The sequence below is a fragment of the Peromyscus eremicus genome, chromosome 3 (assembly GCF_949786415.1).
Source record: "Peromyscus eremicus chromosome 3, PerEre_H2_v1, whole genome shotgun sequence".
NCBI classification, from domain to species: domain Eukaryota; kingdom Metazoa; phylum Chordata; class Mammalia; order Rodentia; family Cricetidae; genus Peromyscus; species Peromyscus eremicus.
Window position 1 is genome coordinate 134,904,361 of NC_081418.1, and position 69,025 is coordinate 134,973,385.

The following is a 69,025-nucleotide window of genomic DNA, read 5'->3' on the forward strand; positions in this document are numbered from 1 at the left end:
CTTGAACTTGATGGCCCTTACCTATTAATCTTCCTCCCTCTATCTCCCAAGTACTGAGATTACAGGCATGCATTACCATACCCAGCTCTACACCATTTAAATTTTGTATATTAATTTTTTGTCCTGAGGATTGAATGCATGAGCCCTATCACCCAGCTATATCCCAGCCCACACTGAAATCATTTTAAAATGTACACCTCTGTGGGATTAAGTACACTCACTACATTAAACTGAAACCTGTTGCCTTTTAAAGTCTCTCTACATAACCTACACTCTCAAAAATCCCTTCATCCAGGCCGGGCATGATGGCACATGCCTATAGTACCAGCACTTGGGAGGTAGAAGCAGGAGGATCAGAAGTTCAAGGTCATCTTATGCTCATATAGCAAATTCGAGGCCAGCCTGAACACAAGACCCTCCAAGAAGTCTGAAAAGCAAAGCAAAACAAAAGATCAATCTCTTCGCTTCAGCCTCCCAAGTGCTGCTATTACAGGCATGCTCTATTGACTTAACCTTAAAGGAAAACTCTTGAGACCAAGAGATTTCGGAAATAAAAGGGTTTATTGAATCATTACCAACTCCTGCTAGGGAACAGTACATTCCCAAGACTTCCAACAGAAAGTTAAACAGCACTTGAAAATATGCTCACTAGGCCCTACAAGCCAAGAACTTTAAAAAAAAAATTACTTGTTTTCATTTCTTGTTTGTTGAAACAGAGTCTCATGTAGTCTCGACTAACCTCAGATTCTCATGTAATCAAGGCTGGCCTTAGACTCGTGATCGGTCTTCCTCCCCCTCCCGCGTGCTTGCTAAGACTGCAGATGTGACCAATCACACCCCTGTTTTTTTATTCTTAAGATTTGTCTTGGGGGGCTGGAGAGATGGCCCAGTGGTTATGGCACTAACTGCTCTTCCAGAGGACCTGAGTTCAATTCCCAGCACCCATATCAGGCAGTTCACAAATGCCTGTAACTCCCACTCCAAGGGATCTGCTGCCCTCTTCTGGCTGCTTGAATACATGTGGCATACACACACCTAAATAAATATTAAAAAATTAATAATGATAAGAAAGGATTTATCTTATATGTGTGGGTGTTTTGTCTGCATATATGTTCATGCATGCTGATGAAGTCCAGATGAGGCATCAGATCCTTTGGAACTGGAGCTGCTTTTTGGGTGCTGGGAATCAGACCCACGGTCCTATGAAGCCAGTGCGCTGGTCGGCCTGGAATTTATTATGTAGACCAGGATAGCCTCAAATTTATAGCAATCTTCCTGCCTCTGTTTGCTAAGTGCTAGGTCAGGCATGGACTCTACTCTGAAAAAAAGAAGAAAGAAAAAAGAAAAGAAAGGGAGGGAGGGAGGGAGAGAGAGAGAGAGAGAGAGAGAGGAGCTTTAGGGCTGGAGATGGTCCAGGCGGCAAGAGTGCCCACTGGGAAAGAAAGATGACTCAAAGTGCAATTCACCAACACGCACACAGCTGGACATGATTGTGTGCACCTATAACCCCAGTGTTGGGGGGCAGAGATCGCTCCCCAAAGCTCACTGGCAACCAACATAACTGAAAGGTCAAGTTCATTGAGAGACTTTGTCTCAAAACAATAAAATGGAAGGCCACAGAGGACATCTGACGTTGTCCATCTGACCTGTGTGCACACCTATGCCCATGCACACACGTACATACCTCCAAATTTTACGTACAAAATAACGGGGTTCCACTGAATCACTGTACTCTCTCCATACACACCACACACACACACACACACACACACACACACACACACACATACATACACGCACGCATGCACCTTCTTTACTCTTTCTTGTCCAAGAGCAGGTTTTTTGTTTTGTTTTATTTTATTTTATTTATTTTTTTTTAAACATGGTCTCTCTGGCTGGCCTAGAACTGGCTCTAGACCAGGCTGACCTCTGACTCACAAAGATCCACTTGCCTCGGCCTCCCAGGGGCTGGAATTAAAGGTGTGCGCCACCACACTAGGCTCCACGAGCATTTTTATAAGAAAAAGAAAAACAGGGAGGAAAACGTAAGCGTTTAAAGTGCAGCGACTCTTGGCAGTCGGCCACCTGCTGTTGCAGTCAGAATTTTGATGCATACATTCAGAACTGCAGAATATTTTCACAGTGCTGGTGTTGATTTGCCAATGTAGCTGAACAACTTCCCTCGTGGCTTTCCTCCATCTTCTGGCCCTTGTTGTTAATTTTAGGACATTTTGGAAATTTTCCCCAACAGAGTTGTATCATCAACACCACCATCCACCACTGGAATTTTTTCATGTTCCCCACCTAAACTCTGTCCTCATTAAACATCATAGCTTCCTACACACACACACACACACACACACACACACACACACACACACACACATACACACATACACACACATACATACACATATACACATACACACACATACATACGCACACATATATACACATACATACACACACATACACACATACATAGACACATACAGTCACATACACACATACACACATATATACACACACATACACACACACATACACATACACACACACACACACACACACACACACACACACACGGGCCCCCCCCCCCCCCCCCGCAGGGTGCTAGGTCCTAGCTATTTGATAATGAGTGAGTCATGAGTGAGAGAATGAACAGGGTTGGTCCACAGCAGCGGGTCTCCACCCTGGATGCCTTTAGGAGTGTGCTAGGTGAAGTAAACGAGAATGAGCTGGCTGTAATAGGGAGGGGTGGGAACTAAGGGAAGCCAGAGGGACCCACCTCATCTAGGAAGAGCAGAAGCCACCTTCATAGGTTCACTGAGTCAACAGTAGATGTTGTTCATTTCAGACAAGGTCTCCTGCAGCCTGGGCTGGCATGGAACTCACCCCCCAGGATGATCTTGAACTCCTCATCACCCTGACCTCTATCTCCCAAGTTCCCGGATTACAACAGGTTTGCACGGCCATGGCCTGCTCAGCAGTAGAACTTCTATCAAAATGACAACGTGAGCCCAGAGTTGGCAGCTCCCCCACAATTCCGAGAGAGTAGAAGACCAGCTAGTATGTAATATCTCCTTATTTTAACGACAGCAATGGAGTTTTTTTGCGATCCACTGGGTAGATCAGACAAAGCCATTCCCAGGCTTGGCTCTAGCTTTAGACCTACCAGTTTGCAAGCCATGGGCCGAGGCAGGACCTGGTCAGCCTGATGACTCTGTGGGTGTGGGACTGTGATTGACTGTGCAGATGGGCTCCTGGGAGTCAAGGAAATCAAAGCCTGTTTCCCCTGAGGGGCTTTCCAGAGAGGAAAAGAAAAGAGGAAGAAAGGTCTGTGGTGAGCAGATGACTTAGCTATGGGCTTTGTATGATTGACGTTTACTTATCTTCACAAGAATGGCACGACATGGGCACTATGACATGGAAACTGGGGCAGAATGACTTTTTTTTTTTTTTTAATTGAGCCGGGCAGTGGCGGTGCACACCTTTAATCCCAGCTCTCGGGAGGCAGAAGCAGGCAGATCTCTGTGAGTTCAAGACCATCCTGTCTACAGAGTGAGTTCTAGGACAGCCAGGACTACACAAAGAAACCTTGTCTCAAAAAACAAAAACAAAATTTGGGGCTGAGGGGCCTAGAAAGACAGGTCAGTCAGTAAAAACTTGCAAACAAGCATAAGGATGTGCTCCTCATCCATGCAATAAAAGTTAGTGTAGTAGCACATGTAATCCCAGCACTAGGGAGACAGAGATGCGGGGTCCCTTGGGCTCTGGTCAGCCAGCCTAATCCAAAAAGCAAGTTTAGGACTCAGTAACATACCCTGTCTCAGAAAACACCATGAGACTCAGCGTAGTGGCACACGCCTTTAGTCCTAGTCCTTGGGAAGCCAAGGCAGTGTATCTCCGTGAGTTTGAAAGCACCCTGGTCTAAATAGCAAACTTCAAGTCAACCAAGGCTATATAGTGAGACCCTGTTGCAAACAAACAAACAAAACAAAAACAAAAACAAAAAGCGAGGTGGACAGCTCCTGAGGAAAGATGCCCAGAGCTGACCTCTGGCCTCCTCCACATTGTCGTGCACATGCGTGTGTACCCGCACACGTGGGCAGGCACACATACGCACACATGTACAAAAGAGAAATTGGGCTGGGAACCAGACGTGGTAGTTCACGCCTATAATCTCAGCATTCATAAGGCTGAAGCATAACCGTTACCACAAGTTCAAGGCTATCCTGAGCTACACAGGGAGAGAAAGTTCCAGGACTGCTTGTGTGACATACTAAGACCCTGCCTCAAAAGGAAAAATGGTGGGCAGATGGTGCACATCTTTAGTTCCAGACTCAGGATCAGACAGGTGGACAGATCCCTGTAAGTTCCAGGCCACCCCAGTCTACACAACAAGTTCCAGTTCAGCCAGGGCTACACAGTGAGACCCTGTCTCCCTCACACACACCAAGCAAGGATGATGGCTGAGGATGATGTCCTCCCATGGCAGGGGGAATGACAGTCTCATCTGCTGGTGTCACCTGGAGCCTCACCTCTGGAGGCTGTTCTTCCGTTTGGAAAGCACTCTCACTGGGGAACTTCAGAGAGTTGGTCTGAGTAGAGTGCTTGCCCAGCATGGTCAAGGCCCCCGGTTCAATCCCCAGCACTGGCAAAGAAGGAAAGGAGAAAGGGGAGGAAAGGAAGGAAAGAAGGAAAAGTTCATTTCATAGAAGTTGAGGGTGGAATCGAGGTTATCAGAAGCTGAGGAGAGGAGGAGGGGAGGGGAGGAAGGAGAAGGAGGAGCAGGGAAGAGGAGTGGAGAAGGGGAGGGAGGAGGGAGAGGGGGAGCAGGGAGAAGGAGTGGAGAAGGGGAGGGAGGAGGGGGAAGGGGAGCAGGGAGGAGGAGTGGAGAAGAGGAGGGAGGAGGGGGAAAGGGGAGCAGGGAGGAGGAGTGGAGAAGGGGAGGGAGGAGGGGGAAAGGGGAGCAGGGAGGAGGAGTGGAGAAGGGGAGGGAGGAGGGAGAAGGGGAGCAGGGAGGAGGAGTGGAGAAGGGGAGGGAGGAGGAGGAGTGGGGAAGGGAAATAGGGAGGAGGCGGAGTTCAGCAAGGTGATAATAGGCAATCCTAATGTCCTGTGCATTTCAGAAAGCTATAGGAAGCTGGGCCTGGTTCACAAGCCTGTAATCCTGTACTTGGAAGACAGAGATAGGATTACAAATTCAAGGCCCACAAGAACTTAGAAGAAAGAATGTTTTAAAAAGTTCCCCATAGCCGAGAATAGTGGCGCACGCCTTTAATCCCAGCGCTCAGGAGGCAGAGGCAGGTGGGTCTTTGAGTTAGAGGCCAGCCTGGTCCACAAAGTAAATTCCAGGATAGCCAGGGCTACCCAAAGAAACCTGTCTCAAAAATAAAAACAAACAAGCAAAACATTCCCTATGAAGAAATGTTAAATTTTTGAAGTAGATAGATGTTTACCCTGATTTAGATTTATTATTTTTACTATTTCATGTGTTTGAATGTTTTGCCTGCATATATGTCTGTGCAGTGTGTGTGCGTGCCTGGTGCCCTCAGAGGTCAGAAAAGGACATTGAATCCCTGGGACTGGAGCTACAGATGGTTGTGAGCCCCCATGTGGGTGCTGGGAATCGAACCCAGGCTTCTGGAAGGACAGCCAGTGCTCTCTCTTAACCACTGAGCCAAGTCTATAACCCCATTTATCTTGATTTAAATATTACATATATATATATATATATATATATCTCAACACATCACACAGGAGATATTCTCACTAGTAAGTGGGGTTATTTGTTTTTGTTTGTTTTTCTGGCTTATCGAGACAAGGTTTCTCTGTATAGCCCTGGCTGTCCTGAAACTCCCTCTGTAGACCAGGCTAGCCTCAAACTCAGGGATTTTGGCCAACTCTGCCTCCTGAGTACTGTATTAAAGGCCTACAGCACCACACTCAGCTTAATAAATGCATTTTTAAGGTTTTGATAGATCAGCTAAAGAATAGAAACCAGATGTGGTGGCTCACACCTGTAATCCCAGTCCTTGGGAGGTTTAGGCTAAAGGAATTGGAGGTGTAGGCCAACCTGTGCTACCTAGTTAGACACGGCCTCAAAATAAAGGAATGAATAAATACGGCTGAGGACAGCTCAGTGGAAGAGCACCTCCCCAGCATGTGTGAGATCCTGGGTCCAATCCTTAGTTCCACAGAAGAAAAACTGTAGAAAGTCCTTTCCGTGTTTTGTCTGCTTTATTGAGATGGTCTCCCTAAGAAGCTTTGCCTGGCCAAGGAATAAGCGCTCCTCCTGCCTCAGCTTCCCAGTTGGAGAAATCCAGGCACGAGCCACCAAGGTCAGCTCGCAGTCCTCATTTTACAAAGGAAACCTACGCCAGGCCGTCGGCCATGCTCCATGAGTGCGAGCTTGGAGCCTGGTTTCTACAGATTCCTAGTTCTTGGTTGGAGCTATTTTTGCTGCTTGGATTCTGTGCTTCCTGGCTAAGAAGAGGGAGAAGTAACCAAAGGGAGAGAGTGGGAGCTGGGGAGCAGAGCCCCCCAGCCCAGCATTATGAGAGGCTACCAACAGAGCACTCGAGACCAGTGTTTCGGAGATGAGGGCTGGGAAGTGGAGCACCAGGTGCAGCCCTGTGGTGACCTCGTTACAGGAACCATCTGCTGTAGCACACTCTCCTAAGATAGCTGGGGGGTGGGCATGGGTGAGTAGCTGGGCAGGGTTACATGGGATTTTCCCTGGAAGCTGTATCTAGGAGAACCAATTCCACCTCCATCCTGGCCACGTTTTCGTGAGCCCCTCGGCCACTTTCTGTGACTCCCAGAGGCTTCCTCCAGCCATGAGAAGATGGGGGTAACATATCTCAGGGCTCAGCCGAGGCTCAGCCAGCTGACACCTGTGACCCTTTGGAGAAACTGTCAGCCACAGAGTGCAGATGATAGAGCCCACCCCCACCCCAACCTCATTCCCTTTAAAGAAAAGACTCCATCTTAGGGTGGGGCTCAGAAGGGAAATCTAGGCCCTTTGTTCTGTTTTCTTTGAGGAAGGGTAACAGCAGGGGCTCCAATGTGAACCCCAACACCTCGGCTTGGCTGGGGATGTAGGGCAGAAAATTCTCTGACCCATGGAGCCCAGTAAACCAGTTCAGAGGTGGGGGGAGCGGTGGCCAATGGTCTGAAAGCCCACAGGATAGCCTCCTGGTTGACGGGCTTGACCTTCGTTAGCCTCTAGTACATCTGGACAATGGAGAAGACCACTAGGTCCAGGAGAAGGCAGGGATGGACGATAATCAGATGCCACTCCCCTCTCTGAGGCTGTCTGTCATTCAAGCTCTGCTACCTCGTGACAGCCAGACTGTAAGTGGCCCCAGCAGTCCCACTTCCTGTGGTTCAGGTCCTTATCGTGCCCCTTCCTATACCGTACCATGACTGGCCTGTGTGATCTGCAAAAAGGGCAGAAGGGCAGAAGGGGTGGCCTATCACTTTCAAGATCAGGGCATGAGAGGAATGCTTTTATCGGATCCCGTCACCGTCACCGTCACCGGGGGGGGGGGGGGGGAGCCAGTCACAGCTGCCGTGGCACTAAGGGGGAAGAATTGAGGCTTCTGTCCCTTGGCCACCTGAGTGAGCCTTGTAGGAGGCAGATCCCTCAGTGCTGGCCAAGCTTGCCCTTAACCATAGCTCTGGACACACCTTAGAGCAGCCGCGTGGTAGACCCTGTACCAGAACTATTCAGCTAGCCTGATTTCTGGCCGTGAGAAGATTACTAAGTTTGGGGTGATTTTTTGAAAAACGCAGCAATAGATTGCTATAATAAACACATTTTGCTTCTGAGATGACTCCCCACCCCCCTCACCCTAAAGCTCCCTGAGCAAACTTCCTCCTCACATCCCTCCCCCTCCAGGCTCCCAGCCCAGGGCACTGGTTTATAGGTAAACTGGTAGGTTTCATATCTAATGCCATAAAAAACCCGGGACAGACCAACAACCACTGGGGGACACCTAACCAATTAACCCAACTCCCAGAGACTTTAAAAGGACACAGAAAGGGCCAGAAGTTACCCTGCTGGCTAGAGGATGGGGTTTTGTGGGGAAGGAATTCCAGCAGGAACATCACCCCTAAGGAAGACCCCACAGTGCAGCACACTTATACACAAGGTCCCAGCTCCTCTCCCTCCTTTCCATGTGAGACAGAGGAACAAGGTGGTCCTCCACTCTGTTCCCTCCATGAAAGAGCATGGGGAAGCCCCTGCATGAGCCCCCGTGAACCTATGACAACTCCTCTCATAAACCCAAAGGGCATAGGTTATTTTCTAGTACGAAGCAAAAATGCCACCCACAGAACTTTCCAGGAAACCCCTGCCCTGTGAAAACGTGGCGGCTTCCACTGAGGCCATGGAAAGAAGGTCTGAGGCAGGGCTGCTGAGAAGCTACCTCAGCAGCTGCCTCTGGGCCTCAGTCAGTGACTCCTTCAAGTCCGGGGGAAGACCTGAGACCTCACACTGTGATGAGTATGGAGGCCTGGGCATTTGCCTCAGATAACCCTATTTATTGGGGACTTTAGCTCTGCGTAGGAGAGCAAATTATTGAACTTGACAAGAGTAAGGGAGCCCGCAGGAGGCTCGTGGTGGCATATACACGCTGTGACCAACACCCTATCAGGGGTTTGTGCGCAAACAGGTTAGAGATCTCTGTCTCTATGGAGACACAAGGGCCAGAGACGTGGGGACAGAGAATGGAAAGTAACACTATTACTTTGTGTTGAGCCATAGGGAAGCAGGGAGCCCCTGAAGCCTGAATAACAAGCCATTTAAGGCAATCTGAAGTCCCGAGGCTTGTGGTTGGAACTCTTGAGTTGTTACAGGTGGAAACACAGTAGCACAGAAAGAAGGAATGGGGACAAACACACTGTAAAGTGAAGTCCTAAAGGGTCTTTGAAAGTCTCCTAACTTTTATGTGGGGGGTGGGGATCTGAACTTAGGCCCTCATGCTTCCCATGCATTTACTGACAGCCCATATCAATGTCCATTTATTTATTTATTTATTTATTTATTTATTTATTTATTTATTATCATCATGTGTATGTGCATGGTGTGTCTGTGGGGGTGGTTGCCACAGCGTGCATGTGGAGTTCAGAGGATAACTTTGCGGAATTGGTTGTTCCTTTCTTTCATCTTTACATGGGTTCCAAGCTTTGGTGAATCAGGTCACCAAGCTTGTATGGCATGTCCCTTTACCCTCTTCCATATCTCACCAGGCCTATTAATGAAAATAATTGTTTGCTTTTTGAGACACGGTCTCTCTGTGTAGCCCTGGTTGTCCTAGAACTTACTATGTAGATCAGGCTGGCCTCAAACTCATAGAGACCCCCTTGCCTCTACCTCCCAAGAGTTGAGATTAAAGATGTGAAGGTGTGTCCCATGCCCAGGATGTTTTTTTTTTTTAATTAATTAATTTGTTTTGGGCTTTTTTTTGAGACAAGGTTTCTCTGTGTAGTCCTGGCTGTCCTGGAACTCTGTAGACCAGCCTGTCCTAGAACTCACTCTGTACACCAGGCTGACCTCCAACTCAGAGATCCACCTGCCTCTGCCTCCTGAGTGCTGGGATTAAAGATGTGCCCTACTACCACTCAGTAGTCTCTTAATTTATTTTTGAGTCAGGGTCTGATGTAACCTAGGCCGGCCTCGAACTTACTAGGAGCTGACTTTTTCAAATGCTGGAATTACAGGCAGGCATCTTCACATTCATTTTGTTAAAGATGGGGTCTCACTATGTTCCCATGTTTGTCCAACACTCCTGGACCCAAGGGGATCCTCCTGCCTCAGCCCCCCATGTAGCTGAGACTTCAGATTCTGAGACTTCAGATTCATGTCTCTGTACCTGGCCATTGTCCCCCTTAATAGGTTAGGGAATGAAAGGTTCGAAGAGGGTTACAACAGCCTCACCGACAGCAGTAGAATGAGAGCCCAGGACCTCTGACTCCACAGCTGCAGCAATACCCAGCTGTCTGGTGGGTTGTTTCTCTCCCTGCCTGTGCCCTTTGTTACAGCCCTCCCCTTTGTCACAGTTGGATTATAACCTTGCCAGGACCAGGACTGCATTTCCTGAAGCTTGCATTGTTCTGCAGAATACATAAGCCATGTGGCAGGTTCTGGGAGCACACTCGTTGCTGCACACCCAGAGTGCACACCATAAATGAAGCACCTGCATGCTGGCTCCATCTTGCCGGATGGCAGTGTGTTAGATGTCAGGCCGGTGGCGGTTGGTCCAGTGACCTCCTCTGGGGTGTGACAAGCAGCGACCACTAGGTGGCAGTGTGTTGTCATGTCTGGGACCAGAAAAGTCACCCAGGGATGACAAACATGGGGGATGGGGCAGAGGTAGCAACGTCAGCTGGTTACCCAGAAAGATTAGGAGGCCCCCATCTCCTGGAGGACTTCACATGGCCGGCTCATGTGTGCGTGCGCGTGCGTGCGTGCATGTCTGCCTGCCTGTCTGTGCTTCCCTTCACTGTAGCGAGGAGTCTAAGGCCAGGGCTGAAGTGCAGCTGAGCTTTGCTGTAGGCCAAAGGGACAAGAATATGCAGGAGACCAGGACAGCCAGCAAAATGTGGGTAGACTATGGGGAAGGGGCTGCGGAGGTAAGAAGTGAGCTTTAGTGGGGGGAAAGGATCGCTCGGGAGAAAGACTAACAAAGGCTAGCAACAGAAAAGGGAATGAGGAACAAGATCGGCTGGAGAAAGTAGGTTGGGAGGCTAGAGTGGGAGACGGGAGCCCCTAGTGGCTGGGAGAGACCAGAACCATCCCCGGACAAGAAAGAGTCAGACTCCAGCATGCTGCTGACAGGGAGTTTATTCCGGACGGACGGAGCTGCTGAGATCTGCTGGCTGCCTTAGCTCCAGGTCAGAGCGGCCTGGGCTCTGGCTCCAGCTGTGGCTCCTGCTCCAGTTCCGGCTCTGGCTCTCGCTCCTGCTCCATCTCCAGTTCTCGCCCCAGCTCCTCTGTCTTACTCGGAGCCGGAGGTGGGTGAATCCCATTCTCTAAGGCAGAAAACCTTCTCCGCAGCCACTGTGGGGAAAGATGGAAGAGCAGTGGAGGAGGAAGGAACAGGGCAAATACTGAGTTCTGCTGCTTTCTTTCCAGCCTTCCCCACCTGACCCAGGGCCTTCTTTCAGCCCCTCTGAACTTCCCAGCTACAAGGTGTCCCCAGGACAGGGGCTCTGGGTCCCAGCTACAAGGTGTCCCCAGGACAGGGGCTCTGGGTCCCAGCTACAAGGTGTCCCCAGGACAGGGGCTCTGGGAGCATATTCAGAATTGACTATAGTTGTCTTCCTCGAGGAAGGGGTCCCACACAGCACTCTGAGGTGTGAGGAGAGTGGACTCCGTCCTTGGAGTACCTTTCTTCTCCACAGGTGGAAGCCAAAGGCCCCAGTCACCAAAAGGAACAGTGAGAAGCTACCGAGGATGAGAAGGAGAAAGAGATGGCTTCCTTTAAGGTCACCTGAGGTTCTCTTTGCACTCCGGGCACCTGTGAAGAAAGCACTGGATTAGACCTAGGGTCGGTCGGAGATCAAAGAGGACACCTTACTACACCTCATCCTTTCCAGACACAATGAGGTCGGAGAGTTTAAGGACCTTGTCCAGGATCATTCAGCTAATGAATGACAGAAATAGGTCAGGCCTAGAGAGCTTGAAGCCAGGTCCCTGACTGGGAAGGGGAAGAGGTGGGGGTAGAGGGCTTGGAAGATGACCGAGGTGACTGCTTTGGAGCTGGGGCCATAGCATTTTAGAGGCTCAGACCTGGCCTAGACTCTGCCATGGGCAATGCCGCTCCGAGAAGCTTCTGCCCCTGGTACAGCTGGCATTGCCAAGGCTCAGAAAGGAGCCTGGCCTCCTGCATCTCCAACTTGGGGCCTGGAGAACTCCTGGACGGGTTGTTCAGGGGACGCCACATAAATCTTTCTTGTCCAGATGCTGGGGTTACCTCACACAACAGCTTTCCCGGGGAGCCAGGTAACCCAAAGGATTGACGAGTCACTGAAAAATTATAGAGAAGATGTCTCATGTCTTGACCCCTGGGTTGTTACAAAGTTGCAATCCCACATCTCTGTCACCTCTTTCTCACTGGAGATCTGGTTGGGAAAACCTCAGGGGAAGGGACCTCATAGGTCACCACTAAATTGATCCTTGGTTTGTGTTATGTTTTTGAGACAGGGTCTCATGTAGCTCAAGCTGGCCTTGAACTTACTATGTAGCCAAAGATAACCTTGAATTCCTGATTCTCCTGCCTCCACTTGGCAAGTACTGGGATTACAGGGGTGTCCCACCTGGTCACAGGAATGTTTGAGTCTCTGGGTCCAGTCCCCAGCACCATATAGACTGGGTATAGATACAAGAAAATCAGAAGTTAAAGATCCACTACACATTGAATTCAAGGTCAGCTGGAGCTACATGAGATCTTGTTTTAAAAAGAAAATAAGGCTGGAGAGATGCCTCAGTGGTTAAGAGTACTTGCTGTTTCCTCTCTTCCAGAGGACCCAGGTTCAATTCCCAACGCCCACTTGGCAGCTTACAATCTTGTCTGTAACTCCAGATCTAGGAGACCAATGCCCTCTTCTGTTTCTGTGGATACCAGCCACAGATGTACAAGCCCGAAAAACACCCATATACATATAATAAAATACTTTTTATTGTTGTTGTTTTTTCAAGACGTGGTTTCTCTATATAACAGCTCTGGCCTCAAACTCACAGAGATCTGCCTGCCTCTGCCTCCCAGTGCTGGGATGAAAGGCGTGTGCCACCGCCACCTGGCTTTATAAAATACAATTTTAAATAAATTAAAAAGGGAGAGATGGTTCAGCGTTTACTAAGTTGCAGAGTTTGCTGTGCTTCCAGAGGACCCATATTCAGTTCACAGCACCCACGCCTGGCAGCTCGCAATCACTTGTAACGCTAGCTCCAGAAGATTCAACAGTTTCTTCTCATCTCCTTGGATACCCTGTACACATACTCACACAGAAACACACACACACACACACACACACACACACACACACACACACAAGCTTCTTCTCTTCTGAAATGCTCAGACTCTCAATGATCAGTCAGGCGAATTAGCACCCAGTACTCCCAACAATGCCAGTCCCCTGCCTCCATCACTTTGCTCACACCGATGCCCCCATTTTGTGGTGCCTCTGAGTGAACTTCATGGACTCTTCCTGAATGTTCACAGCATGAGTAATCAACTGATTGATCCACAGCAGAGCATGCTCAAAGCTGACTAGAAATAGGGTGGTGGTGGACAAATGGTGAAGGCCTTGACCCTGCTGAGCACGGCACACGTGGGGGACTTGGGGACACAGACATCCAAGTTTCAAGTTCAAAAAACCCTGAGTCTAGCATTTCCCAGTGGTACGACCTTGAGAGCACTCCTCCTCTGTAAAGCAAGAGTGACAGTGTCTCTCCCCCTGAGTAGCTGAACACACTTGATCTTTTAGAAGACACCAGAGGGCTGGTGATTTAGAGCAGATGATAGTTACCTGGGTTCTATGAAGGCCTGGGTACAATCCCCAGCACCACATAATCTGAATGTGGGGGCTGTCTGTCTATAATCCTAGCATTTGGGAGGTGACCGCAGGAGAATTAGAAATTCAAGACCATCCTCCACTATATAGTGAGGTTTAGGCCAACCTGGGCTGCCTCAGACTCTGTCGAAAGAGAAAAGAAGGAAGGAGGAAGAAGGAAGAAGAGAGGGACATTGGAGGCCAGGCATGGTGGCTCACACTCGTAATCCCAGCCCTTGGAGGCAGAGGCAGAAAGATCAAGAGTTCAGGAGTTCAGGGGGCTGGAGAGATGGCTCAGCTGTTAAGAGCACTGGTTGATCTTCGGCGGTCTTGGGTTCAATTCCCAGCACCCACATGGCAGCTCACAATTGTCTGTAGCTCCAATTCCAAAGGAGCTGGTACCTTCACATATATACATGCAGGCAAAATATCAACGCACATAAAAATAAAAATAAATAATCTTATGAAGGGTTAGGAATTCCAATGGACTGACAATAGACTGAGTCAGCAAAAGCTGATGGTGCAGCTGAGGGGCAGAGTCAACATAATATCTAGACAGAGTTGTAGAAGTGTGTGGAATTCAGGGCTAACATTCTAGAGATGTGTTGTTTGTTAGTTCCTTTACTTAGTCATGCCATCAATGTTTATTTGTTTTGAGACAGGATCTCAAGTAGCCCAGGCTGGTCTGGAACTCACTATGTACTTGAATTCCTGATCCTCTTGCCAAGTGCTGGGATCACAGCTGTGTCCCACCAAGCCTGGCTCCAGGGGACATTACTAAGTACCTACTATGTGCTTAATGGCCACAGGTGAATGCTGCAGACATAGCCAATCTGTCATGGCTGATAGCTACCAATCAATGAACACATATTTTCGGATTTTTCTTTTGCCTGTTTTTGTTTTATATTGTCTTGGAAAAGCCTTACAAATATTTGCTGATAACGGACTGATTTATTAACTCCTTCCAAATCCAGGTCAACTCCCACAACTCTAAAGAAGCCCTAGGCCAAAAGCAGACAAGAATTTGAGAATATATGCTGTCTTCTCTGGGCCATTTGAACTTTTATCATCTCTGTTTCTAGCTTCTCAGACCTCCCGCCAATTTACGGTAGGGGAGTTCCTTAGAGAAGAAGTGGAACTTTTATTTTGTGACTCAAGGGGAGACTTTCAGTTTCAGTTTTGTTTTTGTTTTGTTTTATCATGAGAGTGAAAAAAAAAAAAAAAAACCATCCCATAAGCTGGGGCATGGTGGCACACGCCTTTAAGTCCCAGCACTCCAGAAACAGAGCCTGGATCTCCAAGTTTGAGGCCAGCCTGGTCTACAGAGTGAGTCCCAGGACAGCCAGGGTTACACAGAGAAACCTCACCTTGAAAAAGAAAAAGAAAAACAAAACAAACAACAAAAAAACAGCCCATAATTTGACAGGCACAGTAGCAGTTGTCTATAATCCCAGCACTTGGAAGTGGAAGATCAGGAGTTGAAAGGTCATTCTCTAAGCTACAGCAGCCTGGGCCCCATGAGAAAAGGCGCTTGCCATGCAAACCTCCTGAACCCGAAGAAAGGTGGGTGGAAGGAAATGACTCCAGAGTTATCCTGCGATCTCCACCTGCGCTGAGGAACACGCACCCATCATATGTACATGCGCACACGCACAGACACACACACACAGACACATTCTCTCTCTCTCTCAAATAACACTTACGAAGTTTACAGTTTGAGACGGCCTAGCATCATGGAGTACATATGCACAGTCTCTGACCAGCCAACACTCCCACCCTGTCCTCTGAAATGCAAGCTCTTCCTTTCCCAGCTGTGGCTGACCTGTGATGACTGCCACAGTGACCGTGGTGCTGAGCCACTGTCCCTGCAGGTTGATGCCACAGCTGTAGGTCCCAGCCTGCTCCAGACCCACGGCCTCAAGTTGAAGGGTAAAATTGCCATTCTTTCCGGCCACCAGGCGCTCAGGGCCTCCCCCAGGAGGAGTCCACTTGGCCATGAGTGAAGAAGAGGTCCCCACACCAGGGGGCAAGTGACAAGGCAGCACCACCCTAGAACCTGCAGCAGCGTACACCGTCAAAGGAGCCAGGGGCTCTAGACCTGGAGGAAAAAGGAGAGCCAAGATCAATACCCAGGGGTGGGTATGCAGTGGGATAGAGGCCGGGAACGTGAGGAAGGAAGGCAGAGGGTGATGGAGGTACTTTGGCGTACCAAGAGACAGAACAAAGCAGAGGGACCAGGGAAACTGGAAAACCCACATGTGCTGGAGAGCAAAGGCTACCAGGAGGATGGACAGCCAAGGGAAAAACTGCAGTGAGAGACGACAGCGGAAGACTCCCACAGCGGAAAGGGTTTGGACACTGAGACATTGCAGCTGAGAACCTGTTTTGGGGGCCCATGAGTCAGGCGAAGTGGGGTGCAGGAAGGGGTTGTGGTCAAGAGTAAAGACAGCTTGGGAGAGTTACCCAGAACCTTGAGGTTGTATGTAATGGAGACATTGAAGCCATCTCTGTAGGTGAGGACACAGCGCCAGATCCCAGAGTCCAGGGGACGGACTTGGGGCAGAAAGAGGAAACTTTCAGCTAAGTAGCGATGGGAGGACTTGTGGACAGGAACTCGGCTCTGGCCCTGGAACCAGTGCACTGAGACTGGGCGGTCAGGGCGACTGAAGGAGCAGTTCAAAACGACCCAATCAGATGGCCTGAGGGGTCCTGGGGGATAGGCGATCACTGTGAGATAGTAAAATAAGGACCAGTCAGTCTACTAGATGAAAGCACTTTCTCAACGCAGCCAGCCAAACTAAGCTGAAAACTCAGGGAAACAGGGACGTTGTGTTCGGATTCTCCGTACAGCCTCCCATTCCAACCCCCAACTTGAAACCTGGGGGTGCTTAACAAGAGACCTGGGACTCCTCCCCGCTGCCTCCTGCCTCCACTTTACTTGGCCTGTTCTTTGGGCAGACCTTGCCTGAGGATGAGCTACGGATGTCTTAAATGAATCACTCTAGACCCCCGAAGAAGAGGTGCTGCCCCACCTCTACCTCCAACAGGGAGGGCGCTCCCGCTGTAGGTGGGGGGAAGGGAGCTGAGGTGTGTGATACAATTTCTCCGTAGCCCCCTCACCCCCGCCTAGAGGCATGCATTTCAGAGGGGCACTTTCCACCCAGCCATCCCTTCTCGAACACTTCTGGAGGCCCAGGTCTAAAGCACCGCCCTTGCAAGCCACGGCTCTTCCTGTCTCGGGGTGACAGGGACCTGCTTCCCAGCCCTTCTCCCTTTGTCCCGCCCCACCTACTCGAGGCCTGGCCGACGCGCAGGCGGAGATGGCAGGAGAGGGTGCGGTGCGGGAAGCGCACCACGGCGTGGTACCCGCCAGCGTCGGCGCGCAGGGCTGGGCGCAACCACAGCGAGAAGTCCCCGCGCTGGAGGCCGCGCTCCTCCAGCCGCACGCGGGGATGCATGGGCAGCCTCCCGCTGCGCAGGCCTCCTGGAGCCACGCTCAGGATCGTGTAGGGATGATGGGGTGCAGGCCTCCCAGGCGAGGGCATCCCCTTGAGGTCAAAGGCAGGGGTGGGAGCGGGTTGGCCACTGTCGCGGGGAGGGAGAAAAGGCTTGAGAAATTCCGGGGCAATTTGAAAAAGCCATAAAAAGATGCACTCCAAACACACTCTGGGGATAATGCAACACGCCTAGGAGAGCGCTTGACCCTTAGCGGCCGCCCTCCACCCCCCAACCACCCCTGTTCCCCCTCCCATCTGCTACTGGAGAGGTGGCCGACTAGGGACCTCAGAGGGACTCACAGAGGTGACAATAATGGCTTGGATGTTTTTTTTTTTTTTTTTTTTTTCCAGAATGCCATTAGAACCAGATTGGGAGGTTCTGTCGCCCAACTTTGGGGTGCATACCCATCTGGTTGATGTTGCCAAGTAACCCCTCCTCTTCGCAGAAAGCTGAGATTCCTGTGGGGGAATTGAGGGCCGCAAGGAAGCTGGACAGGAGTGCCCTCCTGGGCCCACACCACGGAGTCCTCTTTTCCAGGCTCTGAAGCCACGACTATGGAGCAAAAGAGAGGCCAAGGGCTATGAGCCAAGAGATTGGAAAATAGAGAAAGGACTTGGCGTTCCCAAGAGAGAAATATCATTCCTCCCTGTCAGGGGAGACTGAGGCGGCTTTGGGGTTGGAAGGACTGCCCTTAAAAAAAGGCATTAGACACCACCACAAAGCTAGAGAGAGGGGCCATAATGGTCCCTGCTGGATTCTCCCGAGCTCCCCATCTTACCTGGAGCTTCCCAGAGCAGCCGCAGAAGCAATAGGCCTCGGAGCAGAGCCTCCCTCATCTCCTCTATGGCCGGGGCCTCCCTAACCCTCCAAGGGAGGTCAGAAAGGGGTCCTGGGAGGAAAAAAGAGAAGTTCTACAAGGAGGGAGGAGAGGCAGAGAGAAAGAATTACGGTGAAGAAGACCACGGGGGCGAGGGGGTGGTGTCTGGAGACGGAGCAGGAGGACCAATGGCCAGAAACTAAAGAAAGCTGGCTAGATGAGGGGCAAGGGGGGCGGGACACACCCCTAGGACAGGGCAGGGCTGGGGCAGAAAGCAGAGTGGAGGCAAGGCCACCTCAGTGAGCTGGGATGCTGATCTGCTCCTCTGGCCCCATCCTTCCCCACTTCCCCTCCCCACTGCCCGCCCCCCAGCCAGGGCTCGGGGGTTTCGATTCGCAGTGGAAAGTGTGAGGGGGCTGATTCCCAGCAGCAGGGCCCTCCGTTCTGTTGTGGCACTCCCTTGTTTACTTCCTCAGACTCGGGTCTCCCCACCGCCCCCTCTTCCCCCTCTGTCCTCTCTTCTCTTCTCTTCTTTCTCTCTCTCTCTCTCTCTGGGTTCTCTTCCTAGAATTACGACTGTGTCAGACTGTATCTCAAAGCTGCCCCCTATGTCCCCACAGTCACACTTTCTTCGCGACAGGCTCTTTCCCATTAACTTCCCAAGAACTTTGTTGCCTGCCTAGCTGTTCAGGATCTCCTGGACAGGCACACAGGAAGTATTACCATACCACAAGTTAGCAGATCTGAGGAAGGGCTGGGTGGCAGAGCATAGTGGCTACAAGGTGTCAATCTTCATTCTCTGCTACTTATGGTATTATACATTTTTCCATAAAGCAACTCGTGAAAACGCAGACGAGGAAGCTGAGGGTCACAGGCATTAAGTAACTTGCCTAGGTTAGGGGTCATGAAGGCATGTCCCGGTCCTAACCCTATTTGCATTATAGAGTGACTTTTCGTCTTCTAGGAAGAGGGTAACAATGGGATATTTGTTTTAAAGATTTATTTCTATGTATGTGTCTGTGTACCTGAATTCTGCCTGTGTATGAATGCCCAGAGGCCTGAAGGGGGTGTCAAATTCCTTGGAACTGCAGTTACAGGGGGCTTGTGAGCGGCCCAATCTGGATGCAGGTCTTCTGGAAGAACAGCTAGTACCAACAACTGCTGGGGTCATCAGACAGTTCTCTCTCCAGCCCTGCCGATTGTGGTGATATTTTGTGTATGCTCTAACAAATAAAGCTTGCCTGAAGATCAGAAGGCAAAGCCAGCTAGTAGTTAGCCGTAGAGGCCAGGCAGTGGTGCTCACACCTTTAATTCCAGCACTGGGGACTCTTATGCCTTTGCTCCCAGTACTTGGGAGGCACACACGCCTTTAATCCCAGCACTAGGAAGGTTGGGAAGTGATATGGCTGAACAGAGAAAAGGAACATAAGGCAGGAGGAGACAGGAGCTTTTTTTTTCCAGTTGAGGAGTTGGTGAGGTTACAGGTGGCCACGGCTTGTTCCTTTGTCTCTGATCTTTCAGCATTTACCCTAATATCTAGCTCTGGGTTTTTATTATGAAGACCAATTAAGAGTTATGCTACAAGCCGGGCGGTGGTGGCGCATGCCTTTAATCCCAGCACTTGGGAGGCAGAACCAGGCGGATCTCTGTGAGTTAGAGGCCAGCCTAGGCTACCAAGTGAGTTCCAGGAAAGGCGCAAAGCTACACAGAGAAACCCTGTCTCAAAAAAAAAAAAAAAAAAAAAAAAAAAAAAAAAAAAAAAAAAAAAAAAAATTTGTGCTACAGACAACAGGATACTTCACCATCTTCAAAGTTCCCCTCACCTAAAGATTCTGTACTAAAAAATGAAGGTAAGGGCTTATGGAGACGGAATAATGCAGAAATCTTGTAGCACAGCAAACTCAAGAAGAACTGAGGTGTCAGGAATGGTGTTACTTAACTGTATGTAATCCCAGATTTTGGAAGGTGGGAGTAGGCTGTGAATTTCAGGCTTGCTTGGACTACCTAGTGAATTCAGGGTCATCGTGGGCTACAAGGTATACCCTGTGTCAATGACACTACCACCAAAAGACCATTATCCCAGCACTTGGAAGTCAGAGGCAGGCAGTTCTCTGTGAACTGAGTCAGCCAGGGTTGCACAGTGAGACCGTCTGAAAACAGTGAAAACTGAGGCAGATGGGCTGGAGGACTCTCAACAACCCTGGCTCCCCAGCTCTGCCCAGCTGACGCGCGACAGGGAGACAGACCTGATAAGTAACTCTGGAGTCCTCCCCTGCTTGACTTAAGAAGACCCTGCTTCCCACATATCAAAACATGTCCATGCTTGGTAGTTCTCCTTCCAAACCCTAGGTCGAGACCCAAGCCTACCAGCCTCTTCCACTTCGGGGCGGGACTTCCTGTTTCTAGAGCTGTTTCTATCTGCCTGGTTCAGCACAAAGGAGCTGGTAGCTTTCCACTGGGCTCAGCAGAGTCTAGATCTTGTGTGGGTTAGCATAGAGTACATTGCTGAGGTGAACATCCCCAGGAACCCAAAACAGGTCACAAGCCACACCCAGAGGAAGACCTCGCGCTCCCAGGCCATCCCTGGAGGGCTGGTCGTGTCTTCTATCATTTGGGTATGAGGTCAGCCACCCCTTCTCTGTCCTTTCAGACACTGAGTGGACTCTGGGAAATCAGGAGACAGGTTAAAAACAGAAGCGCGACCGTTTCTTTATTAAATTATACAAAAAGGGGAGGGGGGCAGCTTCGGGGCTTGGCCCCAACCCCGGCCCCACCCCGGCCTGGCGCTGTCTGAGGAGGGAATCTGAGGGAGACCCAGGGATCAGGCAGGAGAGAGAAGGGCAGGCTGAGAGGCTGGGGGTGCCGAGGGTAAGGAGAGGCTTTGCAAGGACAGATGGGATGGTGAGGGGGAGTGAAGGACAAGGAATGCTAGAGGACAAGTGAGGGCCGGCTGGGGAGCTCAGGTGAGGCGGATCGGGAGCTGGAAGGATGGCAGTGAGGGTGGAGGAGCAGTGTCTGGAGATGGAAATGAGAGGCTGGGTGGAGGGGCAAGGGTCACAGCTCTGGGGTAGGGCCAGAGCAGGGAGCCAGGAGAAGCGGGGCTGTACTTGTGTGTTCCTGCCCCACCTCCAGGACCTGAGGGGCCTCCCATCCCCAAGCCCACTGGCAGGGGCTCATGCCGATGCCCCATTTTCTGTCTTCTGCCTCTTGGGATCTGCTTCATCCTGTGGAAAGGATAAGAGTTGAGGGAGCTGTACAAAGGAGACCTCCCCCTGTTCCTGCTGGCCCTGCTCTGCCCTGCCTGGGCCACCACAAGGACCTGGGTCCATATCCAAAGGGCACCCAGCCCCTGCTATACTCTTGACAGCCCCTCAGGTCCCCACCCGGTCAGACCTCCTCTTCAGCAGCTCTCTTCCGCACTGGGCCTTCATCCTCCTCCTCCTCCTCTTCCTCATCTGAGGAGCCAGAAACAAGTCATTGGGGCAGGATGGGAGGCTCCGGGCACAGACCCACAACCGCCCTGTGGTTACCCTCAGCCCGGCTGCTGGTCTTCAACTGCTCCCCAACTCTGCTCCTCTGAGCCTCAACTCTTCCAGCCCAGCCTGCCCTGCCTCTCCTTACCTTCTTCATCTCCTTCATCATCATCCTCTCCATCCTCGGCAGTTTCTTCTTCTTCCTCCTCAGCTCCATTCTCCTCCTCCTGTGGGGACCAAGGCAGGGATCGAGCGCTGTCAGGCTGGCTGTTACCACACACTGGGTGATGAAAGGACTCAGGGTAGGGAAGGAATGAGGGGGGGCCAGGAGAAAGGCAGGCAGGAAGAGGGGGGAAGGATGTTGGGGCAGAGTGGGGCTGTCTCCACACCTCCACTACTTCTTTCTTCCGCTCTTTCCGGCCAGCCTTCTCCTCCACTTTCTCCTTCTTTTCCTTCAGGTCCTGCAAGGCAGAAGGTCACCTTCCTCTCAGTACTAATGATGCACAGCCCTCGAGTCCCCCAGCCCGTTTCTCCAACTCTGCAGCTAGGTCGAAGGTGCTCAGCGAAGGTGACCAGTTTCAGGTACAACAGACATGCTCAGGTCCTCCGATTTGGGCCGTAATTGGCTGATCCCAGAGACTTTCTTCCTCAAGACCCAAGGGGAGCGGGAAAGTAATGAGAAAGGGGAATGAGCAGCAACTGAGGCTCCCACACCATGGAGTTCTTCCACCCGCCCGCCCCCCCAGCTTAAGAGTTCAGCTCCACAAAGCAAATCCCCCATCTGCTGGCAGCCTCGATGCCCCACCCCCTTCACCCTCTCTGCTTGCCCCGCTCTGCCTTTTGTCTACCTCAGGGGCCTTTGCCTAAGTACTCTCTCCCCTGGGCATCCCTCCCGGCGGCTTCCCCTTCAGCTCCTAAGGCCTTTGTTTCCTGTCTGTGTCTCCTTAATCCTCCTGTTCCTACTTGGCCCAAGAGCACAGGGATATGAAGATCACCCTCGCGTGTTCCCACAGCGGTGTCTATCCCCAAACGAAACAGTTTCGTATCCCCTCCTCTCCACCTTCATGCATGTGCCCTGGGATGGCAGAAGCGTAGAAGTGGCCATTTTCAGTGGAAATAAAGGGGAAGTCCGGTAAAGGAAACACACAGAAGGCGACGAAATCACAACAAATAAAGTCTGTGCCTGGATGGAAGGTGGGAGTTACCTGTCCGGAGTCCCCTCCCACCAGACTGTCCTCCCCTTCACTCCAAGATGCCAGCAGGTGCTGGAAGTCCTATCCTGACAGAGGGAGATGCTCCTGTGGGTAAGCCCGGCTGGACAAACCAGCCTCCCTGCCCCATGCAGATTCTACTTTTCTCCCTATCACACTCCTTGGCAGGTGCCACATTCTATGATCTTATCTAATGTTAGTATGCAACTCTAGTGTGCATGATCCCAAGTGGGTCGGAGTTTTCCTAAGTAGATCACCCCAGAACGATGTGTCCTTTCTAGAACAAGACTAGGGTAGAGAAGGGACTTGATGCCAAACGACTGGCCTGAGGACACTGGGCGCTCCTCTCCCTGTAGGAGAGCAGAGTGCAAGGGCACTTGACCCTCTCGCTCCAGGCAGGTTTCCTCTGCACTCCGCTTGGTCGTCACTGCTGTCACATGGTGGGTCTGGCGCTCGCTCGTACTACCAGGTGAGCTTTGCCTTACATCCCGCGCCAGGCAGGGACTAACTCAGCTTCGCTTGAGTCAGGCCCTGGCCTGGTTTCCCATCGGGGTTGATGGACGGGTGAGGGGAAGGGAGGGCGAATACCAGAGACCAAAGTCCGCAGGGCTGGCCCCCCTCCTCCTGGGTCCTGTCCTTCTGGTCACTGTCCTTCCATGATCTCTTTTCCAGGAGGGTATGTGACCTGCCCCCAGTGCTAAGCTGCTCTCTGGCCTCTACACGGGTACACAAGCTCATACAGGCTAACACCAACTCACACGTCTACAGGGGAGCGCCCACGCGCTCTAGAGACACATGGCCCAATGTTTGGGCATTCTGGCACACTCTCACAGGGGCACTGTGGAGCCACTCGGCACTCACAAAGCGGCAACATGCCTCCGGAACATCTCAGTCTCCACATGCACACATGTAACTGACACGGGCAGTCCCACACACTCGCTGGATCTCAGACATACAAAGACGCCTACTCAGTGAAGTCACATGCCGCCGCACAACCCACCGGAGGGCCACACAGGCGCACCTTGTCAGATCTCACATGTCCCCTCTCCCACTGCCTTTCATGCTATTAGATCCCCCCCTTCCACTCGAGCCTCCAGAACTATACTGCCCTCCCCCCTAAAAAAAGACTGGGCTCCCAGCCCCCAAGCCTGGCCGCATTAATTTCCCTAAGCGACACTCGGCAGTTTCCCTGGGGAAATTAGAGGGAGGCTGGAAAAGAGACAAGGGCAAAGGGATGAGGCCAGGAAAGGCTGCTGCTGCGTGCAAAGACAGCTTGACGTATGGTCAGGCGATGCCGAGCTTCGGCTTTTTCGAAGGCGATTCTCTCCACCTTTCTGATTTTTTTAGGAATTCGACATGAGGAGAAACGAGGAAACCGAAAGTCGGTGGTGGAGGGAGAACGGATGAGGATGGGCAGGAAAGAGGGTGCAGGAGAGGCACAGCCCTCCGGGGACGAGCACAGACGGTCGGGCCGCGAGGGGAGGGGCCGAGGAGCAGCCTCCCCGGAGAGTCCTGTTTACACTTGAGGATCGCGGACCGCTTAGCAGAGGAAAGGTGAGGTCAGAGTGGAAAGGGACCTGGAGCCGCGGCACGGACACCCGGCCCGGGAGGCGAGACGCGCCGCCCTCCGACGACGGGAGGGCGGACCGGGCCGCGGCGGGCGCGGCGGGGCACGAGAGGGGTGGGGATGGCGGGGCCGGGCGGCGAGGCCCGAGCCACCGCGCGCTGGGCCGCTAGAGGGCGCTGGCGGCGCCGAGCGGGGTAGGCAGCGCCGGGCTCCGAGCGGGGGGGAGGGCGCAGCGGGGTCCGCGGGGACCTGGCGCCAGGGCCGCTCGGGGCCGTCGGGGACGACCGGGCGCGAACGACCGCGCCGATCGCGGGGCCGCCCGGGTGCCGGGGCTGCCGCCGCCGCCGCCGCCGCCCCTGCCCGTACCTTGGCGCTCAGCTCGGCCGCTGCCTCCACGCTCTTCTCCGACATGGTGCCGGGGCCGGGGCTGGCGGGGAGCCGGGGTCCCGGGGCCGAGGCAGAGAGGCCCTGGACGGCGGAGGGTGGCCGCGGCCGGAACTTGGCGCGGTGGCGGCGGCGGCAGCGGCAGCGGCAGCGGCAGCGACGGCCGCTCGGCAAGCTGGCTCGCTGCAAGAGGCGGCAGAGGCGCGCGGGGTGGGGCGGGGGTGGGTCCCGAGCCGAGACCCGCAGGGCTGCGGGTGTCCGGAGGGCGGGCGGGAGGGTGATGCGGGCGGTGGCCGGCGCGCTCCGGTCGCGGTCGCTCGGTCTTGCTCGCCGCCCCCGCACCAGCAGAGCTGCCGCCGACCAGCCGCTGCCGCCCCCGGGAAGGGAACTCGCTTTTAAGGCGGCGCTGCCCGACGGGAGGGGCTTCCCAGGGGTGGGGCAGGCGGGAGCGGGGAGGAGAGGAGAGGGGAGGGGGATGAAAGAGGAGGTTGGAGAGGTGGGGATAGGAGGATGAAAGCGAAGGGCGGGAGAGCGAGCGGGGCGGGAGGAGGGACGAGACCAGGAGGGGGAAATGGAGAGACTGACGGCTCGGGAGAAAGCGGAGTGGGGCGAGGAGGTGGGAAGGGGTGGGGTTCCAGCGGGGAGACACCGCTCCAAATGCCAGCCTCCTGCTTGCGAGCTGGAGTCTGGCTCCTGGGGGCGGACTGGAGAGGTGGCCAGACTCCTGCTGACCTCCTCAAAGCCCCGAAATGTTGCTAAAGGGCTGGGGGATGCGGGGCGGGCCGATGGAGAGGCCGGGCAGGTATTTGAGAAACCAAAAGCTTAAAGAAGGGGAAGAAGGCTGCCGAGCCACCACCATCTCCCTCGTGTCCGCTTTCTCTCGGTGGCATTGAGGAGGAAAGGGACAGTGCAGAGGACAGCCCTGGCCTTTCATCGGCTGGACCTTTGTGGTCCTTGGCGGGTTCCTTCCCGTCTGTTTCCTTGATCTGAGCGGAGTCAGAGGCTTCTGATCGCCTCTTCTGCCTCTTTATTCCACCTTCTCACCTGTCTCACCTCACTTTTATTTGCCCTGGTCCTTCTGTTTCTCTTCAGCCCTCTTCATTCTTACAGACCAAGACCCCTCCCTTACAGCCATCTGCATCTCATTCCTTCGGCCGCGTGCGTCTCTCCACTTTTCCCAGACAACACCGTTGTCTTCCTTCCCTAACTCACCTGGCCGTATATACACTTCGCTGATTTCCAACTCTTTCTGTCCTTGCGTTTCCCCTTCTCCTCTGCTACCATCTTCCCGGGCCTTTCTCTATTCCCATGGCCTTCTTTGCAAACACCTGGAGTTCCAGCCACACCCTATTGCACACATCTTCAGCTCTGTGCATCATTTTGAGAACCCTGGGATTTCAGAAGGGGACCAGGGCTGGGATGTGGATTTGAGGTCAGAAAAGTGGGTGTTGTAGAGGTCTGGACTTAGAGGAAAATTGTCTTTGGGGGTGTGTGTGTGTGTGTGTGTGTGTGTGTGTACATAATCGAATTTGTCATCGTTACTCTTCACCTTTTCCAAATCATTTTCATTTTCTTAATAAAGAAATTTTCAGCCAGATGACCTATTCCAGCACTTGGGAGGTTGAAACAGGAGGATTGCCATTAGTTTGAAAGCATCCTGGGCAACACAGTGAGACATCATGTTGTCCCCCCTCCCAAAAAAAAAAAGCCATTGTTGTTCGCCATCATCATTTAGCATGTGAGTGCGTCAACACAAACACCATCTCTTGGTCCCTTGTACACACCTCCTGGTTTCCCTGACTATTCAGTTTCTCCGTCTTGGTCTCATAAATCCTGGGAGCCCCACCCTGGTTTTTCCTGGCAGGATTCGGTCCACCTTTTCTCTGAGATCTTTCCATTTCCCTTTTGAACGCGCTTCTCAGACTTAAGTGACTGATGTCTTTAGCAACCTCTTACTATATTCCATCTCTGTATCCTCTCTGGCTTCATTTATCTTCCTCCCCCCTCCACCCCGGTTCCCCCCCAGTCTCGCTCCCTCCGGGTTGGTCTCTTTCCTCGCCCTCCCGCCTTCTTTTTTTTTTTTTTTTTTTTTTCCTCTGCCTTCTTACTCCACCTCCCAGCCCCGCCTGCTGTCTCGGACACCCTGCTGGGCTCTTACCCTGTTGCCCTGGTAACCGCCCTCAACTCCGGTCACCTCCACTCCCCTCCCCCCCTCCAATCACCGCCACCAACAACCTCCATCCACCTTCTCCTATTTTTCCTGAGAACCAATAGAAACCCTGTTGCCAGGTGGAATGCTTATTTGAATCAGCCAATCCAGGATCCTAACTGCTTGCCCTGCCTTATAAGGGGATGTGAGGAGGGCCACTCCCCCGACTCCAGCCCTACAGGGGACGAACCCCTCCACTGTCCTTTCTCTCCCGCCTAGGGAAGACATTGGGACCCTCTAGTTCACCCTCGAATAAAGGGCCTAGTTTCCCATGTCTCTAAATGGGGCCACCAGGGTTACTGTGAGGTGTGGGATGGACCGTGGGGAGTGGGCTGGACTGTGGGCTGGGCCTCAAGGCTGGGGGTGGGAATGAGGTGTGATTAGGGAAGGGGAGGCGGAGGCAGCCGGGAATTTTGCCCAGGGAGGGGTGTCTGGGAGCCGAGGCAGCTGCAGTGGAAAATTCCAGGGAGATGGCGAGGCAGAGAATGGGAATCCTGCCCCAAGGCCCAAGGGAATGCATGGAAATCTAAAAGAGCTTGGACACTAGGGTCTGCAGGGACGGGGAAATGCTGCAGGGGCTAGGACCGCATCTAAATTCCCTCCTCCGTTGGGGAGGCATCCATTATCCTTTCCTATCTGGTTGGACCAGGGATCAGTCTCCTGAAGTTTGCCTTTATGAGCAACCATCTAGGAGACTTGGGGTGAATTTGGAGGGAATGGAACATTGAGAGCCCACCAGGACGGTCTTTAAGACTGTGCCTGTGCCTCGGGTCGGTGTTCAGTGCCAACATTTGCTCCTTCCCGTAGACGTACTTCTGAGGTTTTGTGGAGGCCTGCCTATTCCTAGAATTCTGTTACTCTACAGTCCAATTGAGAAATTTCCCACGAGTTGAATGGGGAATAAAAAAAACCTGTGCTTACACATTTTCTGAAAGTGGGAAAAAGTAAGGCCAGGTGAGAACAAGAAAGGCCAGAGCCCCTGGCAGCCATGACATCTGGCTGAGTTCCTGGAAGTTGGTCTTGCTAATAAGTGTGGAAGGTGTTCCTTCTAATTGCTTCAAACTCATTCTTAGTGAAGTCTCCTGCTTTCTGGTGTGTGTGTGTGTGTGTGTGTGTGTGTCTGTGTGTCTGTGTGTGTCTGTGTGTGTCTGTGTGTGTGTGTGTGTGTTGAGCTCAGGTGAGTGCTAAGGAAAACCTAGCTATCACTGAGGGAGTGGAAGACAGATGTTGGGCCATCTCCCTCACCCTGTATAACATCCTTATTTCATTCCCAGTGACCTCATTTTTTTTATTCCCCATTTTTCCTTTAGATTAATTTTTTTTAAACTCAAGTCAGGAGAGTGGAGAGAAATTAGCCAAGCTCTTTATATAAAACATTGTATTACGTTTGCTTTGTGTGTGTGCACGCATGCACACTCAAGCAGAAGTCAGAACACAACTGTGGGAATGGTTTCTCTCCTTCCGCCACGTGGGTCCTGGGGATCGAACTCAGATGGGCAGGCTTGGGCAAGTGATTTCTGGCCTTTTTTTTTTTTTTTTTTTTTTTTTTTAGGAAGGTTTGTTTAGGTTTATGGTTCCCTGATAATACAGTCTGTCCTGGCAAGGAAGAAGACAGTGTGGTAGCAGGAGTGAGAGGCAGTGGCCTTCATTAAATCTGAAGAAAGGAAGGAGCAATGAATACTTTTGCTCAGCTACCTTTTTGTTTGGTTTTTGTTTTTGTTTTTGTTTTTTTTTGAGACAGGGTTTCTCTGTGTAGTCCTGTCTGTCCTGGAACTCACTCTGTAGACCAGGCTGGCCTCCAGCTCAAGAGATCCACCTGCCTCTGCCTCCTGAGTGCTGAGATTAAAGTCGTGCGCTACCACCGCCCAGCATTTTCTCCTTTTGTTTTTATTTTTTATTTTATGTGTGGGTGTTTTGCCTGCAGGTGTGTCTGGCACTACTTGTGTTCCTGGTTTCCCCAAGGAGACCAGAGGAAGGTGTGTGTGAGCCTCCGTGTGCAGGCTAGGAATCAAATCCAGGTACTCAGGAAGAGCAGTCAGTGTTCTTAACAGCTGAGCCATCTCTCCAGAGTCTCTCCACCCCAACCTTTTTTTTCCCCTTTTAATTAATGTATTTATTTATGTATTTATTTATTTTGAGACAGAGTCTCACTTTGCAGCTCTGACTGTCCTGGAACTTGCTATGTAGACCAGGCTGGCCTCAGACAAACAGCTTCCTGCCACTGTCTCCCCAGTGCTGGGATTGTGTGTGTGCAAAATGCATGTTCAGGTGCCCTTGGAGGTCTGAAGAGGACTTGGATTTCCTGAAGCTGAGTTACTGGCAGTTGAGAGTTTCTGGACCTGGGTGCTGAGAATTGAACTTGGGTCCTCTGCTAGAGCTGAAAGTGCTCTTAACCTCTGAGCCATCTCTCCAGGCCCCTCGATGTCTCCTTTTTATTCGGTCCAGGACTCCAGCTCATAGAATGTCTGAGTCCTTTACCTCAGCAGTGTTAAATATAACTTTACATATACATATGTATCTTTCACAGTGGCCTTGGTGGCACACGGCTGTAATGCCCACACTTAAGAAGTGGAGGCAGGAGGACCAGTAGTTAAAGGCTTATCTTGGCTACACACTGAGTTGGAGGTGAAGCCAGGCCGGGCTATGGAAGACTGTTTCAACAGACAAGCAAGCAAACAACAAGAAAAGTAACTTTTACAAAGCAGAATGTGGTAACGCATCTCTGTAATCGCAATATTGTGGAGCCTGAGGCAGGATCCAAGTTGGCTTTGGCCACATAGCGAATTCCATGCCAGTTCTGGCCGGATCCTGTCTCAAAATTATAAAAAAGAAGTCACCTTCAAAACACAGTCACATCATGTGTAATTAGTCTGGTTGGAAGAGAGACTGGAAGTTAAAGTTGGTTGAAGTATAAGAGTTATGTTTTTTTGTCTCTGATTTGCTAGACGAGACCACATGCTTCAGGAGGTGTACCACTCAAGTACATCCCAGCTGTTTTGTTTATTTTCTTGTTTTTGTTTTGAGACAATCTCTTGTATCCCAGGCTGACCTCCAAGTCCGTATGTAGCCAGGATGACCTAGAGTTTCTGATCCTCACCCTCCATCTTCTGAGTGCTGGATTATAGAGTGTCCCACCAAGACCATTTTCATCCAGTACCGGGGACAGAACCCAGGACTTAGACATACATGCCAGGCAAGTGTTCTGCCAGCTGGACTACGTCACCAGCCTGCTTTTGCTGTTTTTTTTTGTTTTTTGTTTTTTTAAAGATTTTATTTATTTATCATGTATACAGTGAGTGTTCAGCCTGCAGGCCAGAAGAAGGCACCATATCTCATTGTAGATGGTTGTGAGCCACCATGTGGTTGCTGGGAATTGAACTCAGGACCTCTGGAAGAACAGCTAGTGCTCTTAACCTCTGAGCCATCTCTCCAGCCCCGCTTTTGCTGTTTTGAAGCAGGGTTTTGACATGTAGCCGAGGCTGGCCTTGAACTTTCTGTGTAGCTGAATTCCCTATATTTAGGCTGGCCTTGGACTAGAAGAATTTTAGTGCTTTTCTATTTCTTCCTGAACTTTCTCCCTGGTGACATGTCGGTTTCACTGCTGTACTTCTTCAGAACCTTTGACTGGCTTTCATTTTGAGGCAGGGTCTGGCTAAGTAGACCAGGCTGGCCTCAAGCTTGTAGTGATTCCTTCACTGTGCTCCTAGTGCGTTGACTGTGGTTCAACACTCCGCTGTCGTCTCGATTTCTCCCTCGTATTTACTCTCCAAAACGCCTTTATAGACTTTCAGAAAAATCCATAAGAAAAATAGCATTGGGCCGGGCGGTGGTGGCGCACGCCTTTAATCCCAGCACTCGGGAGGCAGAGCCAGGTGGATCTCTGTGAGTTCGAGGCCAGCCTGGACTACCGAATGAGTTCCAGGAAAGGCGCAAAACTACACAGAGAAACCCTGTCTCGGAAAAGAAAAAAAAAAGAAAAAGAAAAATAGCATTGGTGCTTCCTACCTCTGCACCAAACCTGTGATGATATGCAAAACAAAAACTCCGATAGTGTTACACACGGAACATGGGGCATTATGCACCCCAGGCAAGTGCTCTACCATTGACCTACACTGTCAGCCCTAGAAATAGTCATCTGCTCTTTTCAATACAATAGACACATGTGATCACTTAACACTCAAACATACGGCCAGCTCACGGGCTTGCCCCTCATGCGTACAGTCCTGAGTTGGATACTCAGCACTGCACAAACTAGGTGTGGTAGCCCCCTCCCCACACAATCCTAGTGCTTGAGGGGTGCGGTAAAGAGGATCAGAAGCTCAGATGTCATCCTCAGGGAATTTGAGGCGAGCCTGACATATATGAGACCCTATCTCTCCAAAAAAAAAAAAAAAAAAGGAACAGATTGGCTAGCTTCACTAAGAAATAAAGTGAATTATTTAAGTTTTGCTGTTTGTTTTTGCTCTGCAGAAAGACGTAGAGCCTAGTGCATGCTGATCAAGGGTCACACCATTGAGCTACACCATCAGTCCTACTGAAATAGCCATATGTATGTGGCTAGCGGCTACTGTATTGGACACCACAATCTTAAACTATTGTAAGCTACTTCCTTAAAAAAAAAAAAAAGATTTATTTTACCATACGTGATTTAATGTATGTCTCCGTGTGAATATGTGCATAGAAGTACAGGTGTCAGCAGAGGCGGCCCAGCTCCTAGAACTGGAGCGACACTTGTGAATCATTTTTGCCATCCGACCAGGCTCAGTATATGGTTGTAACCACTGAACCTTTTTTTTTTTTTTTTTTTTTTTTTTTTTAAGGGGCATGCTGAGGACTGAACCCAGGCTTTGTACATGCTAATCACATGCTTTACTACTACTGAGCTACTAACCCAGCCTGCAGCCTGCCTCCTTGCCCACATCCATCCCCTGCAATTTGTAATTAGAATGTCAGAAAGCAACCCTGGCCGCCTGCCATGCTCAAGTTCATACAGGCGACTGCTATACACTTTCCCCTGGGTATGTGTTAGAGTTTTCACACATTACACAGACCGGGGCTCCTCCAGGGACCATTTAAAAAAAAAAAAAAACCTGCTCAGAGGCTCACCATCAACTGAAGTTCAGCGTAAGCACCTCATGATTGTTGGAGTGAGATAAGGAGTTTTGTATCTTCACACCTACCTCGGTTTTCTGATTTCCATACCTGCTGTATTGTACAAGCTCAAAAAAAAAAAAAAAGTTTCCAGGAATGTGCAAATGGCCTTTCGATTTAAAATACAAACAGCCTGTGGTAACTTCCCTGCTCACAAGGTAGCTCCACCCTCACCCTATTCAAATATCCAACTGTCCTGGGTTGGTTCCAGTTGTGTGACCTCACATCCAAAGAGGGCCCCTTCTCTGGCCCAGCTCTACCCTCCCAAGGCTTTCCTGACTGACTCCAGCCAGACGACCGTGGATGTAGGAGGCACACTCAGTCCTTGTCCCGTAGCCTCTTCCCTTGAAGAAGTGGCTGTCCCCCTGGGTCACAGCTCCTCCGGGAAATGCCTGTGACTGACCAACTCCCGCCCTTCATTGATCGAACAGAGAAGAGAGAGAGACCGAGGCAGACGGAGAGGGAGGGAGGGGAGAGGGGGAGAGGGAAAGAAGAAGAAAGAGAGGCGAGGAAAAGAAGGTAGACAGACATAACTGCTAGTTGCTTGTAAAATTATATCCCTTCAGTTCCTAGAGAGCTGCCTATGTATGTCACCAGGCATGCTGAAAGTGAGCTTTCCTACCTCCTTCCTTAGTCTTCTTACCTGTTCAATTGTGTGTGTGTGTGTGTGCGCGCGCGGATCCAAGGCATGGCCTGTGTGTACAAGGTAAGCCCTCTGACACTGGGCTACATCGCAAGCCCAGCTCAAGAACTTGTGGGAGCCGGGCAGTGGTGGCGCACACCTTTAATCCCAGCACTTGGGAGGCAGAGGCAGGTGGATCTCAGTGAGTTCAAGGCCAGGCTGGTCTACAAGGTGAGATCCAGGACAGCCAGGAGGACTGTTACATAGAGAAACTCTGCTTCGAAAAGCAAAAAAAAAAAAAAAAAAAAAAAAAAAAGAACTTGTGGGCCAGGAGAAATAAACAAACCCTGACTTCAAGCTATGTCTAACAGAAGTTAAGTTGTAATTTGTAAACATTCCTAGGAGATGAAATACACTCATTTAGAATCATGTAGGGGGCTGGAGAGTTGGCTCAGTGGTTAAGAGCGCTTGCTGCTCTTGCTGAGGACCCTGGTTCAGTTCCTAGTATCCACACAGTGGCTCACAACCACCCATAACTTCAGTCCCAGGGGACCTTGACACTCTTCTGACTTTTGCATGTGTAGACATATAAACCTCCCCCCCCCCCCCCCCAGTGCTGGGATTAAAGGTGTGTGCCACCATGCCTGGCCTAAATAAATCTTAAAATAAAATCATGTAGAGCCAGTGGGATGGCTCAGCAGGTAAAAGCAGTTGCCTGACAATCTGAGTTTGATTTCCTGGGACCCACAGTGGTGGAAGAAGAGAACGAACTCCTCCAAGTTGTCCTCCAACCTGCACATGCATGCCATGACATATGCTCCCCATGCACAAATGAATGTAACAAAACATTCTAATACAAATAAAATCATGAAAAGACAGGGCATAGCACCACATGCCCTGTTGGTGAATCCCACCACTTGGTTGGTGAAGATAGGAGAATCAGGACTTCAATACATTAAGTTTCAGGTCAGCCTGGGTTACGCAATGGGACTGTTCCAAATAAAAAATAGGGCTGTGGACTTAGCTCAGTGGAAGAGCACTTTCTGCCATATGCAAGGTCCTAAGTTCAATCCTGGATTCACACACACACACACACACACACACACACACACACACAAAGGTAAAAATGGATGGTATAAGATTCCTAAGGTTTTCTGTTTGGTAGTTACCTTTTTTGACAACATCTTACATAGAGACTTGTTATACATCTGGGATTACAGATGTATATCCAACATTCATAGTGACATTCTTACAGTCTGAGGGACAGAAGAGAAAGGACTCCAGACACCTAAAGGCAGCAGATAAAGATACCAAATAATAGAAAAAGAAACATGGAGGTGCTGAGCGGTGGCGGCGGCACATGCCTTTAATCCCAGCGCTCAGGAGGTAGAGGCAGGTGGATCTCTGAGTTCTAGGTCAGTCTGGTCTACAGAGCAAGTTTCAGGACAGCCAGGACTATGACACAGAGAAACCCTGTCTCAAAACAAACAAACAAACACACAAAAACAGAAAGAAAGAAACATGGAGATACAGCTGGCCATGGTGGCTCACAACTGGAACCCTTCCAGCCAAGAAGCTAAGGCAGAACTACCATTAGTTCAAGTGCTCCCAGCCAGGGCTATACAGCAAAACCTTGTCCCGAAACAAAGAAAACTCACAGCAAGGAGGCTAACAGACTACACACCTCGGCTGGCAGGGACTGTCTTACTTAGCTTTGTCTGTTTGTTTAATACACTGTGCCTAGCACAGGGCAAGTGCTCATTAAATACTGATTGGTTGTCCAAACAATGAAGAGCTTGCTTTGATGGCCAGGTGTGATGGCACACACCTTAGTCCCAGAGCTACGTAGTCCAGAGCGACACAGTGAGACCCTGTCCCAGAGAGGGCCTTACTTCGAAAGGAGACAACAACGAAAAAGGACTTGTGTAGCATCTCTCTGTTTTTTTTTATTTTTTTGTTTTTTAAGATTTATTTATTTTTATGTATGAGTGCTCTACCTGCATATACACCTTTATGCCAGAAGAGGGCATCAGATCCCACTAGAGATGGTTGTGAGCCACTGTGGTGGGTGCTGGGAACAGGTCCTCTGGAAGAGCAGCCCGTGCTCTTAACCACTGAGCCATCTCTCCAGCCCCATACCTCTTTATTTAAGTCTAGGTGGCAGAACACTCATTGAAGTAACTTTTTTTAATAATCAGATTTATTTTTATTTTCTGTGTATGAGTATTTTGCCTATATGTATGTGTACCATGAGTGTGCACTGGCCACAGAGGCCACAAGAGGGTATTGGATATCCTGGAACTGGAGTTTTACTGGTGGTTGTGAGTCATGACGAGGGTCCTGGAAATTGTATTATGTTGTATAACAGGTGTGGGTTCACGAGGGTCCATGGAAAGAAGGCACAGAGCACTCTAAGGATGATTTTTAGCCTTTTCCTGCAGCAGGTGGGATCTGTGTCTTTGGACTGACTCTCGCCTAGCAAAGGGCTTTTTTATTGTTCTCCAATTTACACCTTTAGCAAGTCAATTACTGTATTCCAAAGCCTCTTCTAAGCTCCCCAAACAGACAATGCCAAATGCAAGTTCTCAGTTAAGGTTTTCCGGGTTGTCCCTCAACCAAGTTTGCATAGGCTTTGCACCTTTAGAAAACTCTCAGACAAGATTCACACAGAAGGTACCAGGAGACAAAAGGTAGCAATCACAAAAGGCAGATTAAAGCTGGGTGCTAACACTCCGGAATCAAACCAGCTGCAGCTCTGCAGGAATTCCCCCCCAACAGCACTAGGTCTCTGCAAGAACAGTGAGTGCTCTCCTTTTAGATTATGTGTGTGTGTGTGTGTGTGTGTGTGTGTGTGTGTGTGTGTGTCAGAGAGAGAGAGAGAGAGAGAGAGAGAGAGAGAGAGAGAGAGAGAGAGAGAGAGAATGCCAGGTGTATGAGCACCCTTGGATGCCTGAAGAGGGTGTTAGATCCCGTGAAGCTGGAACTCTGTAATCATACTGAGTTCTTCTGGAATAGCAGCAAGCACCTTTTTGTTTGTTTTCAAGAAAGGGTTTCTCTGTGCAGCCTTGGCTGTCCTGGAACTCTCTCTGTAGACCATGCTGGCCTCGAACTTACAGAGATTCGCCTGTCTTTGACTCCCAAGTGCTGGGATTAAAGACCTGTGACACTACCAACTGGCTTTTTTTTTTTAATGTATTTTATGTATGAATGCTCTGTCTGCATGTATGACTGCATGCCAGAAGAGGGCATCAGATCTCATTATAGATATCTGTGAGCCACCATGTGGTTGCTGATAATTGAACCCAGGACCTCTGGAAGAGCAGCCAGTGCTCTTAACCGCTGAACCATCCCTCCAGCCCAGTGCTACTTTTTTTTTTTAACTTTTTTTTTTTTTTTATATGTTTTTGTTTGTTTGCTTGCTTTACTTTTTTCAGACCGACTGTGAACTGAGCCGGCGCTGCGGCCCTGAGATTTTTTTTTTTTTTTTTTTTTGAGGAGGGGGGAGGTGTGTTTGAGACAGGGTTTCTCTGTGTAGCTCTGGCTATCCTGGAACTCACTCTGTAGACCAGGATGGCCTCGAACTCAGACATCCTCCTGCCTCTGCCTCCCGAGTTAAAGGCATGGGCCACCACTGCCCCACCCTGAGGTACTCTAGATAGAATGCCAAACTGCATTTCTTTGGAGCAAGAAGGGCAATTGTCAGGTGGGATATACAGACTTAAGGTTTTATATATCCCTAGAAATATCAATGAAAAACACATTTTCTTACATCCTTTTGGTTTCACTTTGTTGATCTGCCAGCATATTTCGATAATATCACTGCTCCTCTTGGTAATACTATTTTTTTCCATTTAGTAATTATCAAATCGAAAGGAACTGAGAATCTCTGCTCCCAATCTTTTCCTGAATAACCATGAACCCTTTTCCCCCAGGGAATTGTGGAGAATAAACCTTTCTCTTTGGATCAGGTTCCACACGGTACCAATGTGGCTGACAGCCAGAGTAAAGAACTCGGGAGAGTTTTGAGTTTGGATCTCTGTGGGTCAAAGTCTACCTAATACAGTTCAGATCCTCTGACCCAAAGGGGAGGGCTCTGCAGCTCAGCCAGACTTTGTGCAAGACAATTAGTATGTCAAAATATCAGTCTTTGGCTTTGGAGTCAGGCCTTTTGGGCTTACTTTGTAGCTCCGCCCCTGGGTGATTGTGCTTAATTTAACTCTCCACCCCTTTATTCTTCTAAACTTTAGTCCCTTGACCTACCTACTTGCATAGAGGAAAGAAAGCTTTTGAAGATATAAAAGCTAGAGAAAAGAGGCTGGAATGGAGCCTAGTGGTAGAGCACGTGCTTGGCATGCACGAGGCCCTGGGTTGGATCCCTAAGCACCAAAACCAAAATTTAAAAAAAAACAAAAACGACAACCAAACCCACACACACAGACTTTCAGAACTAACGCAGTTGCCCCGGCTCGCCCTTCACAGACAGACAGGTCGAGCAGTTCAGAAGCCTAAGCCAACACCGCCGAGTCCTGAAGCGCTCAAGGTCCAGTCTGGCCCAGGAGCGCCCTCTGGCGGCCAAGCCCCCACCCTGGCTTCCCTTTCCCCGTCGGCCTTTTTCAAGCCTGAACTAGACCTGAGCTAAATTGTCGCCTCCTCCTCCTCCTCTGCGTCACTCCGAGGACCCCGCCCGCCCGAGCGTCTCTCCCGAGGACGGGCCCCCGCGTTCCCCCGGAGAAGCACCCCTCCTCCAGTGTGTTTCAAAGGTCCCCCCAGGGATCCGCCCCACCGGTCGCCCACAGACAGCCCGCCCGCCCCTGCAAAGAAGGTGCGGCACACCCTGCCTCCGCGCGGCGTTCGGCCGGTCCCCCCCGATTCCGCTCCGCCCTCCCCCACCGTCGCCGGAGCCTCTTCCTGTCCCTAGATCCCCAAGCCAGCTTAACGAGGCCTCCCAGCGGCCCCGGAGGACCCGCCCTCCCCGGCTCCGCCGCGCGCGCCGCCCCCTCCCATGCCGGTGGGCGGGGCTCCCGCGGCCCGCCCCGGGGGCTGCCCGCCGTGACGTCACTTCCGCCCGGGCCTGGCCGAGGTTCGGCTCCGCGGGCCGAGGGCGGGGGTACGGAGGTGGCAGCTGAGACAGGAGGCGGTGCGGGAGGCGAGAAGCTCCGGCGCGGACCAATCCCTGCGTCCCGGGCCGCGACCCCGCTCCTGCAGCGCCCCGAGAAGAGGCCGGCCGGATGGGCCGCTGAGCCCGAGTCGGGGACCGGTGAGGCTGGGGCGGCGCGGCCTGGGCGCTTGCAGGGTGGCGAGCCCGGGAGCGGACCTCCCTCTCCGGCTCGCTCGGCGGGAGGCACGGGCAGGGGCAGGGGCAGCCGGCGGCCGGCTCGGTGGGCAGTGAGGCCGGCCGAGGAGGCCTGGCCGAGGCCGGCGCCAGCAGAAGGCGGAGTAGTTGGGGTCATTAATGGGGCGGCGGGCCGCCGATCGGGATTCTTGTCTGAGCCTGGCGTCGGAGGAGGAGCTGACCATAGCTTGGGGAAGAGGATGGCGCGCGGGGGTGGGGGAGAGCAACACTGAGAGGCTTAGGAAAAATTCCGTGACCCGTGAGATGGGCATGGAGAGCCGCTCGCTCTCAGGACTAAAAGGTTGTGTGCCCCACCTGCCGAAGGGTCTCCCTGGAGTTTGGAGGGGTCAGTGACAGTGTGTGTAAGAGTAGCTACACTGAGCCGGTGTGCAGAAGTCTGGCCGCCTGCATGGAACTCAGCCTCCGTGTCTTCACAGTGTGGAGCCCCCTGGAGCTGAGATCAGGATGTTCCGTTTCATGAGGGACGTGGAGCCTGAAGATCCCATGTTCCTGATGTGAGAACCTACCCCCGCCCCCTCCAGCACTCTGCTTCAGGTCTGAGCAGTTCAGACAGACCTCCGAGTTCCTGTCTGGAACTGGTTAGAACTAGCTGGATACTCAGCTGCAGCTCTCAGTTAGAGGGAAGTTGGCGTCTGTGCCACTGTGTGCCCCTGACTTATTTTGGGGATGTGGGGAAGGCTGGGTTTTGACAGCCCTGATCTTTTTGCTATCTGTATTGTATGCTCACTCCACAGGGACCCCTTCGCAATTCACCGTCAGCATATGAGCCGCATGTTGTCAGGTGGCTTTGGATATAGCCCCTTCCTTAGCATCACAGATGGTAACATGCCAGCAACCAGGCCTGCCAGCCGCAGGATGCAGGTAACAGTTGGAACATACCTGAGATGCAGGGTAGTTAGTAAAGCATGCCGTTGTTCTTGCCCTACAACCAGCTTAAAAAGGAAATGATCTGTGTGGGAGGCTGAGGAGTGGGGTCAGGAGTCTGACTCCTTTTGAGAGAAGTTGAGAGAAGGATGGGGGCGGGGGAACCGGCCTTGTTTGGTATTAAGGTAGAATGTTCTAACTTGTGTTCCTCATGTGTTTGTGTAGGCTGGGGCTGTCTCCCCCTTCGGGATGTTGGGAATGGTGAGTCCGTATGTTCCTGTTCCCGTGTATTTCAGACACACACTACAGTCTTAGACTTTGTTTCCAAATGTGCCCCTTTGGGGTAGTCTCAGGGATGGCATCAAAATCTCTTTGGATAGTTAACACATTCAGAGCCCATTTGGTATAAATCCTGGAGCTAGGACTGGAGCACGGTCAAGAGCACCTGGCTGCTCTTCCAGATGACCAGGGTTCAATTCCTAGCACCCACATGGCGGCTCACAACTATCTTATCTCCAGTCCCCAGGGATCTGATGCCATCTTCTGGCCTCTACCATGCATTGCATGAATGTAGTACACATACATGCAGGCAAAACACCCATACATGTAAAAATAATAAAATGTTCACACACACCCCAACCCCCCGAAAAAAAAGGAATCCTGGTGCTGGCTCCTCCTGACTCCTGGAAGTTCTTAGCCACTGAGGAAACTACAACTGTATAGCACTTCTCTTAAGGAGACGGTGCATCCCAAGGGCCAGGGAAATGGAGTCTGGGATACTTTCATGACTCTGTTAGAATGTTAGAGGTTTTAATTCATTGACATTGGCTCACTTCCCCAAAGATAAGGAAACACAGCAAAAGAAAGATCAGAGCAGCCACAGAGCCTGAGGAGGTGACCAGCAGCTTATGAGGGAGGAGGCTGAGTGTATAGGTCAGAAGTATAGGAAGAAGAGAAAGGGCCTGTAGTCTAAGGTGGGTGGTAGTTCCAAAACAGCATCACCATATCTACTTGGCTTTTGCCGGGCGGTGGTGGCGCACGCCTGTAATCCCAGCACTCGGGAAGCAGAGCCAGGTGGATCTCTGTGAGTTCGAGGCCAGCCTGGTCTACAGAGTGAGTTCCAGGAAAGGCACAAAGCTACACAGAGAAACCCTGTCTTGACAAAACAACAACAAAAAAAGAATCTTCTTGGCTTTCCTGACTGTCTTTCATCTCTTTCCTCAGTCTGGTGGCTTCATGGACATGTTTGGGATGATGAATGACATGATTGGGAACATGGTATGACTCTTGCTCCATATTCTTCCCAGGCCTTGTTCCCAGTGGCAGCCGCCATACCCGGCATCCTTTGAGGCAGGGGGTGGAGAAGTGTGCTAGTGAAGAGGTTGGGTTGGATGAAGTCACTGATTCAGAGCACAGGGGTCCTGTGTCTGCTCTCATACCTATGTGCTTACTGTTGAGCTGTGAGGAACTGGGGAAGTTATGATGTTTTTCCCATTCTCACATATTTTAAGAAAGGTGTGGCGAGAACAAGCAGCTGAAGGGAGCTCCCTTCCACAGAGTAGCTTCCCCTCGTCCGTCTGACCCTCCCCTTTCCTCCTCAGGAACACATGGCCGCCGGAGGCAACTGCCAGACCTTCTCCTCCTCTACCGTCATCTCCTACTCCAATACTGGGGACGGTGCCCCGAAAGTTTACCAGGAGACATCGGAGATGCGCTCTGCCCCAGGCGGGGTGAGTAAGGAAGTAGGATTGAGCGGCACCCACAGGAACCCTGACACCTTTTTTCAGGAGTGGGTCACGGGTGGTAGAGCCAGGGCTTTGGGAGGTGAAATGAATATCCTGTGTTCACGTCATCCCAGATCCGGGAGACACGGAGGACTGTCCGGGACTCTGACAGCGGTCTAGAGCAGATGTCCATTGGGCATCACATTCGGGACAGGGCTCACATCCTCCAGCGCTCCCGAAATCACCGCACAGGGGACCAGGAAGAACGGCAGGACTACATCAACCTGGATGAAAGTGAGTCTTCTGAGCAGCAGCCACAAGTCTAGTTCCTGTGGACTAGATCATAGCTTTCTTTCCCGTCCCACATGTATCTCTCAGGCAGAGCTGTGGGTGAACCCTATGCTTAGACCTTGTTGCCAGCTTCAGGGCTGAGTCAGGTGTTGCCAGGGAGGGGGCAGATCCTGTGACTGAAGTCAAGTGTTGATCCTCTTCCGTATCTGGATCAGTGGCTTTATTAAATTCCCACGGGGTGTGTCACTGCCTGTGTCTGTCTCCAGTAGATGGGCCTCAGGCTTGCCTCCCGTTCTCACATACATGATCTCAACCTTTGCCCCTGGTTTTTGGAGGGCTGAGGCTCATGGCCTCCGTGTCCGCACTGTGTCTTCCTCAGGTGAGGCAGCAGCATTCGATGATGAATGGCGAAGGGAGACGTCCCGATTCAGGCAGCAGCGTCCTCTGGAGTATCGACGACATGAGGCATCTGTGGGTGGGGGACGAAGGGCCGAGGGGCCTCCCCGCCTGGCTATCCAGGGACCTGAGGACTCCCCCTCCCGACAGTCCCGTCGCTATGACTGGTGAAGGCCCAGGCTCTCAGCGTCTCTTGTAAGTGCCTGAAGGAAGGAATGGAAGGCTGACAGACCCGAGGAGGCTGGGTGGCATCTGGGTGCCTTTTGGGTTCCCGGCTGGTCATGCCTTTGGTAGTGTAGCTTAGCTGTCATGGGAGGAGAAGTGTGCTCCCTCTGAGGGGCTGGAAGAGTAGCCCAGACCCCAGGCCTCTGCGTCCCTTCTCCACCTGACACACTCATCTTTTCTTCTCCAGGTACAGGCTGAGAGGCTGAGATCATCCCATGAAATAACGTTGTCCTTTCCAACCTCTACCCCAAGTTAATATTAACTTAACAGGCAAGCTGGCCCCCACCTCTCCCTGGGGGTCTCAGGGAGAACCTTTTACTGCCCCCCTTTCCCACTTTTTCTGTCTTGTAGCCCCTCACCATGATGACCCAGCCCATCGTATCCACTAACTTGAGTTTTCTTCATTCTGCCGCTCCCTCTCCAAGCCACCTCATCTTCCCTGAGCCCCTCCCGCGCGTTGAAGGTTTTGGGGGGGAAGCTCTGGGTTTAGGGATCGCCTCCTTCAGCTCTCCTGGACCCTTGCCCACCTCTTCCTCAGAGCCCCACTGCAGATGCCATAGTCCCCTGAGGGCTGTGGAGGGAGTGGACTGGTTCCCAACTCTGTCCCTTTTCCCACCCCACATCACAAAAAACACTTTCCTATACCCTTCTCTGCCTTTATAAAAAGAAATGATTTGTGCAACTTGTAACTAGGTGTTTATGGAATAAAGGAGAATGGGAAAAAGTAACTTCTGGTTGTGCGTTCGTTCTTCCTAGTTCAACCCCCACACCCTAGTCACTTTCTTACCTCTCCTCTTGGCTCCGCTGAGGCCCAGCTGCGGCCCAGCTCTCTTAGGGTTTCTGTTGCTGTGGTGAAACACCATGACCAGGGCAGCTTATAAAAGAAAACGTTTAACTGGGGGCTTGCTTACAGTCTCAGGTGAGTCCAGGACCACCATGGTGGGGACATCAGGCAGGCAGGCAGGCATGGTGCTGCCACAGGAGCTGAGAGCTCACGTCTGACCTACAAGCAGGGGGCAGACATGGAGACTGGGAATAGCCTGGGCTTTTGAAAGCTCAAACCCAGTGACCCCCCTCCTAATCCTTCCTAAACTCCATCACAACTGGGAACTGAACATTTAAATATATGAACCTGTGGTGGCCACTCTCAATCCGTCAAACCACCAGAGCAGTGCCTCAGTTGAGCATGGAGCGCCTCAGTCGTGAGCATGGAGCTGTTGCTCAGCCTCCATCTTGAGCATGGAGCTGTTGCCGCTCAGCAGGTGGGGCCACTTGATCGCCCTCTCCCTTGCATCTGACTAACTTCACTCCAGGGTCACACTAGGGTACAGGGTGTAGCCTATGGAGTGGGCCAGCCCTCCTTTGGGCAGACACTCAGGTAACTTTATACAAGTCTTCAAGACGAGAGGACTAGGGGTCAGCCTTCCTCAAACTCATCAACCCCAGATGCTGAGAAGTGGAGCCAGGGAAGGAGAGCAGTGGAGAAGGTCAGCTGGAACCGGAGCAGTCTGGAAGATGGATGGGGGAGCTCACATTTCTCAGCATGCTCACTCTTGCTTTGCAGCCAAATGGGTCACTCTGTCCCTCCTGCATGCTAGGCAAGCACTCTGCCACTGAGCTATGTCCCCAAGCCAGGTTTCCTGTGTGCTTTGTTTTATTTTCTTCTGCAGACAGGGTCTCTTACAGTACAGGATTGGCTGTAACTAAGAACAACCTTAAATTCCTGATCCTCCTGCCTCTGCCTCTCAAGTGGTGGGATTATAGGCATGTACCACCATGCCTGGAAGCATTCAGATTTCTTCTATTCAGTTATTTTTCTGCTGATAAAAGCCAAAATATAGCCGGGTGGTGGTGGCTGACACTTTTTTTTGTTTTGTTTTGTTTTGTTTTTTCGAGACAGGGTTTCTCTTTGTAGCTTTGCGCCTTTTCTGGGACTCACTTGGTAGCCCAGGCTGGCCTCGAACTCACAGAGATCCGCCTGGCTCTGCCTCCCGAGTGCTGGGATTAAAGGCGTGTGCCACCACCGCCAGCCAGGCTGACACTTTTAATCCCAGCGTTTGGGAGGCAGAGGCAGGCGAATCTCTGAGTTCAAGGCCAGCCTGGTCTACAGAGCAAAGAGTTCCAGTACAGCTAGGACTGTTACACAGAGAAGCCCTGTCTCAAAAAAAAAAAAAAAAAAAAAGCCAAAATATATAGAGCCAGACATAGTTGTGGTGAATGCCTTTAATCCCAGCATCTGAAGGCAGAGAGAGGTGGGTCTTCACAGTTGAGGCCAGCCAGGGTTGCATAGTGAGAACCCTATCTCAAAAAACAAAAACAAACAAAAACACAGTAAAAGGACCTTAAAGTTCTGGGCCCTCTCAGAGAAGAAAAGATTCCCTGTGACTGATAGACAAATAGATTCCAGTGGATTAGGGATTATCTAGTTGGCCAAGAAGCAGAGATGAAATTGAGCCCAGCATTCAGGCTCAGAACAGTCACTAATCTGGTTGAGGGCTGGTGAAGATGGCTACCTCTAGGGCAGCAGCATCCCCTGGGTTTTGAAGCTGTACGGTACAAACTCAAGCAGAGCACCCAGCCCTTTACGTATAAACTCTGACGTGGGTGGGAGGCACGTACTTCAGGTGTAGACGTAGCTCTCACGGGCAGCTAGGGTTGAAGACCAGAGGCTTGGTCCCCAGGCCAGTCTACTAACTTGGTCTTGGGCAAGTTTTGCACTTACCTGGGCCTCAATTACGTAGTTACATTCCAACTGTAAGAAATCTCAGGATGAACTTCATGCCTGGTCTCTTTCTGCATTACAGTACTGTGTCCACATTCCAATGTTCTTTCTGTTCGTTTGTTTTGTGGGCTGGGATCTCACATAGCCCAGGCTGGGCTTGAACTCAATGTGGAGCCGAAGATGACCTTGAACTTCTGATCCTCCCAGGTGCTAGAATTCCAGGCTTGAGCTACTACAGCCAGCTTTTAAGTGTAGTTATGGATGGACTAGAGCAGGGCAAGGACCCTGGCTTCAATCTAAGGGCTACAACCAATGTTTCACACTCTCGTTCATGTCCTGGTTTTGAGGTATATAGATGAATTGTTTCTGTAGTGCTGGGGATGGGACCTGGGCTTCCTCACATATGCTAGTCAAGTGTCCTACCACTGAGCTACAGCCCCAGCCCTAATGGAACTAATGTTCCCCTGGTCCCTGCTCTAGGGTTGGTCATGATCACCTTGCTTCAGCCTGAGCCATGTGATTATAGTGCTCAGCAGGGACATATTATAGGACACAAGGTGCCAGGAGACTGAGTTACAGAAGAACTAGCCGTTCTGGGTCCCCCCAGCACCTCACCTCTGAGATCACAGTGAGGGAGAGCTAAAGATCAGGAAAGTGGTGGCGCACACCTGTAGTCCCAGCACTCGGGGGGGGGGGGGGGGGAGAGGCAGCCAATCTCTGGGAGTTTGGGGCCAGCCTGGGCTACAGAATGAGTTCCAGGACAACCAGGACTACGCAAAGAGTCAGTCTCTCTCTCATTTTTTCCCCAAGGCGGTTTCTTTGTGTAGCCCTTGGCTGTCTTGGAACTCTCTGTCTGTAAAAGAAAAGGAAGGAAGGAAGGAAGGAAGGAAGGAAGGAAGGAAGGAAGGAAGGAAGGAAGGAAGGAAGGATGGATGGAAGGAGACTCTCCTGAGGAATGCTGGCCAGCTCTCCATCTTGGCTTCGTCTCCCTGCAACAGCTTCCCTCTCAGCCCCAGACACTGGGTAGACATACTCAGGTCTGGCCCCACCCCAGAAAAGTATAGGTCAGAAGAGGCTGGTCCTGGGTGTGAGACCAAGCAGAACAATGCAGAGGAGTGCAGTCAGTAATGAGCAAGACCTAGCCAAGCTCTGCCACTTAGGATCAATGATGCTAACAGGCTCTTCATCTCTCGGCTCTAGTCCCCTGCGTCTTACGGGCTTTTCTAGACACTGGAGGCCTGGATTCCTGGAGTCACACCTCAGGACTGTGAGTGGACTCAAAGGACACAGCTTAGGAGATACCAAGTCATATCCTGCTCTGATGTTTCTTTTACCCTCTGGTGCTCCCTGCTACTCTCTCTCGGCCTCCACTCTCCTCAGAGCTCCTAAAACACTTCAGACACAAACTGGAAATCATTCTCCTAGCTAGGAACCATCATCTTTGGCTTCCTCCATGTCTCAGCCTCCCTGCAGTGGCAAGTGGAAACAAGTGTTTTGGCTCTGCTCTGCTGTGGTTTGGATTTTCTTCCCTCTCCTTCCATCATGGCCCCAGGTTTGGTACTTTCTCCATCTTCCTTTACTCTGTGTCCAAGTCGTATAGATGCTGTTACCTGAAGAATCAGGAACCAGCCTGCAGGAGGTCCCGGTAATTCTAGGCATGACGACACATAATCCCAGCACCTTCACTCAGGAGGCTGAGGAAGAGCTGTGAATCATGACTAGCCTGGGCTACATATTGTAGTACCTGGATGCCAGCCTGGGCTACATAATGTCTCAAAAGACACTAAACTAAATTAAAACCAGTACTCTGTGCTGTCAGTTCAGATTTTATTTATTTATCTGTTTATCTATTTTATTTTTTTGAGACAGGGTCTCTCTACATAGCCCTGGATGTTCTAGAACTCACTATGTAGCCTAGGCTGGCTTTGAACTCACAGATCCGCCTGCCTCTGTCTCCCGAGTGCTGGGGTTAAAAGTGTGTGCCACCCACGCCTTTAGTCCCAGCACTTGGGAGGCAGAGCCAGGCGGATCTCTGTGAGTTCGAGGCCAGCCTGGGCTACAGAGAGAGTTCCAGGAAAGGCGCAAAGCTACACAGAGAAACCCTGTCTCGAAAAAAAACCAAAAAAAAGAAAAAAAAAGTGTGCGCCACCACTCCCAGGTCAGCTCATATATTTTAAGTCTTCTTAGTTACACATGTCAAGACAAGCCCTGCTCTTGAGGTCCAGGACTGAGAGAGCCAAAAGGGCAAGGATCCCTTCCCTCAGGCTGTTCCTGTCAAGCCAGGGGCTCTCTCACTAAGCTGCATCTCCAGCCCTTTTTTGCTGTCTTTTTTGAGGTGAGTTCCTGCTATGAAGCCTGTAACTCACCCTCCTATCTCAGTTTCCCCGTGGAGCTGAGGTTAGAAGCATGTACTGCCTCACCCAACTACCTCTTGCTCTTTTATATCACAAGGTCTTCTGATAGGCGGGGTAAGAGATGAGACACTGTGTGGGAGAAGGGATGAAGATGGGGAAATATGGCATCATAGGCCCTGGGCGCTGAAGGAAACGAGCCCCCAGCTGGGGCCCAGAGAAGGGACCTTGTGTGGCTGTTTTCCCACACAATGTTGTTTCATCCTTATAACCAGTGGTGGAGACAGAGCTGGCCCTGCTTGACAGGAAGTTACCTTGAGGGATCTGCCCTACTGAATGCTGCTGGCCCCTGCCTAAGGCCCTGTGGGTGCCCCTGAGAGTGGGAGTTAGACTGTTCGGAGCTCCTCGCCCTTCCTCTGCCCTTTAACGTTCTTCCCCCTGAATGTGCCACCTCTTGGCTGGGGGTAGAGTGGCCCTTCTCGCTGCTTCTCCTGCCATCAGCATCCACCCCTCTTGCCTGTTCCCTGCCACATGGAGGGGCAGCAGGTTCTGCGCCATCATCTTCAGTGACAGTAGTGACAGTGTCCTCCAGCCAGGAGGCAGACCATGTGACTGAGGGGGTTGAAGGAAGGGAGAGGATGAGGGGCTTAGGAAAGTGTTAGGGAGCCAGGCAGAGGTAGGCGGATCTCTGTGGGTTCGAGGCCAGCCTGGTCTACAGAGTGAGTTCCAGGACAGGCTCCAAAGCTACACAGAGAAACCCTGTCTCGACAAACCAAAAAAGAAAAAAAGAAAAGAAAAAGAAAAGTGTCTGGGGCTGTGGTTGGGGCTCTAAAAGATGAGCAGAGATAGCATGAAGGTCAAGGGGACAATGAGGTGGAAATGGTTTGGTGGGAGAAGCAGAGCCACACCACTAGGGATTTAGGCAGACCTCCTGGGACTGAGGGTGCAGTCCAGCCAGCAGAGGGCTTGCCTGGTTTGTTCAAGGCCCTGATTCCACCCCAGCAAAATGTATATAGAGAATTGCCATCCTGAATTTTCCATGGGAATAAACGCCAGTTCACAGAGATTGTAGTAGGAAGGAACAGACTTATTCCCAGTTTAGAAGGGATGGAATTTATGATATACACAACAATCTCAGAATTGAAAGACTGTGATCTCAGCTACTCAGGAGGCAGAAACAGGAAAATCAAAAGCTCGCTCAAGGCCTGGAGAGACGGCTCAGGAGTTAGGGGCACTTGCTGCTTTTGCAGAGGACTAAAGTTCAGAAGCCATGGCAGAGGACCAAAGGTCAGATGCCAGCACCCACACTGGGTGACTCAGCTAACTGCTTGAACTGTAGCTCCGCGGGATCCAACATCTTCTGGCCTCTTTTGAGAGAGAGAGAGAGAGAGAGAGAGAGAAAGAGAGAGAGAGAGAGAGAGAGACAGACAGAGAGACAGAGAGACAGAGAGACAGAGAGACAGAGAGACAGAGAGACAGAGAGAGAGGGAGAGACAGAGACAGAGAGACAGAGAGAGAGGAGAGAAACATGTATTGTTTTGAAATACGATCTCAATATGTAGCCTAGGTTAGACTTGAACTACAAATGCTCCCATCTCAGTCTCCCAACCAGGATCCTGGTAGGCACATGCCGCCACGCTAGCTCTTACCTCAGCACTTGTTTTACAGCACTGGGTTGAACCCACCATCTTGTGTGCGCTAGGTGAGCACTCTACCGCTTTTTAATTTTTTGGGTTTTTTTTTGAGAGGGTCTCATTCTGTAGTCCAGACTGACCTCCAGTAAGTGGCAATCTGGTACCTGAGCCCGATGAATACTGAGAACACAGGCGTCATCACCAGGTCCTGCTATGCGCTCTAGAACTAAGATACATTCCCAGCCCTGTTTGCTTATTTATCTAGAGACTGGGCATCATGTAGCCCAGGCTAGCCTTACACTCTCTATGCAGGCAAGGGTGACCTTAAAATTCTGATCCTCACACCTTCTCGGCTGAGTGCTGGGATTACAGGTGTGTATGCAACCATATCCAGCTTTATATGTCACTGGGGACTGAGCCCAGGGCTTTGTACAAGCCAGGCAAGCACTCTGTCAACTAGATTACATTCCCAGCTCTGTAGCATTTCTTTTAAATTTGTTGAGATTTACAAAACAGGATATAATTGGTCTTACTAATTGTGCCATGTATATTTGAAAAAAGTGTGTATTCTGCTATGCTGAGGGCAATTTTTTCTCTTTTTTTATTTTTATTTTTATTTATTTATTTATTTATTTTATTGGTGGTGGTTTTGTTTTTGTTTTTTGAGACAGGGTCTCACTATGTAGCCATGGCTGGCCTATAACTACATAGACCAGGCTGACCTCAAGCTCATAGATCTGCCTGCCACTGCCTATTGAATGCTGGGATTAAACGTGTACAGCACCACATCTGACCCTTTTAAAATTAAAAAGAAGTTATGTGTATGAGTATTTTGCTGCATAGTATATCTGGGCACCATATGTGTCCCTGTTGCCCATGGAGATCAGAAGGGAGCATCAGATCCCCTGGAACTGGAGTTACAGACAATTCTGAGCACCATGTGTGTGCTGAGAATTGAACCTGGGTCCTCTGGAGGAGCAATCAGTGCCTTTAATTGCTGGGCCATCTCTCCAGCCTCAGAATGTTAGCTACGTGTCAGTTCGATCCTGCTAGTTGGAGGAACTGGTCAGTTCTATATCTTGCTGTTTGTTTAGTTGCTGATGACTAAGGTTTGGTGCTATTCTAGTTTATTTATGTGGCTGTGACAAATACTCTGACCAGTCCCACTTGGGGAAGGAAAAGGTTCACTTCAGCTTACAGGTTAGAGTTCTCCATCAAGCGCAGCCAAAGCAGAAGCTCAAGCAGGAACCTGGAGGCAGGAACTGAGCGTGGGACAGCACTCCTGGTTTGCTCTCCGGACTTTGGACTTTCCAGCTACCTTTCTTACAGCCCAGGCCAGGCCCACATACCTAAGGATGGCTCCATCCACAGTGGGATGGGCCTTCCGACCTCAACCAGCAATTAAGAAAATGCCTCAGAGCTACAGTCACAGGCCAATCTGATCCTGGTAAGTCTTCAGCTGAGGCTCCCTCTTCCCAGGCTACTCCAGGTCTGTGTCAAGTTGACAGCCAAAGCTAAGTGTAACGGGAAGGGCTCTCTAACAGACCCGGGCATGGCTAACATGGCACCAGCAGGTCTTGCTTCCTCCTCTTCTCTCCCCCTTGCTAAACTGTTAGATTACATTCCTAAAGCTAGCCACCAAAGTCTATTCCTTTATTTGGCCACTTCCTTATGCCTAAAACAACAAGATTCAACTATCAAAATACTAAGGTCCAGCAATCTAAATTCATTATTTGGCCACACTGACATACATGTCTAATCAGGACTTTCCAACCCATCCTAACACAGACTTGCCCTTTTCTCCTTAAATACCACTCCTGCAGCTGGGCAGTTGTGTCCTGTGCCTTTAATCCCAATACTCGGGAGTCAGAGCCAGGCGGATCTTTATTAGTTCAAGGCCAGCCTGGTCTATAGAGCAAGTTCCAGGACAGCCAAGGCTACACAGAGAAACTCTGTTTCAAAAAACCGAAAACCCAAACCCAAACCCAAACCCCTCCTTTAGAGACACCTGCTGCTGTCTTCACCTGATCCAGAGGGAGCCCCTCCCCCACCATCTCCCATCTCTCTGGGGTAATACATTTCCTTTGTGCTGAGAATTTGGTGTCTGGATGAGTTATGTGTGGACTTGGAGGTCCCTTCATAACACATACTTTCAATTGTATTTGCGGCTACCCATGTCTCCCTTAAGATCTGTCTTCCTAGGGCTTGAAGCTCTATAGTTAGACATAACATTGACATTTACAGACTGTTTTCTTGGAAAACTTTTGTTATCATATGTAATGTCCCCTTTTATCTGTTACTGATAATACTACAACCAATATTTTATTGAAAAAAATTTTAAGTATTTTATTATTTTATGTGTATATGGTATTTTGTCTGACTCTAAGTCTACACACCACATGTGTGATACCTGGTGCCTGTGGAGACCAAAAGGGGGCATCAGATTGCCCTGGAGCTGCCAAGGGGGTACTTGGAATGGAGCCTTTGGAAGAACAGCCAGTACTCTGTCACGTCCCAAAGGAACCTGGGACCAGTCTCACTCGGTACCTGTGGCTCCTCCCAGCACTGCTCACCCCGGCGCCCCCCCGGCCCCCCACCCCCGGGCTTGGCTTCCCTTACCCGCCCCCAGCCTCTGATTTCTATATAAACTGGCCATTTTGGCCACGCAGTCTCTCTTGGCTTCTTGGCCCTTGGCTCCTCTCTTGGTCCACCAACTCCTCTCGCCCTCAAGGCCAGCTCAGTCAGGACCCTTCCAGAAGCCTCTGGCTGAACTCTCCCTCATATCTACAATAAAACCCTTCTCCTCAAGCAAACCCTAGGATCAGTCATGTCCTCACGGTCATTCATATCCCGAGTCACCTCTTGTGCTCCTTAATTAAAATGTTTTTTCATTTATTGTGTGTATGTGTGTATGTGTGCTCTTGCCCGTGCATGCGTGTGTGTGTGTGTGTGTGTGTGTGTGTGTGTGTGTGTGTGTGTGTGTGCGTGCCAGAAGATAACTTCTTTCAGGACTCCTAGGGATCAAACGGGACATCAAGTTTGACAAAAGTCCCATTATTAGCTGAGCCATCTTGCTGGCCCCAATTTAACTTACTTTGTTAGTTTGGTGGTATATTTTCCTAGTCTTTTACTTTTAACTCACTGTAGGATTTTTGGAAATAGCATATGGTTGAACATTTAAAGTTTGTTTTGATGAGTTCTGTTTTAATTGGAATGTGTAGGTAGGTGACTTATTTCTCTCTGTAGTTGGTGCTTCTTCCTATTTGTACTTCCCGTCACCACTGTCCAGGTTGATTCATTTGAATGTTCTTTAGCATTCCGTTTTATTATTTTCAGTTACGTATAGGTGTGTATGGTGTGTCTGCATGTGAGGGCAGGTGCCTGCAGGTGACAGAGGCACTGGATCCCTTGAGCTGGTGCTTGTGAGCTGCCGGATGTGGGTGCTGGGAACAGAACCTGAGTTCTCTGGAGGAGCAGCACATGCTCTGATCCACGTCAGCCATTTCTCCACCCCTTTATTTTGTTATTTGAGACAGGGTCTCATGGAGCCCAGATTAGCGATATTCCTGCCTCTGCCTCTTAAGTGTTGGGATTACAGGCCTGTATTACTGCACCCTGAAAGTAATGTACTGATTTTTATCATTAAATTCCCCTGTGTTATTTCATCACCTCTCTGCATACATATTTTTACTGGTTGTAGGTAGGGATTGGCAAGCTTCTTCTGTGGCCAGATAATAAATATGTTGGGTTTTATAGGCCCAACACTCAATTTTGACACTGTAATACAAAAGCAACCTTATGTAATATCCAAATAAATGAGGCATAATTATCTTAAAATTTTTATTTATAAAAATGAAGTGCCAGCCTGGACTACAGAGCAAGTTCCAGGACAGGCTCCAAAGCTACACAGAGAATCCTTGTCTTGAAAAACCAAAAAAAAAAAAAAAAAAAAAGCAGCAGCAGCAGCAGTGTGGGGAGATAGCTCCATGTGTAAAAGTGCTTGCTTTAGAACCTGAGTTTAATTCCCAGAACCTGTATATAAAAACCAATGGCAGTACAAACTAGTAACCCCAGTGCTGGGGAGGTGGAGGCGACAGGACCCGCAGGGCTCACTGGAGCCAGCTTAGCCCATTCAGTGAGTCTCTGGCCAGTGTCATCAAAAAACAAACTCAAAAACCCAAAACAGAACAAAACACATGGATGGTGCCTGAGGAACAGTTCTCCAGGTTGTCCTTTGACCCATTTTCACACATGCATACCTATGCAAATGCATCCACCCACACCTGAGCACCTCCCCCAAACACACACACACACACACACACACACACACACACACACACACACACACACACACACACACACACACGGGGGTGGGGTGGTGGTGGTGGTGGTGGTGGTGGTGGTGGTGGACTTAACAGAGTATGGCTTCTCAAGTCCTTCTCTAGGGGTTACAGAAGACATGCCTATCACTGTGTATTCTGAATTCACTTATCACCTTAAGTGAAATATGGAGGTATGTTACCACCACACAAGTCCTTTACCTTCTTCTTCTCCTTCTTGTTGTTTCTCTATGTAGCTCTGGCTGGCCTGGAACTTGCTCTGTAGACCAGGCTGGCCTTGAACTCAGATCTGCCTTGCCTTCCTCCCCATAAATTTCGTGCTGGGAAAGAAAAGTTTAAAGCCTAAGCCAGCCGGGGGGGTGGGAGGAGGGAGGACAGAAGAATCTGTGGTTGGTATGTAAAATGAATAGAAAATCTCTTAATTAAAAAAAAATATATTAAAAAAAAAAAAAAAGCCTAAGCCAGCCAGAAGGGAAACTTTTTTTCCAGAAAGAGATTTACAACTTGTTAGACTCCAGAAGAAACAATGGGTCAGTAGTGGGCTGGACCACACCCTGACCTAGGTTGCTTAGATAGGCATGGTCTGACCCTCCACTTAAACCTTAATCTCACTTCAGGACCTCAAAGGTAGACTGGGACAGTGGGGTGGCCACTGGGTCTCTTCGTCCCTTTTCCCAGAGTGGCCATACTGAACAAGTCTTTTTTCCTGTTTCCACTATTAACTTGGTTCTTTTACCAGCTTATTGAGTATAGCTGCTAAGCTTGACTTGCTGGGCCACAGCTCGGCTTCTAAGTCCAACGACAGAGTGATGTACTTATTGACCCCAAAGATGTATTTGTTTTTGTCTGTTCACCACGTGTACGTAGTGCCCACAGTGGCCAGAAGGCAGTAGGTCCCCTGGAACTGGAGTTATGGGGGGCTGGGGAGCTAGGGGAAGTTGTTAGATGTTGTGTGGATGCTAGGAACCAAACCTGGGTCCTCAGCAAAAGGAACAAATGCTCTTCTTAACCACTAAGTCAGGTCTCTAGCTCCAGAAAACAGCTGCAGGCAAAGAGACAAATCACCCCAAACTCCAATGCCCAGAATGCTTAACGAAAACATATTTTGTATTATTTCAGGCATTTCAGTCAATATGTATTTACTAAGTGTCTTGACATTAAAAAAAAACCAAAAAGACTATACCCTGCCCCATGCATCTCATATTTGGCGGAGCAGTGGGATGCAGGCTAACGCCCTGCAGCATCCAGGGACCAGCCCTGCTCTTCTTCCCAGGATGGAGCCTTTCCTCCTCATCAGTTTACTCCTACTTCAGCTTCCAGTTTGTTTTAAAGCCATATCCTTTTTTCCCCTTTTTTCTTTTTAACCTCAGGCAAGATGTGGCTTTCCGGGTCAACCACTTTTTACCTCATCCACTACTTCTCAGCTCATAACCCTTCAGTTTATAACCACACACTGGAGGACATCAAAGGACAAGTTCTGTCTTGCTCACTGCGCATGCATGCTCAGCTTCACCTTTGCCTATCCTCCCAGACGGTGGCGGGGCCTTTCTCTCTTATCCAGAGCCCCGAGGTGTCAGCCTTCAGTTAGTCCACACTGTCATCCTCCTGAGCAAGAATGCTTCATACCCAGGACTTCACAGCTTAGAACTTCGAGCCATGAAGAATGCAGAAAACACATTCAGAGATTTTCACATATTTAGTGTATGTGGACATACCTGGGCATGTTCATGCTATGAACACATGAGTGTATGAAGTCAGAAGATAACCTGAGGGAGGTTTATCCACTAAGCCATCTCAAAGGCCCTTTTAAAACTTATATAAGAGGCGGTGATGGCGCACGCCTTTAATCCCAGCACTCGGGAGGCAGAGGCAGGTGAATCTCTGTGAGTTTGAGGCCAGCCTGGGATACAAGAGTGAGTTCCAGGACAGGCTCCAAAGCTACACAAAGAAACCCTGTCTCGAAAAACAAAAAACAAAAACTTATATAAACTAATTTGATAGAAACGGGCACAAAGGTTGTTTTTAAGACAGAGTTTCTCTGTGTAACAGTCCTGGCTGGCCTGGAACTCACTCTGTAGACCAGGCTGGCCTTGAACTCAGAGATCTGCCTGCTTCTGCCTCCCGAGTGCTGGGATTAAAGGCATGCACTACTACCACCTGGCAATTGCTCTATTTTAAATGTATTTCGAGATCTGACTGTCTCTGCCTCCTAAGTGCTGGGATTAAAGGTGTGCACCACCGCTGCCCAGCTTGCACAGGGATTTCCACGCTGGTGACTTTGAAATAATGCCACAGAAATACTGCCTTTGGTGGGCAATTTCCATCATGGCTGCCAGCGTTCTCTGCTTGCTTCTAGGCTCACCCTGTGTAAAAAAATTCCCCCCCTCTTGAGCACAGGCTGGATGGCCCAGTGGTGGAAATGATGGACTGTCACTCTCTGTGACTTCATCTTGCTGGTGTAGTCTTTCTGGTTCTTGTTATGATGGTGAGGGCGACCTGAGTGGCCACTAACCATCGGTCAGTGTCCTGGTAAGGCCCTCAGTACAGTCACCCATCAAGTGACTCCTGCTGACCACATTTGAGCCTCAGAGAACCGTGGCCTTATTTAACGCCTTTTCCTTTTGTGGTCCTGGCGATCAAACCCATGACAGACGAGTGTGCCACCACTGAGTTTCAATCAGCCCAATAGCTCACACCTAAATTATAGCCTTGTGGGAAACCCCGAAGCAAGAATTCAGCTCAGCTCTACCCAGTTTTTTAATCATACAATCAAAGACAATATGCTAAGGATTTGTTTTGTGACAGGGAAGGACTTGCTACATAGACCTGGGTAGCCTGGTACAACGCAGCCCAGGCTGGCCCCAAACTTGCAGTTCAACCTCAGCACCACAAATGCCAGGATTACGGGTATGCACTACGATCCTAGCTAACAGGCTGCCTTAAGGTCCTAAGTTGAGACTGATTTGTGCAGAGCAGTAACAATGCTTTATATATCCCTAAACTGTCCTACCCACCTGTTAGACTAAGTTCATCTAAGTAAAAAACATTTTCCTACTACTTACGAGGTTCAGTAGTCATTTTATGTACGGATTTCACCGGGTTTTCTTGAGTTATTTTTATTGCAGCTATGTGTGCTTCTGTGTGTGGGCATGTTCAAGGGAATGCAGGTGCCACTCATCAAGTCCTTATGGAGCTGAAATCACAGTTATAAGGGGCTAGGAATCCAACTGGACTTGGGTCCTATGCAATAGTATGCACTCTTAACGACTGAACCATTCTCCAGCCTCTGGAAATTTCTGATCTCTAACACTATTCAATAAAATACTACACAAGGCCGGGCGGTGGTGGCGCATGCCTTTAATCCCAGCACTCGGGAGGCAGAGCCAGGCGGATCTCTGTGAGTTCGAGGCCAGCCTGGGCTACCAAGTGAGTCCCAGGAAAGGCACAAAGCTACACAGAGAAACCCTGTCTCGAAAAACCAAAAAAAAAAAAAAAAAAAAAAAAAAAAAAAAAAAAAAAAAAAAAAAAACTACACAAGGAGTTCCAGGTCAGTCTCTGCTATATAGCAAGATCCTGTAGGTATGTATGATGGCACATGCCTGTAATCCCACTTGAGGAAGAAGAGGACCAGGAATTCAAGGTCACCTTTACCTACACAGTAAGTTCCAGGCCAGCCAGGGCTACAGGAAACCCTGGCTCCAAAAACCCAAACTAAACAAAAATGAGCAGGGGAGTGGGGTGGGGAGCAATCTCTCTAACAGGGTGAAAGCAAAACTGGATGAAAAAGCTTATGGACACCCTCTACTTTGTAAGCTCATTTCTATTTTATTTTTAAAATATAAAGGTTTTTAGGGTCTAGAGAGATGAGTCCTGAGTAAGAGCATAGGTAGCTCTTGCAGAGGACCCAGATTTGATTCCCAGCACTCACATGGTAGCTCATGACTTACCCCAGTTCCAGGAGATTTGATGCCCTCTTCTGGCCTCTGCAGGCACCGCCCACGCACACATGCGGTACCCAGACACACATGCAGGCAAACACTTATTTATATTAAATTAAAATGCTAAAAATACAAATATGACAAGCAAAGGAAAAAACCAGACTAGGCATGCTCTAATCTGTGTGGACCATCTGCTACTCTGCCTTCAGATTTCTGCTTGTTTTTAATCTATTACATTTATTTATTTATGCACCCCACACACACACACACACATACAATCAAGGGATAACCTGCAGGAGTCAGTTCTCTCATTCCATGTGGGCCCAGGGATCGAACTCATGCTTTTATCAGACCTGGAGGCAAGAGACTCCAACATGTTGACCCTTCTTTACCAGCTCAAGTGGGTACTTACTACACAAGGTGGTGGTATCAGGGACCAAAATCATGGTCTTAAGAGCAGTAGGTAAAGCTGGGCGGTAGTGGTGCACGCCTTTAATCCCAGCACTCGGGAGGCAGAGACAGGCGGATCTCTGTGAGTTCGAGGCCAGTCTGGTCTACAGAGTGAGATCCAGGACAGGCTCCAAAGCTACACAGAGAAACCGTGTCTCAAAAAACAAAACAAAACAAAAGAGCAGTAGGTAAACACTCTACCAATGAGCTATACAGCCCAGCTCCTTTATTTTTTTGAGGGGACCTCAATATGTAGCTCAGGCTAGCCTTGGACTTGAGAACCTCCTGCCTCATCTTCCTAAGCTGACAAAGATGTACCACTGCATCTGACTGGCTTAACCTTTTGAAGTCTTTTTTCTTTTTAAATATTTTTTTAAAGATTTATTTATTGTGTATACAGTGTTCTGCCAGGCCAGAAGAGGGCACCAGACCTCATTACAAATGGTTGTGAGCCACCATGTGGTTGCTGGGAATTGACCTTGAACTCTGGAAGAGGCAGGCTGTGCTCTTAACCTCTGAGCCTTCTCTCTAGCGGCGCCCTCCCCCATTTTTTTTTTTTTTTTTCCGAGACAGGGTTTCTCTGTGTAGCTTTGCACTCTTCCTGGATCTCACTCTGTAGACCAGGCTGGCCTCGAACTCACAAAGATGCACCTGCCTCTGGGTGCTGGGATTAAAGGTGTGCGCCACCACCGCCCGCCCAGGCTTCTCTAGCCCTTTTAAGTCTTTATGTGAGTCTGGGAGGTCAGAGGACAACCTTAGATGTCAGTCCTCACGTTCCACCTCATTTGAAAGTGTTTCTTGTCAGCATGCTCTTTCCCCCACAGGAAGTGCCTGGTTAGCTGGCTCGTGAGCTTCAGGGTACTCTGTCTTCACAGGCCATCTTCTGGAAGCCCTGGGATTGCAGCCACACCCTGCCAGAATCTGCAGTGGATTCTGGGAATCTGCACCCAGGCCCTCAAGCTTGCACAGCAAACATGTTATCCATTGAGCCATCTCCCTCCAGCCCCTGGCTTAATCATTTGTCATGCTCATGTGTGTGAACTCTGGACTTTCGTGATTTGGGGCTGCACATCTAAGGTGGCAACACAGAGGGGCACACATGGGTATTGGTATGTTCTCGTTGAGAGGACTCCCTAGTGCCCTGAGCACACGGGATCCTTGGACAAATTCCAAGATTAAAAACTGAGCCCTCAACAGGCATAGTAGCATGCCTTTAATCCCAGCACTCGGGAGGCAGAGGGAAGGAGATCTTTGTGAATTTGAGGTCAGCCTGGTCTACACAGAGTTCCAAAGACAGCCAGGACTACAAAGAGAGATGCTGTCTTAAAAACAAACACAAAGCCCAACTGAGCCCTACTTCCCCAGCAATCATCTCCCTTCCCCTATGCTTTGAAAGCAAGAGCTCTCGGTGCCCCCAAAGCACACTGCATTACTGTATACTGAGGAATAGGACGGTCCCGCTCCTCAGGCAGCTCAAAGCCAGTCTGGATTTTAGAGCTGTTAATGTTAAATGTAGAAGTAGTGGTCTGGAACCAACCTCCATGAAAGAAGATAACTAAGTTCCAAGGGAAAAACTGGGGCATGAGTAGGGGTCAGAGGGCAGGCTCAAAACACCAGAAACCGGCACCTTCTATACACTTTTTTTGTCAGGGACAAAAAAAGGTTTATTTCAGAAGAGAACCAACCAGCTTATCTAGGGCAAAGCTGAGAAACCAAGAGTGTCAACTGAAGCAGGTTTGGTGGTGCACGCCTGTAATCCCAGCACTCAGCTGGAGGCAGGAGGATCCTAAATTCAAGTCATCCTTAGCCACATAGTATGTTCAAGGCTAGCCTGGAATACATGAGACTGTCTCAGAACAACAACTACCCACAAACAAACAAAAAACAAAACACCAAGGCTTTCTAGTCCAATGACTACTAGCTTTAGGAGCAGTTAAAAGTAATTTGTCTATAGCCAGGCATGGTAGCACATGTCTTTAATCCCAGCATTCTGGAGGCTGAGGCAGGTGGATCTCTGAGTCTAGGCCACCCTGCTCAACAGAGGGAGTTCCAGGACAGCCAGGGCCTGTGAGAGAGGCCCTGTCAAAAAAAAGCAAGTTGTCCTCAATTCCCAGCTAGCGAACAGCACGGGCCCAGTCGAGTAGACCCACCAGGCCCTCAAAGACAGCACTTCACATTTGAGTGAGGGTCCAAATGCCCACCTTCAACTGTGTTCCCCACTTCTAGGAAGCAAGCAGCGCTCTAGGACGATCTCCTGCCATACTTCTTGGGAAACTCTAATGTGGACAAAAGGGCCAAAGACCAACAAAGCTAATAGTTTTATGTGTTTTCAATGTGAAAATTCAAGTTCACTACCCTTGTCATTCTGTGAGGTCAAAGAAACAGACTGCACTGCAGGTCCTGAGCACAGGGACAGTGACGGTCAGTCTGCATGTGCACTCTTAGGACACGGTGGTGCTCAGTAGGTGCCCGTTACTTCTGAACATGGGCTGAGGTATGGAGCAACTTGTCCAGGGTCTAGGCCTCCTGGCTGCTAGCCAAGAGTCTGCCAACAGTATGTGGTTCTTTTCACTTTCCAGCACTTGGCTTTAGAGTGGACTGGGGATTAATCTTCTCCCTGTTAACAGACATCAAAGACAGAAGAGACCCAGTTCCTGGCATTTTTGTACACAGATTTCTCATAGATTTATTTCTGTGTCATGTTATATATAGACCTATTCATATATACCTTTCTTTAAATATACAATCTATATTCCCTTCCCCACCAAAATCACAAGAAGAGATCTAAATCCTTCCAGGATTTCCATTGGGTCTCCTAAGATGATTAGCTAACAAAGAAACATTTCTTAACATCTCAAAAATAGCTGTTCTCAGGCTCTGGGCCCACTGAAGCAGCAGTGTTCCCAGGCCAAGAAGACGAGAAAGGACAAGAAACAACTGTAGTGTGATGAGATTCTGGGATCAAAGTGTCCAGCGACTCCCAGAATGGCAGACTGGCTCCAGAACTCTAAGGCTGGGATGAAGGTGGAGGACACCCTTCCCCATGGCTTTTCAGATGCAGCCCAATAGGCACGGGGAGGGAGGAGGAACTGCAGATTAGGCATGCAGGGGTAGGCGTGGTAGAGAACACCTGTGGGTGGTGACGAGCCAGCACCCTCCAGAGGACTGCCAACCTGCTCAAGGACATGGGTAATGGGCAGAAACGGAGCCGAGTGAAGAAGGATGAACGCAAGCGTGGCAGGAAGAGGCAATGGAACACATAACAAGTACCAACAGAACGTGACCGGTACTGGCCTTCTCCCTACAGAGGGTGTGGCTTATGCCTGGGGGTGGAGGAGATGAAAAGTCATGAGCTAGGATTATCAGCTGGCCAGGGGCACAGGAAGGCTCTCTGAGGACTCCTAAGGGGTAGGCAGGTAGGCAGCTGGGACCCCACATTCCCAGGGAAGAAACAAGTCCTTTCAGTTCGACTTGGACCAAATCTTGGCGCTCCCTCGGAGTCTGGCAAGGGGAAGAGAGAGAGAGGGGATGCAAGGGGTCTCCTAATTCCTGGAGGTCACCCCCATTCCCGACCCCATGCAAATGACTAAAGCAGCTGGAGCAGCCAGGCTGACGTCCCTGAGGTAAAAGTGGGGTACCCAGACACAAGCGGCTCCCCGCACGGGCTCACCCCTTGCCCTTTGAGGCTTTCTTGCTGGGCTGGCGCTGGGTGGTGCCAGGAGCTGGGTCTCTCAGCTCTGTCAGGGGTTGCTCAGGATCCTGAGAAGTGGCTGCAGCAGCTGCTGCCGTTGTGACTTTAATGGTTTTCTTAAGGTTGGCAACCTATCAGGAGGAAAGGAATGGAGGATAGCAAAGAAGGTTCCAGAACCTGACAGGTCCCGATTATTTTATCAGTTTGCCTCAGCCACATCCCAGCCCCTGTGCACAGGCCAGGAGCCCAGGCTGGGGAGCTGCAGTTGACCCTGTTCCCTGCCTGCTCACCTCACTCTCGATCTGCTGCTTCAGGCCCAGCTGCTGCTCCTTGTGCTGGTTGGCACGGCTGACTTGCTCCTCGATGCCGGAGAGCACCACCTCACAGCCGACGCACCTGTGGGAGTCAGGGCAGGAGCAAAGTGTCAGCAGAAGAGGGCTGCGATCACAGACTCCATAAAAACAAACAAACTCAAGGGGCCGGAGAGATGGCTCAGTGGTTAAGAGCACTGGGTGCTCTTACAGAGGACCAAGATTCAATTTCCAGCACCCACTTGGTGGCTCACAACTGCATACAACTCCAGTTCCAGGGGATCTGGTGCCCTCTTCTGACCTCCACAGACACCAGGCACACACATGGCAAACAGATATACATGCAGGCAAAACATTCATACACAGAAAAGTAAAAATATTAAAAACCAAAAACCAAACCAAAACAAAACAGAAACAGAACAAAACAAAAAAAAAAACCCCAACAACTCAAAAGCAAGCCTGCAAGCTAGACTCAAACCCCTTGTCTAAGCTGGGTGCCCTCATCAGGGCACCTGGGAACCAGCTACAACAGTATTCTCATCAGCAAAAACCCTGGAATAGGATCCGAAAGGGAAAAGGAAGTAGTAGAGTGATACAGACACCGTGGGTGGGGCTGGGGGTTGTTGGAGAAACGGCTCAGTGGTGGAGAACACCTATTGCTCTTGCAGAGAACCGGAGTTTGATTCCCAGCACCTACACCAGGAGGCTCCCAACCACCAGCTCCAGGGGGATCTGACACCTCTGGCCGCTGAGCACCTGCACTCACCTGCATACCCATCCCCCCCCAACTACAAATAATAAATAAAAAACTACAAATAAAGTAAATGAAAACAGCAACAAAAAGATGAGAGTGGAAACCACACAGCACTCGGGAGGCAGAGTCAGGCAGATCTCTGTGAGTTCAAGGCCAGCCTGGTCTACAGAGTAAGTTCCAGGAAAGGCACAAAGCTACACAGAGAAACCCTGTCTCGAAAAAACCAAAAGAAAACAAAACCAAAAACAAAACCCCGGAGTGCCAGGCATGGTGGTGCACAATAGTGCAGCCTGTAATCTCAATACTGGGAAGCAGAGGCAGAAGGATTTTGAGTTCAAGGGCAGCCTGGAATACATAGTGAGATCACACTAAAGTTAGACGGGGATACAAAGAAGGAAAGGGAAGAGAGACCCATGACCCATGGTGTTATGCGCCATTGTTCTAAATTCACCCTATGAGAGTGACAAGTTTCCCATTAAGAACCCTCAAGTGCACCACCCCCATTACCTTCCCCAATTACTTCAACAATCCTGCTTCTTCGCACCCAGTGTCCCCTTGAAGCCTGCTCCCTCGGAAGCCTCTGGAGGAAAGTACTGGTCTTTTTCTCTCCTCCAGGGCTAACCCTCCACAGCTCAGTCCCTGCTTTCTCCTGGTTGTATAAGGGAGAGGTCAAGGCCTGACAGGTTCTCACCACTCCTGCAGGGTTCGGGCAATGGCACTGAGGTCCTGGCGCTGGATGTCCCGCCCAATGCTGTAGTCAACCTCTAGCCGCTGATTGCGCTGGTCCAGAGAGCCACGAAGGACATCCGCATAGACAGCCTCAATCACGAGGTCTTCCAGCTGGCGCACATTCCGCAGGGCAAGGGCCTCCAGCAACACTGCATACGGGATACACTGGGTCCAGGGGTCAGACCAGGGTTTGGAGGGTTCAAAAGCAGAGAAGGACTTCCCATAATCTCATTCCCTTTTCCCACTACCAAATTCTGCATGCCCTCCACTCTTATTCCTAAACCATCTCCTAGAAAATACTTGACACAGGCTCTCATTCTATAGCCCAGGCTGGCTTGGAACTCACTACGTAGTTCAGGCTAGACTTGATCTCATACTAATCCTTCTGCATCAGCCTCCCAAGTGCTGGGGTTACATGAGACATGACACCAGACTCAAAAAAGACACTCTTAAAACACATGACAGATGCTCACCTCCCACAGCACAGCAAAAGAAATGGCATCTTCCTGGTGCCCTTTCTTTAGTAGTAGCTAAGGCTATTGTATTACATCAGCTTGACATCAGAAGATTATGGGAAGGGTCTGGAGTTACTCTGTTTAACACTTAAGACTTAGCCAAGTTACAAGCTGGCACCACCTCTGAGGCATCCACAACCACGAGCTGGATTCCAGCAAAAATCACCAGGACTCAATTCTAGTTAACAACTGGGAGACTGAAGGCTAGGGACACATGACGCAATGTGACAAAAAGCTGCTCCCACAAGGACACAGACACCTCTGAGGTACACATATGTCTCATTTTAGCAAACAAGTCTGGTGCTTCACAGGAGAAGAACCCCAAAGCTGAGGCTTTGTTGGCCTGGAATTCTGTATGGTGAATGAAACATGATGGGTGTCCTAGTGGCTATTTTGACACCAGACACAAGAGATGGTAACTTAGAACTTCGGGTCAAACTGAGAGACTATCGGCCCGCATGACTGCAGTAATGTTGTTCCAGTTCGGACGAGGAGACAGAGGGAGGGCAGTCAATGGCTCTCCAGGTGCAGACAGACTCCCAGGAACAAACAATAGGTAGGTGGCAGGACTGTCACTTACCTTGACTTTGGCAGCCAGAGTGACAACTGACAGATGTCGAAGCTTATTCTTCTGAGCCTCGGTGAGTGGGGGGAGATTTCTGGCTTCAGCTAGGGAAAGGGACAGAAGCCCGGGAGTCTTATTTTTAGCAGTTTCTTATATGTTTTCTGCACCAATTAGGCTGCCCAGGTTCATTTATGGCACCTAAGTAGGGCATCCCAGGAATTTCTTCCAACTCTCTCCAGAAACCACCCTTCTGGCTCCACAGCTCCACAGCTCCAGCCCCTATTTACCTAAGTAGTCAGCATAGGTCCCATAGGCAAACACTGTGAGCAGCCTGAAGGTGGAGGCAAAGTCGCTTTCTGCCAACTGCATAAGAACATAAGGGAGGTGACAGGAAGGAACTACTGAACCAACTTTCTGACCCCATCCCTCCCAACAGTACCTATCCTGGTCCACCAAGAGGCTTTCTCTACATCTCCCAACGTACAGTTTCTCTAAGGGCTCACTTCTACCTTTAGCCCTTTGTTATACTATGCATTGAATCCCTACTCTAAATCAGGGGTGAAACATTTAGTGTTCAAGCCGGGCGGTGGTGGCACACGCCGTTTATCCCAGCACTTGGGAGGCAGATCCAGGCGGATCTTTGTGAGTTCCAGGCCAGCCTGGTCTATAAATTGAGTTCCAGGACAGCCAGGGCTACACAGAGAAACCCTGTCTCGAAAAAAAACCAAACAAACCAAAAAACCCATACACATTCAGTGTTCAGAGTATCAGACACACACACACACACACACACACACACACACACATTAGACATTGTAAATATGTAATTTTGGCCCTCAGAGGGCATAGAATTTATGGCCTCTGTTTCAGATTGTCCTCAGTGAGGTGGTTTTATATCATCCACTAGTATTTCATATCACCACTCACTCATCCTGGCATGTCATCCCTGCAGATTCTCACCTAACAATATCTTCTAACAAGGCTATAGACCTAGCATCCGCTAGCCTACAAGGATGCAGCAGAACTGCGGCCTTTGAAGTAAACTCTTGCCAAATAACTGGCTTATACATTTTATCCATTTATCTGATCTCTTTAACTGAATACAAGCTTGAAGGGCAAACCTATGTCTTGTACTTTGCAGAATACTAAATACTGTCAGGCAATTGGGAAATGTTTCTTCTACTTGTCTTAAGGATATACTCTAGTTCACTGTAGATAAATCAGGAATAAAAGATAGCCAGTTTTCTATGAACGGCAACCCAAAATACATTGTACCCTCTGATTCAACCACAGGCATTCTAAAACGTGGCTCAGTTTAGACACACACCACTCTCAGGACACAGGCTGGTGCCACAGTATTGGCAATCCATTTGCTCTATACTTCAAGCTCTTGACTCAGCCATTTCTGTGAATGGTTCTTTATTCTGTTCATAGCAGTTTACCACTGTCTTTGGAAAGAAGGCACTGTCTTCATTATCTACCTTAAATGAATTAGTATATGCAACATTTGGACACTTGGGGAGCTAACATAGCATAATATGCTCATTCTTTTCATTTTTAGGAGACTTTAGACTTTCCCACAATTTTACTTCTGTAATTGTGAGGGGCAGTACTTTTTAGTTTTTTGTTTGTTTGTTTGTTTTCTTTTTTTTTTGCAGTTCTGAGAATTCAACCTAGAGAAAGCCTTGTATACTATAGACAAGGGCTCTTTCACTGAGCTACATCTCTACTCCTTTTTGAGATGGAGTCTAAGTTGCCCAGGCTGGCCTAAAATTTGTGATCCCCCCTGCCTTAGCATCCCATGTTCTGAAATGGAACTCAAAGCCCCATGAATGCTAGGCAAGTATTCTATCAACTGAGTTATGTTCTAGGTTCTCATAACCATTTTTAAGAGAAAACTGAGCCTTTTAATAAGGTTTCTCTGATCAAGGTGACATGATTTTTTTTTTTCACCAAGACAGGATTTCTCTGTGTAGCCCTGGTTGTCCTGAAACTCTGTAGACCAGGCTGGCCTTGAACTCAGAGCTCCACCTCACTCTGACTCCTGAGTGCTGGGATTAAAGGTGTACCCCTCCTACCCGGCTGATGACAAGATTAGTAAGAGGGATCACACTGGTGGACAAGCTGGAACTTACAAGTAATATTCTGAATGGCATGCTCTTTTGCTTAAAAATTAAAAATCGAGCTGGGTGGTGGTGGTGGTGGTGGCGGCGGCGGCGGCGGCGGCGGCGGCGGCGGCGGCGGAGGTGGCACACATCTTTAATCTCAGCACTCAGGGGCAGAGGCAAGTAAATCTCTCTGAGTTTAAGGTCATCCTGGTCTAAAAAGCGAGTTCCAGGACAGCCAGAGCTATTACACAAAGAAACAGTCTTGGGGAAAAAAAAAAAAAAAAAAAATCCCTGCTTGTTTAGGCAGCACATATACAAAGAAGACCAGCATGGTCCCTGAGCAAAAATGACATAAATTCGTGAAGAATTCCACATTTTTAAATAAGAAAAAGTTAAAATTCTGCACAAGGCATAGGCAGGAGGACTAGTCCAAGGCCAAGCCAGATGAAGACGACTACTACTAGTCTTCACAGTGAATCCTGTCTGAAAAAGTGTGTGTGTACAGGGAGTGAGCACTAAGTTTACAGACCCCCTTATCTCCAAAGAGAAAATGAAGACCTTTATTTGATTTGACTGTTAATTATCACTGCCCTGTTCACCAGAGTAGTCAGGGGCTAAAAATGAGCCCAGGCACTCTTACAGGAAACTTTCGGCCCCAAGGTTCTCTGTGGACTACCCAGGCAAGCAACCTACCTCTCTAACATTGGGCATATCCAGCAGTTCCCCAAACACGTAGACACCAGGGGCCTCCAGCACCTGATGGATGAGTGTGGCCAGCGCGGCCCCCTTAGCCGACTTGGCAAGGAGCAGGAACTGCTCCTGGTTCTGGCCCGTCACCTTCACCTCGGCACTCATGGCTGCACCGAGGTGCGGGGCTCTGGTCTCGAGCTGTCTGGAGCTGCAAGGGAAGAGGAACGTGAAGCTAAAAGGTCCCCGGACACTGTCCTGTCAAGGGCAGGGGACTGCACTCGAGAGGCACTAACGCCACTTCTGCAGTGAGAAACCAGGTCACCAGTTCCTTAAAGTCCGCCACATCCTGGCTGCCACGCCCACCCTCTCCCCCAGCGCGGGGCCTAGCCCCAGGCCCCACCACGTGCACCCCATTGAGCTCTACTACAGAAGAGGTGGCGAGGGACGCGGTGGCACATGGTGTCCACCCCAACGACGACGCTCCCGGCGCCCCCAGCTCCGAACTCCTGTCCTGCACGCGCCCGCAACCACGTGACCTCACCTCCACGCTCCTGACTCGTGGCTCCACCCCCCTCCCTTAAAGACGCACTCCGGGGACAGCAGGTCCGCGCCCAAGGCCCGGTCGTACCCTGGGACCGAGTGCGGTCGCTACCTGGAAGCCTCGTCTTCCAGCGCACGGGGCGGGGCGGGGCGGCCGCTCCGTCACCTCCGGCAGCTGCTCCCAGCCTTTCCTGCCGCCTCCCGCAGGGTCGCTCTAGCCACCCGCTTCTATGGCCAGCTTCCGGCCGTACTTCCGCTCTCGGGAGGCGGGTTCCGGGCGGCTCTGGGCCTGCTTCCGTTTTCCCGCGGCTGGAAACTAGAGAGCTTCCGCTCTGTTGATAAAGGCCTTTCGGTGCAAGAGCGAGCGGTGGGTGCGGCGTGCCGAGGAATCCCCAGCTCGGGGAAGATCCGGGGTCGCCGGGTAGTCCGGGAGCGGCGGGAGGGAGAGGAGGAGCAGAGGGCGGCGGCTCAGCGTTGCTACGGCGACTTGAGCTTCAGTGGCAGGCGCGAAGACGCAGAACGGAAAAAATGGGGAGAGAGGGGGAGAGAGGAAGGCAAAGTGACCGAGTTAGCGGTGGGAGACATAGTTTGGGTAGTTCAACCACTCATGTTTCTACGGAGAAAAGTTTTAAAACGTATAGGAGCCGGGAGTGGCGGCACATGGCTCCTCTCCTTGCATTTGCAAGGTAGAGGCAGGAGGATCAGGAGTTCAAAACCAGCTTCAGCTACACAGCAAGTCCCAGGCCAGTCTGGGCTATTTGAGAACCTGTCTCAAAAGGAAACAAAACAAAACCCCAAATGGTAAAGGGAGCGGGGAATGTATTGGTCAGACTTTTAAGGTTTTCTTCCGTTAAATTTTCAGAGCTGTACCGCATGACCAGACTTTTGGCCATGGTTACCACACGTGATCGTTATGTTTTGAGTACTTGAATCTCAGTTGACAGGAGAAAATTGTAAGTGGAACGAAGGCATTTGAGGAAATTTAAAGAGTAAAGGATTTAGCTGGGCACTTGTAATCCCAGCATTCAGGAGGCTGAGGCAGGAGGATTGCTTTGCATTCGAAGCTAGCCTGTGCTACAGTGTGAGAGACCCTGTTTAAAAAATCTTTAAATCGCCGGGCGGTGGTGGCGCACGCCTTTAATCCCAGCACTCGGGAGGCAGAGCCAGGCGGATCTCTGTGAGTTCGAGGCCAGCCTGGGCTACCAAGTGAGTCCCAGGAAAGGTGCAAAGCTACACAGAGAAACCCTGTCTCGAAAAACCAAAAAAAAAAAAAAAAAAAAAAGCGCATAGGAAGAGAGACAGGCCTAGGCCTAGAGATGTGAGCTTCCTAAGTAACCTGTGAGAGGAAGACACACAGCACCCAAGTGCATGCTTATCTGGTTCTGTCACCTCCCTAAAGAAAGCCAGGCATAGTGGGATATGCTTTAATCTAGCACTTGGGAGGCTCAGACAGGAATATCTTAGGTTCAAAGGTAGTCTGGGCTACATGGGTTCCAGGCCAGTGTGAGATATACTGAGCTGAGAGAGAGAGAGAAAAGGATTAGGAAAGAGGGCAACAAGGAAGGAGAAATCTGAGACTAGTATTGATTCGCCATAAACCACCTGGCCTACTTGGCTTTCTATTGCCATAAAACGCTGTCCAAAAACAACTTGAGGAGGAAAGAGTTTATTTGGCTTCCATGTCCTGATCACAGTCCATCTTGAAGGGAAGTCAGGGTAGGATCTTAGTGGAGGACGTGAGGAATGCTGCTTATTGACTTGAGCTCCAGGGCTCACATTCAACACCCTTCTTACACCTTCCAGGACTGCTTGCCCGATGGTGGTGTCACCCACAATGGGCAGGGCCCTGCCACATAAATCATTAATCAGGAAAATAACCCCAGGGCTAGAGAGGTGACTCAGCATTTAAGAACACTTGTTGCCCTTGCAGAGGACCTAGGTTTGATTCCCAGCACCTACGGTCGTCTTTAACTCTAGTTTCAGGGACTTGAATGGGCTCTGAGGCACCAGGCATGCATGTGGTGCACATACATACGTGCAGGAAAAAGAAACATATAAAGTCAGTTGGTCTTTTGTTTGTTTGTTTCCCAGACAGTTGTTTGTTTCTCTGTGTAGCCCTGGCTCTGCAGACCAGGCTGGTCTCAAACTTACAGAAACCTGCCTGCCTCTGCCTCCCAAGTGCTGGGATTAAAGGGAAGTAAGTAATTTTTTTAAAAGAACTCCACAGATTCATCTACAGACAATGTAATGGGGCTTTTTTTTTTTTTTTTTTTTTTTTTTTTTGGAGACAGAGTCTCACTATATAGCTCTGGCTATCCTGGAACTCACTAATGTAGAGT

General features: G+C 50.2%; 4 protein-coding genes across 9 annotated transcripts; 1 reads left to right on the forward strand and 3 right to left on the reverse strand.

The window, feature by feature from the left end:
• Positions 1–10,834: 10,834 nt before the first annotated feature.
• On the reverse strand, positions 10,835–17,897 carry Lag3 (lymphocyte activating 3). The gene is made up of 8 exons (XM_059256903.1): positions 17,840–17,897; positions 17,466–17,613; positions 16,856–17,148; positions 16,027–16,290; positions 15,386–15,661; positions 11,801–12,037; positions 11,398–11,528; positions 10,835–11,068 (listed from the first exon to the last, which is right to left on the reverse strand). The coding sequence occupies exons 1-8, from the start codon at positions 17,895–17,897 to the stop codon at positions 10,904–10,906; spliced, it is 1,572 nt and encodes a 523-aa protein (XP_059112886.1). The 3' UTR covers positions 10,835–10,903.
• Positions 17,898–20,562: 2,665 nt separating this feature from the next.
• On the reverse strand, positions 20,563–25,797 carry Ptms (parathymosin). The gene is made up of 6 exons (XM_059257120.1): positions 25,726–25,797; positions 24,496–24,936; positions 21,741–21,812; positions 21,500–21,578; positions 21,272–21,333; positions 20,563–21,102 (listed from the first exon to the last, which is right to left on the reverse strand). Exons 1-6 carry the CDS (start codon positions 25,795–25,797, stop codon positions 21,052–21,054), a joined length of 777 nt encoding a protein of 258 aa, XP_059113103.1. The 3' UTR covers positions 20,563–21,051.
• Positions 25,798–37,556: 11,759 nt separating this feature from the next.
• Mlf2 (myeloid leukemia factor 2) lies at positions 37,557–42,076 on the forward strand. Its single transcript, XM_059256904.1, has 9 exons — positions 37,557–37,752; positions 38,265–38,342; positions 38,583–38,709; positions 38,938–38,973; positions 39,937–39,990; positions 40,314–40,442; positions 40,571–40,730; positions 41,107–41,318; positions 41,536–42,076. Exons 2-8 carry the CDS (start codon positions 38,293–38,295, stop codon positions 41,292–41,294), a joined length of 744 nt encoding a protein of 247 aa, XP_059112887.1. The 5' UTR covers positions 37,557–37,752; positions 38,265–38,292; the 3' UTR covers positions 41,295–41,318; positions 41,536–42,076.
• A 17,067-nt stretch (positions 42,077–59,143) lies between these two features.
• Positions 59,144–66,930, reverse strand: Cops7a (COP9 signalosome subunit 7A). Of its 6 annotated transcripts, none has more exons than XM_059258580.1 (8): positions 66,799–66,930; positions 66,150–66,354; positions 63,636–63,711; positions 63,364–63,452; positions 62,231–62,433; positions 60,765–60,870; positions 60,454–60,605; positions 59,144–59,400 (listed from the first exon to the last, which is right to left on the reverse strand). In XM_059258580.1, the coding sequence occupies exons 2-8, from the start codon at positions 66,309–66,311 to the stop codon at positions 59,352–59,354; spliced, it is 837 nt and encodes a 278-aa protein (XP_059114563.1). In that variant the 5' UTR covers positions 66,312–66,354; positions 66,799–66,930; the 3' UTR covers positions 59,144–59,351. The 6 variants fall into 6 exon arrangements, with proteins under 6 accessions (XP_059114563.1, XP_059114564.1, XP_059114565.1 ...); XM_059258581.1 differs by having other exon boundaries at positions 66,775–66,922; XM_059258582.1 differs by lacking the exon at positions 66,799–66,930 and adding an exon at positions 66,688–66,765.
• Between the last annotated feature and the right edge of the window lie 2,095 nt (positions 66,931–69,025).

Excerpts from the sequence above, each read along its gene's own strand:
- Cops7a (XM_059258576.1), bottom strand. Across the intron at positions 63,453-63,635 it reads GACCTATGCTGACTACTTAG|CTGAAGCCAGAAATCTCCCC; the intron begins GTAAATAGGGGC and ends CCCTTTCCCTAG. Across the intron at positions 62,434-63,363 it reads CTCTGGCTGCCAAAGTCAAG|TGTATCCCGTATGCAGTGTT; the intron begins GTAAGTGACAGT and ends CCCTGGACCCAG.
- Lag3 (XM_059256903.1), bottom strand. The coding sequence starts at position 17,897 with ATGAGGGAGGCTCTGCTCCGAGGCCTATTGCTTCTGCGGCTGCTCTGG. Across the intron at positions 15,662-16,026 it reads ATACAACCTCAAGGTTCTGG|GTCTAGAGCCCCTGGCTCCT; the intron begins GTAACTCTCCCA and ends TTTTTCCTCCAG. Across the intron at positions 11,069-11,397 it reads TCCACCTGTGGAGAAGAAAG|TGGCTGCGGAGAAGGTTTTC; the intron begins GTACTCCAAGGA and ends CTTTCCCCACAG.
- Mlf2 (XM_059256904.1), top strand. The coding sequence starts at position 38,293 with ATGTTCCGTTTCATGAGGGACGTGGAGCCTGAAGATCCCATGTTCCTG. Across the intron at positions 38,343-38,582 it reads GAAGATCCCATGTTCCTGAT|GGACCCCTTCGCAATTCACC; the intron begins GTGAGAACCTAC and ends CTCACTCCACAG. Across the intron at positions 38,710-38,937 it reads CTGCCAGCCGCAGGATGCAG|GCTGGGGCTGTCTCCCCCTT; the intron begins GTAACAGTTGGA and ends GTGTTTGTGTAG.
- Ptms (XM_059257120.1), bottom strand. The coding sequence starts at position 25,797 with ATGGTAGCAGAGGAGAAGGGGAAACGCAAGGACAGAAAGAGTTGGAAA. Across the intron at positions 21,813-24,495 it reads CGGCCGAGCTGAGCGCCAAG|GACCTGAAGGAAAAGAAGGA; the intron begins GTACGGGCAGGG and ends TCTGCCTTGCAG. Across the intron at positions 21,103-21,271 it reads AGAGAGCTGCTGAAGAGGAG|GATGAAGCAGATCCCAAGAG; the intron begins GTCTGACCGGGT and ends TCCTTTCCACAG.